The 72,089-nt window shown below is 44.7% G+C and overlaps 2 protein-coding genes across 2 annotated transcripts; one reads left to right on the top strand and one right to left on the bottom strand.

The window, feature by feature from the left end:
• Window positions 1-5,015: 5,015 nt before the first annotated feature.
• ENDOG (endonuclease G) lies at window positions 5,016-10,820 on the top strand. The gene is made up of 3 exons (XM_082264034.1): window positions 5,016-5,568; window positions 8,666-8,775; window positions 10,301-10,820. Exons 1-3 carry the CDS (start codon window positions 5,092-5,094, stop codon window positions 10,581-10,583), a joined length of 870 nt encoding a protein of 289 aa, XP_082120160.1. The 5' UTR covers window positions 5,016-5,091; the 3' UTR covers window positions 10,584-10,820.
• A 25,254-nt stretch (window positions 10,821-36,074) lies between these two features.
• SPOUT1 (SPOUT domain containing methyltransferase 1) lies at window positions 36,075-63,246 on the bottom strand (the record flags this gene model as incomplete). The annotated part of the gene is made up of 12 exons (XM_082262698.1): window positions 63,157-63,246; window positions 56,919-56,961; window positions 56,210-56,332; window positions 53,696-53,855; window positions 53,522-53,611; window positions 52,825-52,874; window positions 52,610-52,740; window positions 45,715-45,784; window positions 43,631-43,729; window positions 43,445-43,547; window positions 37,811-37,958; window positions 36,075-36,149 (listed from the first exon to the last, which is right to left on the bottom strand). The coding sequence occupies exons 1-12, from the start codon at window positions 63,184-63,186 to the stop codon at window positions 36,075-36,077; spliced, it is 1,122 nt and encodes a 373-aa protein (XP_082118824.1). The 5' UTR covers window positions 63,187-63,246.
• Between the last annotated feature and the right edge of the window lie 8,843 nt (window positions 63,247-72,089).

Genomic DNA, 72,089 nt, shown 5'->3' with positions numbered 1-72,089 from the left:
CCAATTTGGACATTGTCACTTAGGGGTGTACTCACTTTTGTTGCCAGCGGTTTAGACATTAATGGCTGTGTGTTGAGTTATTTTGAGGGGACAGCAAATTTACACTGTTATATAAGCTGTACACTCACTACTTTACATTGTAGCAAAGTGTCATTTCTTCAGTGTTGTCACATGGAAAGATAGAATAAAATATTTACAAAAATGTGAGGGGTGTACTCACTTTTGTGAGATCATTTATATACTGCAGATGAGAAAAGGTATTTATCAGTTTATATTTACTAAAATAATTGCATTTCCATGTTCTGTGTACTGTGGGAGACCGGGATATAGTGAATGCAGGCTCCTGGGTATAGTAACACTTTAATAAAAGTAATTATGGGGGAAAAAAATAATTGGTAAAGGCTATAAACCATAACACAGTCTTTTATTGAAGTGCAATTCTACAAATGTCCACTAGATGGTGCTAATCTTTATTGAGGTTGAGGCATGAGGTTTCCTGTGCCATGTCTCTCTTGTTCCTGCAGCATGACATTTATCTATCCTACTCCTTTCATGCATTGACAGATCTTCTGTGAGTATAGATATTTAATGTGGTTTGTGTATTTTTTCAGCCTTCCTTCCTCTTTATTCTACAATCACTGTTGTTAGACTTTTAATTGTAGGCACTTTCTCTCTGCTGGGATAGAAATAGGTATTTGGGTGTTTGTTCTTCCTATCAAGTCAAGGGCATACAAGTCATAAGTCCAGCACCGCACTCCAACAAGAGCTGCGCAATCTCGTTTCTACAGATGGAACTACAAGTCTCAGCATGGCTGGCCACGAAAATATTGGACAATTTGTATTTTTCTAAATGTGCTGCACTGCGAAGAGATGGGAACACACACTATCTTTAATTTCTGACACACGTTGTTTACAAGTTAAAATCAGTATTTTTTTGCTAGAAAATTACTTAGAACCCCCAAACATTATATATTCTTTTTTAGCAGAGACCCTAGAGAATAAAATGGAGATCGTTGCAATACTTTATGTCACACAGTATTTACGCAGCGGTTTTACAAATGCAATTTTTTTGTAAATAATACAATTTTTAACTAAAAAAAATAAGAAAACCGTAAAAGTTAGCCAATTTTTTTTTATAATGTGAAAGATAATGTTACGCCGAGTAAATTGATACCTAACTTGTCATGCTTCAAAATTTCGCACGTTCATGGAATGGTGACAAACTTTGATACTTAAAAATCTCCATAGACTATGATTTTAAAAATGTCTACAGGTTACCAGTTTAGAGTTACAGAGGAGGTCTAGTGCTAGAATTATTACTCTCGTTCTAATGACCGCGGTGATACATGTGTGATTTGAACACCGTTTACACATATGGGAGCGACTTAAATATGCGTTCGCTTTTGCGCGCAAACTCGGAGGGAATGGGCTCTTTCAATATTTTTTTTTTTATTATTTTACTTTTACGCAGTCCTTTAACCACTTGCCGACCGCCGCAAGTACATTTACTGCGGCAGTCAGCCCCTCCTGGGCAAAGTGACGTATATATACGTCACTCGCCCGCGAGCCAATAGGGGGCGAGCGCGCACCGCTCCCGCCCCTGCTCATTCCCGGACATGTCCGCGCGTGTGACCGGCGGAACCCGATGTCCGCCGGTCACTCGCGATCTCCCGCTGGAGAGGGAGAAAGGCAGGCGGCTGATGTAAACAAAGCCGCCTGTCATTCTCCCTGGTGTAACTGCAGAGATCATACGATCCTGCTATGTAGGATCGTATGTCTCTGGTTACATCACTAGCCACACCCCTTGACAGTTAGAAGCACGCCCCTAGGGACACATTTAACCCCTGCATCTCTAATAAAGTTAGCCCTTTCCCTGCCAGTGTCATTTTTACAGTAACAGTGCATATGTATAGCACTGATTACTGTAGTAATGTCACTGGTACCCCCAAAAGTGTCAAAAATGTCAGTCAAGGGTCCAATCTGTCCACCACAATGTCGCAGTCCCGCAAAAAAAATCGCAGATCGCTGCCATTAATCGTTAAAAAAAAAAACACCAAAAATGACAGAAATCTTTCCCTTAGTCAGTAAACGCAATAACTTTTGCGCAAACCAATCAAAATACGCTTATTGCGATTTTTTTTTTTTTTTTTACCAAACATGGATGCAGAAAACAAATTGGCCTAAAATTTTTTAAAAAATTTAGATTTTTACATTTTTTTGGGGGGGGGGATTTCATATAAAAAATGTGAAAAATATTGTTATTTTTCAAAATTGTCGCTCTTTTTTTGTTTATAGCGCAAAAAGTAAAAATCGCACAGGTGATCAAATACCACCTAAAGAAAGCTCTGTTTGTGGGGAAAAAAAGGACGTCAATTTCATTTGGGTACAGCATCACACGACCGCGCAATTTTCAGTTAAAGTCATGCAGTGCCGAATCGCAAAATACCCCCTGGTCTTTATGCAGCCAAATCCTCCGGGGCTTAAGTGGTTAAAAAAAAAATAAAAAATGTTTTGGTCACTTTATTCCTATTACAAGGAATGTAAACATCCCTTGTAATAGAAATAAGCAGGACAGGGCCTCTTTAATGTGAGATCTGGGGTCAAAAGACCTCAGATCTTACATTTACACTTAAAAGAACTAAAAAAAAAAAAAAAAATTATCATTTATTTATCCCCCCCCCCAAAAAAAAAGAGCCCTTTAGGGCCAGAGGGGACACAGGCTGGATGATGAGGGGGCACAGGCTGGATGATGGGGGAACAGGCTGAATGTTGGAGGACACACTGATGTGGCATGGATGAGCGCTGATGTGGCATGGATGAGGCACAGATGAGCACTGATGTGGCATGGATGAGGCACAGATGGGCATGAATCAGACACAGATGGGCATAAATGAGGCGCGTATAAGGCACAGATGGGCATAAATGAGGCTTGGATGAGAGACAGATGGGCATCAATGAGGCACAGATGGGCATCAATGAGGCAGGGGTGGTGCGTTCGGTGTGTACAGCATGCGAGGAGAGGAGAGAGCTGAACCAGACATGCATCGGTTTGTTGACAACTGATCGCTTCATCATTGGATGGAGTGATCACGTGGTAAAGGGCCGCTGTCATTGGCCTTTTACCCCGATCTGCAGGAAGCACGATTCTGGGAGGACGTCTCTGTACGCCCTCCCAGAAAAAGCTGATCATTCTGTAGCCATCATTTGGCTATGGCCTGGTCGGCAAGTGGTTATTCCCCATAGTCTTAGCTATCCGATAGTACCCGTGAAGCGGGGCTTTGCATTATCTATGTTCATGTTCCGCAATAATTGGCCAAATTCAATCCCCATTCCAGTCCCTGTGAATATTAAAGTGGAGTTCCACCCTGGGAATACTTTTTTTAATAAAAATACCCCCGGGACAGTCGGGGCTAGTACATTCCACAATGGATAGCCTCTGATCTGTCCCAGGTTGCACTTACCTTTTAGAAGAAATACTTACCTTGAAAAAGTATTGTCCAGCGCTGCCATCTCAGGTGTGGGCAGCTTGAAGCCAGCGCGATCCTCTTCTGTGTCTTCTTTCTTCTTCTTCAGTCCCACGATGCACTGCACCGGCCCCGCCGCAACTTCCGGTTCCGCAGCGTCATCCCTGCACAGCTTCTGGGCATGCCCAGAAATTGTTTAGCAAGGTATGACGGCGCCTGCACCGGAACTGACGTCGGGGCCGGTGCAGGCGCATTGATTCCTGGGAGCGATGACGTTCAGCTCCCAGGAATCATTGCAAGCCAGGAAGTGACGAATCGCCATGGCCGCCGAGGGGAATAAGAGGAAGTAAGGTGAGTATATTTTCTTCTAAACCAGGTAAGTAAAAAAAAAAAAAAAAAATTGCGATTATCCATTTGTTTTTCAGGTGACCCCGAGCATGAAGATGGAGGTAAGTTTTATTTTAGGGTGGAACTCCGCTTTAAGCATTGCCCCAGAAAAAATTGTGTGACTATTGGAGGTCCTCTAGTATGGTGCCCTGAACCCCTGTGGTTTGGGCCCTACATTTATAGTAGCTTGGCCTGCTATGGTAATCTATGGCAGGGTCGTAGTCTGGAAATTATAGGGGCTACAGCTTGGACTCCAAATGAGTCCAGGGGGCTATTTGGCACAGAAGTAGGGGAGGCCTTCCTTTACCACCCCCAACTATTTTGGGGTTGCTAACCCAAAATTTCCTAGTCAACTTTTTCTGGGGCCCCTTGAGAGTTTGTGGCCTCTGGGCTGTACCGTGCAGCAGGGAGTGCACCACAGGAATCCCTTGACTCTCAGCTATTCAACGGTACCTGCAGAGCGGGGTTCCACAGTTTCCATGTTCTACGGTGGTCAGCCAAAGTCTACCCCAATGCAGGCCCCTGGGAATATTAAACATTGGCCCCAAAAAAATGTATGTGGCCCCTGGGGATCATAGAGTATCCCTGTGCCAAATCATCAATGTCATCAATGACTTTTCCTTTCCAATGTATATCCCAGTAGTTCTGTATGATGCAGCATTCAAGATGTTCCTTATTGCCTCATTGACTCAATTGTCACATGTATGTATCATGCATCCATTTGCAATGTTATATTATGACAATATTTATTATTAAATCTTTTACTTTATACCAGGTGACTATACCATTTTATATGCCAACCGACTCCACACACCTCACACAAAGTCCCATTTTTTTCTCCCCTTCCCGTCTTATCTAAATAGTAATACTGGGTTATTGGCTGTTTTTTCAAGAATAATACCAATATTATGGATTATATTATTTATTATATATCACTTTACCCAATATGCCGATTCCATTGTACCCTTCTAGTTACCTATTTTATTCCCTCCCCCTCCATATTTACCTGACCAGGGATGGAGGCATCTAGCCTGAGATGGGCAGTGCCTCATATAAAGTCCCAACTGGTTTGTTTTTGTTGGTTTTTGTCCTTGTTCTGGATGTCATAGGGGTTTATCTGAGATGAGGAAATGATACAATTTGATTCTTTGTTTTGCAGGAACAGGATTGAAGAATGTGCCCTCTTCTACTTGAATAAGGAAGACGCGACGGTGCCGGAACACTTTCTGCTAGCTTGAAAATGAGATTTAGAAGCCAGATTCTGGTTTCAGGGGTATCCCTGGCATTTGGTGCTGTGCTGGGTGCAGGGGTGACCAATTGGAGGCTACATGACAAGTCTGGATCCGATTCCCTTTATCCAATCGTACAGGCCGCATCTGAGGTGTCCCTCCCCCCTGTTTCTGGCATCACTAGATTTGGATTACCAGGCTTCAGCCAACTTAAGACTCGCCAGTCCCACATGCTCAGCTATGACCCCAGGCTGCGCGGCCCAACGTGGGTTCTAGAACAACTGAATGGTGAGCGCATACGGGGCGCGGCTGATCGGATTCACTGTGACTTCATAGAAGATGAGTCCGTACACCCTTATCACCGGGCCACAAACTTTGACTACAAGAGAAGTGGATTTGACCGGGGACACTTGGCAGCAGCAGCCAATCATAGATGGAGCCAGCAGGCCATGGATGAAACTTTCATATTAAGTAATGTGTACCCGCAGGTCAGTAATATTGCTCTCAGTAATCAGAAATTAGCTTACACCAACACTTAAAGCGGTAGTATCCCACTTTTTGACACTTTTAACTACAGGTAAGCCTATAATAAGGCTTTCCTGTAGGTACAATTAATATCTCCTAAATCGGCACGGTTTAGGAGATATTTGCAGTGCATGCAGCCGCTCACGCGAGCGGCGCATGCGCTCTGAAGGTCCGGCGGAAAATCACTTCCGCGCGCATGCGTGGGAGTGACGTCATCGCGGCTCTGGCCAATCACAGCGCCACAGAGCCGCCAAACCCGGAAGAGACGCCGAGGGATCATGGCAGCGCCCGCAGCGATGTCCGGGGGTCCATGTCGGGGCTTCGTTCTAAGGTAAGTAATACATAATGAGCTAGTATGCGATGCAGGTTTTTTTTTTTTTTCGGGTTTACAACCGCTTTAAAGTAATAATAAAGACTACATTTTTTTATTGGTAAACTAAAAAAGAGTACTTAAACTTACCTGATCTGTGCAACAGTATTGCACAGAAAGGTCAACTAACCTCCTTTTTGGCAGTCCCCTGCCAGCACTGCCCACTCCTTCCTCCTCCGGTTGCCTCCTCCGCAAGCCAGGTGCCAAGGAGGCAGGGCTGTCTGTGTCCATAGACACAGTAAGATGCAAGAGCCTGATCAGGGCAAGTAAAATAGATTATGAAAGGCACATTGCTGAGTAGAGTAAAATAAATCCCCAAAAATGTTTCAAATATAATTAATAAAAACCCGAAATGAGAACATATTGCCCTCATAAAGGATGATCAGGGGAAGTTGGTCACACGTGACATGGAGAAGCCAACTGTAATAATTACATTCTTCTCCTAGGTTCTGTTCAGTATAACAATATATTGAATGTGGCTGACAGAAACCAGTGTTCAAAAAAGACTTGAAAAACGTGATGTGAAGAAATCACTAAGACTGGATGGTTTACACCCACAAAGAACTTGCAAATACAGACCATTCAGCCTAACAACAATAGTATGTAAACTATTGAAAGGAATGATAAGGGACCATATTCAAGAATTTGCTAACAAGAATAGTATCATTATTAATACCTAACATGGACTGAAGAAAGACTGTTCTTGCCAGACCAACCATTTAACATTCTATGAGGAGGTAAGCTGTACTTTGGATAGAGGAAGACCTGTGGACGTAGTATAGCTATATTTTGCTAAGGTATTTGATAGAGTACCCAATAAACAACTGATTAACAAATTGAGAACTTTTGGCACTGATCATTTGGTATGTGGCTGGATAGAAAACTGGTTTCAGGAGAGTTTCCGAAGGGTCATGATTAATGTCATATATTCTGAATGGTCTGGAGTTGGGAGCATTGTGCACCAGGGCTTTGTCTTGGGACCAATTCTGTTTAATGTGTTCACAAATGATATAGAAGTTGGAATAAATAGTTCAATTTGCCCATGATACAAACCTAAATAGGGTAATACATTCACAACAGGATGTAGCAACTCTCCAAGAAGACCTAATTAAAATAGGGAACTGGGCAACTATATGGCAGATGAGGTTTAATAAAGAAAAATGTTACCTAATGCACATGGGAGCTAAATATAAAAATGCAAGTTACACGCTAGGGAGAGACCATCTTGGGGAAACAAGGATGGAAGAGGATCTGGGGGTCCTGGTAGTTCAGACTCGGCAATAGTATGCAATGCCAAGCTGCAGCAACGGTATTTATTCCACTTTACAAAACTCTGATTCTGCCACATTCTTGAGTATGATGTCCAGTTCTGGTCACCAGTCCTCAGGAAGGATGTGTTTGAAGTGGACAGAGTCCAAAGAAAGGCAATAAAGCTAATAAGGGGGATTGAGGATCTCCGTTATGAGGAACAACTGCTAACATTACACTGTGTTTCCCCTGGAGAAGAGACACTTAGGAGGGGACATGATCGCAATTTACAAATCTTTGAATGGTGACTCTAGTATTGGGAGGAAACTATTTAACCTAAGGTTTCTAAAGAAGAAAAGCAGCCGCACAGTGAAGTTGGATGAAAAGCTGATCAATCCTAGTTTAAGGGATTGTTTACTGTTAGATCAATAAGGGTGTGGTACCCCCTCCCCAGTTGATGTCAGGCGGTGTCGATAAATTCCCAAACTGTAAATGTGTTTCTCAGCAAACAAAATGTACAGGGATATTGAAAATGGTAGTAACATAACACACAGGTACATTCAGGTTGAACTGGATGGGCTGATATATTTATTCTGCTTGGTGTCTATATTCAACAATGTAAGAAAACTTTTTGGAAATAGGCTCCTTTCACATGGAGCGGATCTGTCCGAGCGGAATCTGCCTGCTCAGAGGGGGATCTACTTATAAGAGCGGACATTGACCCAGCCCTCTCTCCTCTATGGGGTGGTCAGTTTCCAACCGATTATCATCTGATCCACTGGACGGATGGTGGACATATCGCTATACGTCCATTTTATCAGATCAGATGCCCGGCAGGTGACAGTGGACATCCAACACCCCATAGGGAACAATGGGTGGTCCAATCGGGTCCACCTGAAAAACTGACAGGCGGACCCAAACGGTCCGCTGGTGTGAAAGGGGCCTTAAACATACAGTATATGCAGGGACTGCATTAAGATGATAGGGGGGGATATGATATCAATGTACAAATACTGTACTGGTGACCCTAGCATAAGGAACAAACTATTCAGAGAAAGGGAATACAATAAGACACGTGGCCACTCACTAAAACTAGAGGAAAGATGGTTTACGTAAGGGGTTCTTTACTGTCAGAGCAGTAAGGATGTGGAATTCTCTTCCACAAGCAGTGGTATCAGCAGGGAGCATCGATAGTTTCAAAAAATTATTAGATGGGCACCTTAAAGACCACAACATACAGGGGTATACAATGTACGGTTAACAGCAAACACACACACACATCATAGGTTGGACTGGATGGACAGATGTCTTTTTTCAACCTCACAAACTATGTAACTATGATAGGCTTACTTTAAATCCAGATACTCTTATGTAGGCATTTTATATTTGTAAAGGACCAGTTTTATCAGAAATTGATGTGATACTAACGTTCACTCTTTCAGAATCCAAATCTTAATCAGTATGCCTGGAAAAACCTGGAGAAATACTGCCGATCGCTAACCAAGAGTAACAGGAACGTGTATGTGTGCACCGGTCCCCTATTCTTACCCAAGTAAGTCAAATGCATACAATTATACCTAAGATAAACAGGAACATCCAAGTTAGAAACTTGAAATTGGACCTTAAGCAAAACATACTGAAATACTAAAGATACTGAAGTACTTGCATTTGCTTGAAAAACCAGTGCTCACACTCAGTCATATTCTAAAATATCAACTATACCACAGCTCTTTTTTTTTTTGATTAATGTCTCTTACTGTTGTTTTCAGGATTCTTTATTCCCTGTGCACACTCCCCATCCTCCTTTTACACGCACATGAACTTTAATGGCATCCCAGTCTTAGTCCATAGGGTTCAATATTGAGTTGGCCCACCCTTTGCAGCTATAACAGCTTCAACTCTTCTGGGAAGGCTGTCCACAAGGTTTAGGAGTGTCTATGGGAATGTTTGACCATTCTTCCAGAATTGCATTTGTGAGGTCAGACACTGATGTTAGATGACAAGGCCTGGCTTGCAGTCTCCGCTCTAATTCATCCCAAAGGTGTTCTATTGGGTTGAGGTCAGGACTCTGTGCAGGCCAGTCAAGTTCCTCCACCCCAAACTTGCTCGTTCATGTCTTTATGGACCTTGCATTGTGCACTGGTCCAAATCATTTGGTGGAGGGGGGATTATGGTGTGGGGTTGTTTTTCATGGGTTGGGCTTGGGCCCTTAGTTCCAGTGAAGGCAACTCTTAAGACTTTACCATACCAAGATATTTTGGACATTTTCACGCTCCTTTTAGACCCCAGATCCCCCCATAAGAATACCTGTCATGTGCCTATTGCTGTCACAAGGTATGTTTACATTCCTTGTGACCACAATAAAATTCATCAAAATCCCTTCATATGCTAACACCTTAAGAGTTCCCTTCAGTGGAAATAAGGAGCCAATCCCAAACCCTGAAAAACAACCCCACACCATAATCCCCCCCTACATTAAATGAATTGGACCAGTGCACAAAGCAAGGTCCATAAAGACATGGATGAGCGAGTTTGGGGTGGAGGAACTTCACTGGCCTGCACAAAGTCCTGACCTCAACTTAGAGGCTTAGGCTGCGATCCAGGCCTTCTCGTCCAACATTAGTGCCTGACCTCACAAATGCTCTTCTGGAAGAATGGTCAAACATTCTCATAGACACACTCCTAAACCTTGTGGACGGCCTTCCCAGAAGAGTTGAAACTGTTATAGCTGCAAAGGGTGGGCCAACTCAATATTGAACCCTACGGACTAAGACTGGGATGCCATTAAAGTCCATGTGTGTGTAAAGGCAGGCGTCCCAATACTTTTGGTAATATAGTGTATGTATAACATGCCAACACCTGGATTTATTCTTTATCCAGTTACATTAGTATGCTGAAAAGTAGGGTGGGTTTTACCGGCCTAGCCCCAAACTTCTTGTTTGCCAGCATCCAGGCATCCTGTAGTCAGAAGTATACTTCACTAGTCTCTGAATTCCTGTGTTCCTCAATAGATGTGAAAGAAATAGAGTTTTACTCACGCCTATAGACCTATTCTGAACATTTTTTTTTTATTCTAGGATGGAAGCAGATGGTAAAATGTATGTCAAATACCAAGTGATTGGCACCAACAATGTGGCTGTCCCAACACACTTCTTCAAGGTTGTCGTCTTGGAGAAATTCAATGGCGAGATTGAACTTAGACCCTACGTCATGCCAAACTGTCCTGTAGATGAAAAGATCCCCCTGGAGCGCTTCCTGGTGCCCATAGAAAGTATTGAGCGAGCTGCTGGTCTGCTTTTTGTTCCAAACATACTCAAGACAACAAATAACCTAAAAGCCATCACCGCTGGTGGGAGATGACCCCATCCTGATCTGTTATGTCAGCTTTCAGTGGACCTGTGCTCTATGCCCTGCATTGCAGCTTGCAATTATGGGCAAACAGCAGGTTTACTTTAATGGTAGCCCCACGTATGGCCTTCCCTTCCATCAGGAGCAGAGAGAAGAAGCCTTGTTACACAGAGCTGTGGAATTTCTCCTCACCTCCATGTGACATTATTGGGTGACTAAGCAGCCAAGCACCAGCATTGTCCATTATAAGGCATGGGAGTGAATCGTATGCCCCCCCCCCCCCCCCATTCCTGGATGTATTGGATTGGTGGTGGGGACAAGGAGAAGGTGATCATGTACTGCCAATGAGGCTGCAATGGAAGGAAATTGTTGGTTTGCCCTGCATGGGCAAAGCCCATGTTCACTTGAAAAATACAGAATCATGCTGCTTTTTACATTATGTACAGTGTAGATGTGTATGACAATGCTTATGTCAATCATGGAAAACCTAACATGGAATCTTAATACAAAATGTTTTTGCTTTAAGTAATGTCTCCCTCTCTTGGATTATGGTGAATGAACGCATGTCTGCAATATTGAATGATAAGATGAAGGTGTTTGATAAAGTGTGGGAACCACGGCTCCATTATTTAACTGGTAACTCATAAACTTGTAGCCTGCTGTCTGGGTTCTGGGAGCGTTGGGTTTGGGGCGAGGGGTCTGGTCCACTTTTTTCTTTATTCTCCTTCAATCCTTCTCCTTTTCTTCTCTTTCCTTTCTTTACTCTACTACTCAGTAGGCAGAGGCGTAACTAGAACCTTTAGGGCGCCAGTGCAAGAAACCATGAAGGGCCCCCTGGATCCCTGGTCAGCGCCCTTCCTTTCAAGCCTGGGGCTCTTCCCACTGATCCTGGGGCCCTTTACCCTAGTTGCGGGGCCCTTTATTATGGTCCCGTAGAGGGACCCTTTCACAAGTTCTGCAGTGGGCCCCCTTCCTGCCATCTTGGGGCCTCCCCACGGTGGTGGAATGTCAGGGCCCCATTGCACGTGTGACCTTTGTGATCCTGGAAGTTCACCCACTGGTGTCAGTAGTTTTTATTTTTTGGTATTTTAATTGTATTATTTTTTATCATTTTATTTTATTTTTTTACAATGTCACTGACTATGACTCTGTCCATTCAGAAAAGGAAGGAGCTGGTAAATTACATATTTACCGACCCCCTTCCTGGTTCTTTATTGTGACACATCCCCTGCAGCAGCCGGCAGGAGGGGGGAGGGAGCACAGTGGGGGGGGAACCAGGGGAGCACACAGGGGCCCAGAGACAGCAGAACACAAGTGAACTGGATAGGAGGAGTGGCGGGGGTAGCATACAGAGGAACCAATCTCCTCCATTTTCCTCCTACAGCTACAGGAGGAAAAAGGAGGACAGTGATTTCTCTACATGCTGCCCCCGCCGCCCCTCCTATCCAGGTGTGCAGGGGAGCTGCACAGGCCCCCTAGAGCATGGGGCCCGGTTGCAATTGCAACCCCTGTAGTTACGCCCCTGTCAGTAGGTATCCTTATTGGATACTCCCAATTGCCGAATTTGCACATGCCAGCGTCTCCTGTCCTGGAGATGGGGTACTGAATCTGTTTTCTTGCTCAACAATGATAGTTTGGGGTGCCTATATAAAAATACTGCAGTTTGCTTAGCATACAAATCAATACTTACCACTTTAGCCCCGGAGGATTTTCCTGCTTTACGTCCAGGCCACTTTTTTCAACTTGGCACTGCCAATGACAATTACGCGGTCATTCAACGATGTGCCTGAACGAAATTTGCATTCTATTTTTCCCACAAACAGAGCTTTCTTTTGGTGGCATTTTATCACCTCTGCGCTTTTCATTTTTTGCGATATTAACCACTTGTCGACTGCTGCAAGACTATATACGGCGGCAGTCAGCCCCTCACAGGCAAAGTGACGTATGGGTATGTCACTAGCCTGTGAGGCTCTAGGGAGCGAGCGCGCGTGCCCACTCGCTCACGGACCCCCCCCCCCCCCCCGCGCGAGTGAGCGGGGGACCCTGATGTCCGGCGGTCACTCGCGATCGCCGGTTACACCGGGAGAAAGGCAGGCGGCTAATGTAAACAAAGCCGCCTTTCATTCTTCCCTGTGTAACAGCAGAGATCATACGGTCCTGCTATGTAGGACCGTAGATCTCTGCTGTTACATCACTAGCCACATCCAATCACAGTAAGAAGCACGCCCCTAGGGACACACTTAACCCCTCCCTCTCTAAAATTAACCCCTTCACTGCCAGTGTCATTTTTACAGAAACAGTGCATATGTATAGCACTGATTACTGTAGTAATGTCACTGGTACCCCCAAAAGTGTAAAAAATGTCAGTCAAGGGTCCAATCTGTCCGCCCCAATGTTGCAGTCCCGCAAAAAAAATCGCCGATCGCTGCATTACTCGTTAAAAAAAAACCAATAAAAATGACAAAAATCTTTCCCTTTGTTAGTAAACGCAATAACTTTTGCGCAAACCAATCAAAATACGCTTTTTGAGATTTTTTTTACCAAACCTATGTAGCAGAAAACAAATTGACCTAAAATGTTAAAAAATTTAGATTTTTACATTTTTTTGGGGGGGAATTTCATATAAAAAAATTTGAAAAATATTGTTATTTTTGCAAAATTGTCGCTCTTTTTTTGTTTATAGCGCATGATCAAAAAATGGCACAGGTGATCAAATACCACCAAAAGAAAGCTCTGTTTGTGGGAAAAAAAGGACTTCAATTTCATTTGCGTACAGCGTCGCATGACCGCGCAATTGTCCGTTAAAGTCACACAGTGCCGAATCGCAAAATAGGCCCTGGTCAGGAAGGGGGTAAAATCTTCCAAGGCTTAAGTGGTTAATAAAAAAAGAGCGAAAATTGTGCAAAAAAATTTACATTTTCTACTTTGACAGTTAAAAAATATACAATATATTCAATTTTTGGCATATATTTAGGCCAAAATGTATTTAGCTACATGTCTTTGACAAAAACAAATTCTCAATGAGCGGATTTTTAACCACTTTAAGACCGGAAGATTTTACCCCCTTCCTGACCAGGCCATATTTTGCGATTCGGCACTGCGTTACTTTAAGGGACAATTGTGCGGTCGTGCGACGCTGTACCCAAATGACATTTATGTCCTTTTTTTCCCCACAAATAGAGCTTTCTTTTGGTGGTACTTGATCACCTGTGCGATTTTTTTTTTTTTTTCATTTTTGTAAAAAAGAGCAACAATTTTGAAAAAAAAAAACAATATTTTTCACATTCTGATATATATCATTCCCCGAACAAAATTTACAAATCAAAATTTTTAACATTTTAGGCCAATTTGTTTTCTGCTACATATTTTTGGTAAAAAAAAATCACAATAAGCGTATTTTGATTGGTTTGCGCAAAAGTTATCACGTTTACTGACTACGGGAAAGATTTGTCATTTTTATTGTTTATTTTTTTTTTTTACTAGTAATGGCGGCGATCTGCGATTTTTTTTTTTTTTGCGGGACTGCGACATTGCGGTGGACAGATCGGACCCCTAACTGACATTTTTGACACTTTTGGAGGTACCAGTGACATTACTACAGTAATCAGTGCTATAAATATGCACTGTTACTGTAATAGTGACACAGGCAGGGAAGGGGTTAACACTGTTGGTGATCAAGGGGTTAAATGTGTGGCTCATGCTGTGGGGGGAGGGGGTTGTGTGACACAGACACAGATCGCAGGTTCAGCTATGCTGAATCCTGTGATCTGTCCCTGCCTGTCACAGTGGAGATCCGACGCTTTGTTTACACAAGCGGGTGGATTTCCTCACTCTGTCCCCGATGATTAGGGAAGAGCGGCAGTGATCACCGCCTCTCCTCCCCTGGCCCGACTCCCACTGTGTCTGAATACAGCGGGAGCGAGCCTCCGGCGGCGCGCGCGCGCCGCCGAGAGAGGGAGGAATCCAGCGACGTAAGTCTACGTCGCTGGACCCAGGAGAGCCGCACTGCTGCAGTAGCAGCAACGTGAGCGGTCGGCTAGTGGTTAAACTTGACAAGTATTTTACAGCTTGAGTAGCTCTTTTTGATGTCTCAGGGAAAATGTTGTATGTGTTGGGGGCTTGCAAACCATAATTTTTTCTGCTGTTCTCTTTTTTTAATATCTGATGGACAATTGGGAAAGACATGTTACTGTTTGTTAGTTCATTGTATTTTTGTATATTGTCCTTCGGGAAAACCTTAATAAAAACCATTGAAAACAAAGATCAATGTCTCCTTCAGCCTGGAACTCTCTTGAAACACCTATGCAAATACAGGCCAAAAAACCTCCTAAAATTTAAATAAAGGACTTTAAGTCCCAGTTCACACTACCGCGACTTGTCAGGTGACCTGTCAGCCTGACAAGTCGCGGTCCATTCAGTGCTACGGGAACCGTTCTTTTAGGAGCGACTCAAGTCGCTCCGACTTAGAAAATAGTTCCTGTACTACTTCGGGGCGACCTCGGAGCGACTTGCATTGACTTCAATTATGTGAAGTCCGTGCAAGTCGTGCCGAAGTCGCGGTGCACGCGACTTCACAGGTCGCCCCCGAAGTTGTGCCACGGTAGTGTGAACGGACTCTAAAGGTACCTAAAAAAGCACACTGGGTGCAAAATGTATTGACAATGTAGCAGGTTTTCCAGGCATTGGGCCTGATGTGGGTCTGCCATTGTTACCGGTGACACCTTCAGCATATTTAAGCTGAATACCCAAGTGTGAGATTGGAGACAATGACCATCCCGGCATCTTTGGTTTGTTTTGTTTTTTTGATAATGGGGATGGGAGAAGGGAATGAGTGGGATACTCCTCTGGCTCAACTAGGAACAAATGGGACACTTTGTAGGAAAAATGCCTTTCAGCGCTGTCTTGACGCCGGCTGGATGCCGACCAACGCTTGCTGGTGCTTGAAAAGCACTGAATTGCTGAACTGTACTTGAACTTGACTTTTGACACTCTGGTTAGCACAAAAAGTCCTGGACTGTACTGTGAACTGACTTCTGACAATCTGGTTAGCTCAAAAGTCCTGGATACAGCGCCCTCCAGTCCTTCACTGACTGAGGTAGCTTTCTGTAACTGCTTTGTGCTGCTGCAACTCTCAACACTGTACACTGCACACCGCACGCTGTACACTTTAACACTTCAGGGCCCATCACTGGTGCCCCCTTTACACTTCAGGGTCCTCTCACTAGGCACCCCCTCTACACTCCAGGGTCCTCTCACTAGGCACCCCCTCTACACTTCAGGGTCCTCTCACTAGGCACCCCCTCTGCATTTCAGGGTCCTCTCACTAGGCACCCCCTCTGCATTTTAGGGTCCTCTCACTCAGCACCCCCTCTGCATTTAAGGGTCCTCTCACTAGGCACCCCCTCTGCATTTCAGGGTCCTCTCACTATGCACCCCCTCTACACTTCAGGGTCCTTAACTAGGCACCCCCTCTACACTTCAGGGTCCTCTCACTAGGCACCCCCTCTACGCTTCAGGGTCCTCTCACTAGGTACCCTCTTTGCACTTCAGGGTTAACACTGGCACCCCCTTTACTCTTGCTCCTGCACCGCTAGCTAGCTCCTGGATCCCTCTGACCTTCTCCGGAGTGGTCCCCCCTCAGTTAGGCAGACCCCCAGGGGCAGTTTGCAGTACTCACGAACTGGGAATGCTTTGCTGAAACTTGACCCCCTCGGCACACCGGATCCTCTCTGCAGCTCAGCCCTCTATCCCCTCAGGCAAGCCGCCCGGGACACCCAATCCTTCTGACAGGAGGAGACACAGCCATAATCTCCCTCCTGGGACTCTGCTTCCCGCCAAAGATGCTGCGTCATGCGCTCCCCTCAAACTTATAACCACTCCCAGAATCCTGTGCGGCAGAATCTGCCTTTCTGGGGTAGATACAGGCCTAAATGTGACATTGGCTGGGTTTCCTCCACTGCCCAATGAGAGCCCTCTCATGGAGCCAGTGGGGAGACTCCCCAGTCTCAACAGCCACACCTGGGAGACATGACAGCCCAGTTGAAAATCATGGCCCTGCTGTTAGGCAGCCAAGGCCCACTATACTTTACCTAGTACCTGTAGGGTGCTACAACAAGAAAATCAATTAAAAATCATTATCATATTATAACACACATGTATAGACAAAATATTAGATATGATAAAACCTATGAATAACATATAATTAACACCTAACCACCCTGCTGAAGACAGGTGGAGGTAATTACAAAATCGCCGTAGAGTCGCCTCGACGCGGATGCGTTTCTCGGGGCAACAGCCGCTTCTTCCGGAAGACAATAGACAGCGATTATAATCTTATTCACCAAAAATAAATAACAGGCATTTATTATTCTTTAACAGGGTCTTCATACATTGTCTGCTGTTTTTTATTTATTTATTTATTTTTAATTTTTTTTACCAAAATACGCCTGGATGAGATCCCATAATCCAAGAAAACTGGATAGTTCCTATTTCCGAGAAGTAAATTATATCAGTCATGTAGGGCCAGGATGAAGGAAAACAAATCCTCAAAAGTCCGTCAGCGTAAAAAACATCCAAATAAAGCCCTAAATTTGCACCCAGTGTGCTTTTTTAAGGTACCTTTACAGTCCTTTATTTAGATTTTAGGAGGTTTTTTTGCATATATACATATCCGGATGTGGTACCTGGACGACGTATGTCCATTAACCACTTTAAGACCGGAAGGAATTGCCCCTTCCTGACCAGGCCCTATTTTGCGATTCGGCACTGCGTAACTTTAACGGACAGTTGTGCGGTCGTGTGACGCTGTACCCAAATAAAATTGATGTCCTTTTTTTCCCACAAACAGAGCTTTCTTTTGGTGGTATTTGATCACCTGTGCAATTTTTATTTTTTGCGCTATAAACAAAAAAAGAGCGACAATTCTGGAAACAAAAAACAATATTTCTCTTATGTCCTCTGACAGTCGCCGCCCACTCATACAGTCTTCACCAATGGGTATTGACCTCTTATCCATAGGAGCAAGCTAGGCATAAGACTTGTTAAAAACAAAGTTTTTACATAGACACACCTATGGGGACTGTCCCACTGGTCCAATACCCCCCTGCTATCAGCCATCCCAACTCAGTTTGTCTTCTGCCTAGTTAGGAGTGAGATAGGCTTCCCTGTGCTGGGGCTACAGCCTCAGCCTTCTTCTTCTTTTTTTCTTTATGATTTTATTGCAGGGAATGTGTTTTTTTCTTCACATTTCTAGCTATTTATTTCTCAGCTTTTAGTTAGTCACTTCTTCAAGATGATGACGGCGTTTGTGGGGCTGGGAGTCGGACTGGTCTTCCTGGTTTTCCAGGACAGAGGGCCTGATGGAATCCCAGCCCGCCATCGAGCGTTTAGCAGGCTATGTGTTCGCCCTGGCCTCGCAAACGACCCATCCCTGTCCTCAGGGATGCAAGCCTGCGAGGTGGCTACCTCGCCTGGACGTCTCCCCACGGTTCTCCGTGTACTGTTAGCGTCCTGCGTTTTTGGCTGACTGCACCCCTGCCATCTGAGGGTGGGCGGTTTCCCGTCGATGAGAGCCACCCCACGCCATCGAGTACAGGTAAGTACATTATGTGTGGGGCCTCTGTCTGGGGCTGACAGTCCTGTGTGTCTGTGTTATCCCCTCATGTCTGTGTGTTTTTGGGCCCCCTGATCCCGGTCCCTGCAGGGTTTTTTTCTCACAGCCTGTGCGCTGTGTGGGGTTGTGGGGGTCCCTCTCCTGTGTCACTTTAGGGTGCTTGGGAGGTACAGACACGTGTGGCGACCGCTGCGAGGTTAAAAACCGCCGGTCCGCCATTTTAGGTGTGGGCAGCATGTCTGGCTTCACTGTGGGCTCTTATACAGCATTGTATGTGGTGTGTTTTGGCGCCTTGCGGCACCATCTTGTGTGTGGCAAAACGTTCGTTCCGAGCACATGTCGGCGGCCATTTTACCGAAGCCTTCCATTACTGTTAATTGAGCCAGAAGAGTGATGGTTGCTGTGTGCCTAGCTGCTATTGCACTAATCTAATCTATTGTTTAATCCGGGATCAGAGGTTCCCAGATTGCTCAACTTTTCAGGGTTTGCAAAGCACAGACTGTCAGATTGGAAAGCCTATATGTTAATCTGGCATTGCAGAGTGCTGTATATTAATCTGAATGTCACATGCATTTATTGGCCTGGGCTAGGCACCAATGCCAATAGCTTTCTGCCAGGGGAGTAATAGCAATTCAGTCCGGTTGTTGGCCAAAATAAACTCAGCTTCTGGATGTGCTTTGCATCCAATGTCCATGCGGATGCTTTCTACCTGAGCCTGTACCCATAAAGATAACCTGCCAGGATTAAAAAAAAAAATGGCAGCCACCACTGGCATCTAATTCTGGAATCTGTAACCCTTACCTTTTGCTTTTACTGCTTAGTGAATCTAACTCAGCACTGATTTGTAGCCAATAAAATGAGTGCTGAAAAATAGAAAGGTCTGCAGAAAGGTTGGCTGTGTGCTCTTGATGTAGCTCACTGGGTAGAGTGCTTAGCAATTAGAGCGTTTGCCTTGAAGGTTGTGTGTTCAAATCTGCATGCATAAAAACCAGCTTTGTGTTTCTTGAGCCACCAAATGTTTTTCAATTGTTCTCATCATGTCATATTTGGTAATTAGTTATACAGAGAAGCTGCATTGGGCCTGTGGTGCATGAGGTTGGTGTGCTCGTGTTGAATGCTCAAAGCCCTGGATTTCTTAGTTCAAATCCAGTGTGGAACAAGTGTATTGTGGGCCACTAAATGGTTTTTAATTATTCCCATCATGTCATCTTCAGTATATAGTTCTACAGAGAAGGTGCATTGCTGGCTAAGGCATGTGTGGTGCATGGTGTTGGTGTACTGCTGTTGAATGTACAACGCCCTGGATTTCTTGGTTCAAATCTTGGGTGTGGTGATAGCTTTATATTTCAAAGGCTGAGAGAGTCTAGATGCATTATATAGGTGCATTAGCAACTCATTCTGATGTCATCTGGTTCTGTGGCGCAGCAAAGAAGGCTCCTGATATTAGAGTCAGAGGACTGTAGGTTCGATTCCCGTGAGTGAGCAAAGATGCTTCCTCAACGTTCCACCAAGCCTTTGGTGGTTGTGTGAAGGGCGGATTAAATTACAAAGACTCTCATGAAGTGCTCAGAACTTGAAAAAGTTGGTGGTGCGGACCACCATTGGTTGGGCTTCAGTGACACTGGGAAAGGAATACTTTGAAGGAGCTCAGAAATGGAAAAAGTTGGTGGTGCGGACCACAATTGGTTGGGCTTAAGTGAACCTGTGACCCTAGAACTGGGCCAGGAATACTGTGAAGGAGCTCAGGATTTGAAGAAGTTGGTGGTGTGGACCACCATTGGTTGGGCTTGAGTAAACCTGTGACCCTAGAACTGGGACAGCAATAAAGTGAAGGAGAAGGGGCATGTTAATGAAAATTAAGAGATAAATTGATAAAAAACCAAAAATTAAGATGGATAGCATTTCTAATTGTTTCCTTTGTTCCACAACACTGCTTGTGGTTTTCACTCACAGGCACCGCTTGATGGTTTCAAGGCTGGAACTCACTTCAGTTAGGCTTCCTTCACATCATGTCAAGGTCGACTACTCGTCTGGAACTCACTTCAGCGATGCTTCATTCACATGGTGTCAAGGTCGTCGTCCACTTCAGCAATGCTCCATTCAGATGGTGTCAAGGTCGTCGTCCACTTCAGCGATGCTTCATTCACATGGTGTCAAGGTCGTCTTCGTCCACTTCAGCGATGCTTCATTCACATGGTGTCAAGGTTGTCTTCGTCCACTTGATGGCTACATGGCTGGAACTCATTTCATCGAAGATCCATTCACATGGTGAGACAGTCCACTCATTAACCAAGTATGCCCCTTCGCCTCCAAGCACTTGGTTGCTGTTCTGCTTCCGAACAGCTCTGACCAAACTCCTGTTTGATCTGTTCTGGGAATCGAACTCACGGCCTTCAGATTCCACATTCACCGCCCTATATGCTGTGCCACTGGGCTGGTTGAAAATAACCTGCCAGCAGTGCCTATACATCCTAAATGCGACCTGAAAACTGTAGTAACCATTAGCAACCAAGCAGATGAAGCAGATTTAAGAGAGGATTGGTTGCTATTGATTTCAGCAGTTTGTATAACGTTAATAAATAAAACCAGAAAGATGATCACCTGGGATTTGAACTCACAACCTTCTGTTTGTGAGAACACCAACATACCCACTAGGCTATAGCCTCTGATAGTGGAAGGCCATGAAAACCAGTTGTAATATCATGGCATACCATATCATCAGTGGATGAATGTTAAAATGTACTAAATTGCCATCATCTAACAAAAACTAGTTTCCCAGTTAACATTCCAAAGGATATTCCTATCTGGTAAAACTGTAATAACCCAAAGCAACCAATATGCAGCAGATTTAAAAGAGGATTGATTGCTATTGGTTTCAGCAGTTTGTATAACATTAATAAATAAATCCAGAAAGATGAATGCTTGAGGATTTGAACTCACAACATTCTGTTTGTGAGAACACCAACATACCCACCAGGCTATAGCCCCTGATAGTGGAAGGCCCTGAAAACCAGTTGTAATATCATGGCATACCATATCATCAGTGGATGAATGTTACATTGTACTAAATTGCCATCATCTAACAAAAACTATTTTCCCAGTAGACTTTCCAAAGGATATTCCTATCTGGTAAAACTGTAATAAAACCAGAAAGTTGATCGCCCCAGGATTTGAAATCACAACATGTCTCTTTGTGAGAACACCAACATACCCACTAGGCTATAGCCTCTGAGGGTGGGAGGACTTGAAAACCAGTTGTAATATCATGGCATACCATATCATCAGTGGATGAATGTTAAAACATTGTACTAAATTGCCATCATCTAACAAAAACGAATTTCCCAGTTGACCTTCCAATGGATATTCCTATCTGGTAAAACTGTAATAAAAACAGAAAGATGATCGCCTCAGGATTTGAAATCACAATTCTGTTTCTGAGAACACCAACATACCCACTAGGGTATAAGAAGAAGTGCTAAGTGTTAAGAGCTAAGACCATGAAGGCTTGATGAAACTGTAAAGACTCCTGTGGCATTGGTTCGGACTTGACTAAGTGGGTGCATGGTGGGGAGCACCATTGGTACGGCTTCCGTGAGCCTGTGAGAAGGGAGCGGAGGCAGGAATACTGTGAAGGAGAAGGGAATGCTGTTGGGAATGCTAGATCTAGACTAGTCTCCCACTTTGCCTCCTCCTAAGTGCACTTTCAAGACTCCATTGCCTTGAACCACAGGACACCATCTCAACTGCTGCCTACAAACAAAGTGCAGTAACCCCCAGCAACCAAGTACCTACCGTAGTCTGAAAGCCAAGTGGTTGCTTTGAGTTTCTGCAACCCCTGCCATACACACAACACCACCAGCAAAGGTGAAAGGAGTGCCTCATCCAGTAGTTGTATTATCATTACATATTATCATATTAGTATTAGTGGCTTCATGTAAAAAAATTGTACTGAATAGCTATCCCCAGACTTATGCCTCGTACACACGCAACGATTATCGGCCGACTTTTGTCCAGTGTTGTTTGTTGGTTGAAATGTGCTCTAGACGGCACATGAATTTTCTCGGCCAACAAAAATCTACTTCAGAAGTGATGTCATGTGATGGTTTACATTCCGTGTGTTTTTTCATCTCTAAGCATGCCCAGTCTTGCTCATCAGATTTTTGTCTGCTGAAATCTGTACTGAATGATGGAAAATCGGCCGTTGTGGTGACGGCCAACAAACATTTTATAGCCTGCACACCAGATTTTTTTCGGCCGAAAAGTCGGAGTCGGTTGTCGGAAGCATCATACTAACAAGCCGAAAATCGGCCGAACGGACGTTGGCCGAAAATTCACGGCCAACTATCGACGCGTGTGTACGGGGCATTAGACTAGTCTTCTACTTGGTTTACTAAGGGATCTTCTCATCTGGTAAAAATGCCGTTTTATCAGGCCATTCTCACAACCCTTGACTTGTGACAACACCAGCGTACTCTCAATGCCACGGTCTCAGAAAGAGGGTGAGTTACCTGTGACCAAACTTGACTAGTCTCTCACTTGGCCTACAAAAAAAATCTTTGCATCTGGTAAAACTCTCCTTTCAAACGTAAATTCCCTTGAAACAGGCCATCATCTCAATGGATGCCATTATCTTCGAGATCTTTCACTACACATGATCTCCATCTCTACCTCATCAACAGTCCCCAAACTGACCTGGCTTACAAGGGATTTTCTCAACTGGTAATACTGCAGTTTCAACAGTTTTTTCTCTTGAACCATAGGGGACCGTCTCAACTGCTGCCTAGAACTTCAATTAAGAAGTCTGATTAGGTGGTCCTCTAACATTTGAACTCACAAACCTTTGCATATGATAACACCAGCATACACTCAATGCCACAGCCCCAAAGAGCAGGTAAGAGCATTGTGACCAAATTTGACTAGTCACATAACCTACTACAAATCTTTGTATCTGGTAAAATGCTCCTTTCAAGGGTCAATTCGCTTGGACCATAGGACATCGTTCAAAAAGATGGACTTTTCTTCAAGATCCTTCACTCTGTTTCAAACTCACAACCCTTTGCGTATAACAGCATCACCACCAGGATATGCTGAATGCCATGGCCTCAGACGGCAAGAGGACTTGTTGTGACCAAGCTAGACTAGTCTCTCACGTGACCTACTAAAAGATCTTTGCATCTGGTAAAACACTCCTTTCCAAAGTCAATTCCCTTGAACCATAGGACATTGTCCCAACTGATGCCATTATCTTCAAGATCTCTCACTACACATAATCTCCATCAACAGTCTCTGACACTGACCTGGTTTACTAAGGGATTTTCTGATCTGGTAAAAATGAGTTTCAGCGAACGTTCACATTGGTTTGATTTGACATGTCAAATCGGAGCCAATTGCACTGTCCGAATCAGGCGCTGCACCGATTCCTAAAAGTAGTTTCTGTACTACTTTTGGCGATTGCGGGGGGCCATTTCCATAGACATCTGTGCAGGAACCCGCACTGATGTCTGTGAAATCGCCCCCCCCCCCCCCCCCGAAGTTGGACTGAAATGCCGGCTTGAAATCGCACAATTTCAAAACGGCCTCAGTGTGAACCTGGGCTCAAACTGTATCCATGATTGTACTTTGTTATAGTGCATCCGGAAAGTATTCACAACGCTTCACTTTTCCACATTTTGTTATGTGACAGCCTTATTCCAAAATGTATTTTACATAGTTACATAGTTAGTGAGGTGGAAAAAAGACATCCGTCCATCCAGTTCAACCTATGATGTGTGTGTGTGTTTGCTGTTAACCGTACATTGTATACCCCTGTATGTTGTACATTGTATACCCCTGTATGTTGTACATTGTATACCCCTGTATGTTGTACTCTATAAGGTGCCCATCTAATAGTTTTTTGAAACTATCGATGCTCCCTGCTGATACGACTGCTTGTGGAAGAGAATTCCACATCCTTACTGCTCTTACAGTGAAGAACCCCCTACGTATTTTAAGGTTAAACCGCCTTTCCTTTGGTTTTAGTGAGTGGCCACGTGTCTTATTGTATCTCCTTTCTCTGAATAGTTTGTTCCTTATGCTCGGGTCACCAGTACAGTATTTGTACATTGATATCATATCCCCCCTCAATCGTCTCTTCTCTAGAGAGAATAAGTTAAATGTTTGTAGTCTTTCCTCATAGCTGATGCCCTCCATTCCCCTAATTATTTTTGTTGCCCTTCTCTGGACTCTCTCCAGTTCCAGCACATCCTTCCTGAGGACCGGTGCCCAGAACTGGACAGCATACTCCAGATGTGGCCGGACCAGAGTCTTGTAGAGTGGGAGAATAATCTCTTTATTTCTGGAGTGAATCCCCTTTTTTATACATGCCATATATTTAATTATTTTCCTCAAAACTCTACAAACAATACCCCATAATGACAGCGTGAAAGAAGTTTGTTTGAAATCTTTGCAAATTTATTAAAAATAAAAAACGAAAAAAAAAAATCCCATGTACATACAGTATCTCACAAAAGTGAGTACGCCCCTCACATTTTTGTACATTTTTTATTATATATTTTCATGTGACAACATTGAAGAAATTACACTTTGCTAAAATGTAAAGCAGTGAGTGTACAGCTTGTATAACAGTGTAAATTTGCTGTCCCCTCAAAATAACTCAACACACAGCCATTAATGTCTAAACTGCTGGCAACAAAAGTGAGTACACCCCTAAGTGACAATGTCCAATATGGGCCCAATTAGCCATTTTCCCTCCCCGGTGTCATGTGACTCATCAGTGTTACAAGGTCTCAGGTGTGAATGGGGAGCAGGTCTGTTAAATTTGGTGCTATCGCTCTCACTCTGTCATACTGGTCACTGGAAGTTCAACATGGCATGAACTACCCTATGGGTAGAACTTCAAAGGGAAGCACTATGGGGAAAGTAATATTGAGCGTATTGGGCGTATGCTATAGGCCCCCCAACCAGAGGGAGGAGGGGGAGGCGGACCTCCTTTCACAGATTGGATTGGCAGCAAGGATGGGAAATGTCATTATAATGGGGGACTTTTAATTATCCAGATATAGACTGGGCAGAAGGAACCGCGCACTCATCCAAGGCTCGGCAGTTCCTATATGTTTTGCACGACAATTTCATGGGTCAGATGGTGAACGCACCGACAAGAAACAATGCGGTATTAGACCTACTGATTACCAACAATACAGACCTGCTCACGGATATAGAAATACGGGGCAACTTAGGAAATAGTGACCATAGGTCAATTAGATTCAGTATTAATCATAGTAATAGGAATTACAAGGGTAATATAAGGACACTGAATTTCAAAAGAGCCAATTTCCCAAAACTGCGCTCTTTGCTAGAAAATATCAAATGGGATAGAACCCTGGGAACAAAGAACACGGAGGAAAAATGGGAGTGCTTCAAGAGCATACTTAACAAATGGATTGGCCAGTGCATTCCAAAGGGAAATACATTTAAAAGAGCAAAACTAAACCCTGGGTGGCTAAACTCCAACATAAAAATGCATGCAATACTAAAGAAAAGGCCTTCAAAAAATACAAGGCTGAGGGGTCATTGGCAGCATTCAAGCTTTACAAAGAGTGCAATAAGAAATATAAAGGCAAAATTAAGGCATCTAAAATAGAACACGAGAGACATATAACGGAAGAGAGTAAAAAAAAAACCCAAGAAATTCTTTAAGTATATAAATAGTAAGAAAGCGATGAAGGGAAGCTGGCCACAGAGGACAGAGAGAAGGTGAAAGTGTTAAATAATTTCTTCTCTTCAGTCTTCACAAAAGAATTGGGGGTCTACACTAACCCAGCTTGTAATGCTAAACTAAATAATACACCTCAGGAAGTACCACCATGGCTAATAGAAGATAGACTTAGAACTAAACTAGAGAAATTTAACATAAATAAATCACCGGGACTGGGTGGCTTGCACCCGAGGGTTCTTAAAGAGCTCAGCCAGGTGATAGCCAGACCATTATTCTTGATCTTTAAGGATAGTTTACAGACGGGTATGGTGTCAGCTGATTGGAAAAAAGCCAACGTGGTACCAATATTTAAAAGAGGGCAGAGATATAACCCGGGTAACTATAGACCTGTCAGCCTAACATCTGTGGTCTGCAAGATTTTGGAGGGGATTTTAAGAGACTACTTACAAGATTTTAGTCATGAAAACGGTGTTATTAGTAGTAATCCGCATGGATTCATGAAAAATCGTTCTTGCCAGACCACTCTATTAACCTTCTACGATGAAGTGAGTTGCCATCTAGACGAAGGAAAGCCTGTGGATGTGGTGTATCTGGACTTTGCAAAGGCATTTGACACAGTTCCCCACAAACGCTGACTGTTCAAACTAAGGTACCTAGGTATGGACCAAAGGGTGAGTACCTGGATAGAGCAGTGTTTCTCAACTCCGGTCCTCAGGGCACACTAACAGGCCAGGTTTGCAAGAAAACTGAAATACGTCACAGGTGAAATACTTTGCTGCTCAGTGATTGCAGTATTCTAGGCTGCATCTCCCCCAAGGTAATACTTAAAATCTAGCCTGTTAGTGTGCCCTGAGGACCGGAGTTTAGAAACACTGGGATAGAGAACTGGCTCCAGGGGAGAGTCCAGAGGGTGGTGATAAATGGGGAGTACTTAGATTGGGCGTGTGTGGAAAGTGGGGTCCCCCAAGATTCTGTCCTGGGATCAATCCTGTTGAATTTATTCATAAACGACCTAGAGAAGGGGATATCCAGTACAATCTCGGTATTTGAAGATGATACTAAATTAAGCATGCCAATATCTTCTCTGCAGGATATGGAAACCTTACAAGCAGACCTGAACAAAATAATGGGGTGGGCAACTACATGACAGATGAGGTTTAATGTTGAAAAATGTAAAGTAATGCACTTGGGCTTCAGAAACACGAAAGCAAGCTACTCACTAGGGGGGAACCTCTGGGTGAATCTAAGATGGAAAAGGACCTGGGGGTACTGGTGGACAACAGGCTTGGCAGTGGCATGCAATGCCAAGCCGCTGCAAGCAAAGCCAACAGAATACTGGGATGTATAAAAAAACGGGATTCACTCCAGAAATAAAGAGATTATTCTCCCACTCTACAAGACTCTGGTCCGGCCACATCTGGAGTATTCCGTCCAGTTCTGGGCACCGGTCCTCAGGAAAGATGTACTGGAACTGGAGAGAGTCCAGAGAAGGGCAACAAAAATAATTAGGGGAATGGAGGACATCAGCTATGATGAAAGACTACAGGCAATAAACTTATTCTCTCTGCAGAAGAGACTCTTGAGGGGGGATATGATATCAATGTACAAATACTGTACTGGTGATGACCCTAGCATAGGGAACAAACTATTCAGAGAAAGGTAATACAATAAGACACGTGGCAACTCACTAAAACTAGAGGAAAAACGGTTTAACCTTAAAATATGTAAAGGGTTCTTTACTGTCAGAGCAGTAAGGATGTGGAATTCTCTTCCACAAGCAGTGGTATCAGCGGGGAGCATCGATAGTTTCAAAAAACTATTAGATGGGCACCTTAAACACCACAACATACAGGGGTATACAATGTACGGTTAACAGCAAACACACACACACATCATAGGTTGAACTGGATGGACTGATGTCTTTTTTCAACCTCACAAACTATGTAATTATATGGCATCTCATGGCAAAGAACCTCAGGATCTGAAAAAAGAATTGTTGCTCTACATAAAGATGGCCTAGGCTATAAGAAGATTGCCAAGACACTGAAATTGAGCTGCAGCACAGTGGCCAAGAGAATACAGCCATTTAGCAGGACAGGTTCCACTCAGAACAGGCCTCGCCATGGTCGACCAAAGAAATTGAGTGCACATGCTCAGCTTCATATCCAGAGGTTGTCTTTGGGAAATAGACATATGAGTGCTGCCAGCATTGCTCGTTGCTCAGACCATACGCCGCACACTGCATCAAATTGGTCTGCATGGCTGTCATCCCAGAAGGAAGCCTCTTCTATGCACAAGAAAGCCTGCAAACAGTTTGCTGAAGACAAGCAGACTAAGGACATGGATTACTGGAACCAAGTTCTGTGGTCTGATGAGATCAAGATAAACTTATTTGGTTCAGATGGTGTCAAGTGTGTGTGGCGGCAACCAGGCGAGGAGTACAAAGACAAATGTGTCTTGCCTACAGTCAAGCATGGTGGTGGGAGTGTTATGGTCTGGGGCTGCATGAGTACTGCCGGCACTGGGGAGCTACAGTTAATTGAGGGAACCATGAATGCCAACATGTATTGTGACATACTGAAGCAGAGCATGATCCCCTCTTTTCAGAGACTGGGCCGCAGGGCAGTATTCAAACATGATAACGACTCCAAACACACCTCCAAGATGACCACTGCCTTGCTAAAGAAGCTGAGGGTAAAGGTGATGGACTGGCCAAGCATGTCTCCAGACCTAAACCCTATTAAGCACCTATGGGGCATCCTTAAACCAAAGGCGGAGGAGCGCAAAGTCTCTAACATCCACCAGCTCCAGGATGTCGTCATGGAGGAGTGGAAGAAGCTCTGGTGAACTCCATGCCCAAGAGGGATAAGGCAGTGCTGGAAAATAATGATGGCCACAAAAAACACTTCGGGCCCATATTGGACATTTTCCCTTAGGGGTGTACTCACTTTTATTGCCAGCGGTTTAGACATTAATGGCTGTGTGTTGAGTTATTTTGAGGGGACAGCAAATTTGCACTGTTATACAAGCTGTACACTCATTACTTTACATTGTAGCAAAGTGTCATTTGTTCAATAATGTCACATGAAAAGATATAATAAAAAATTTACAAAAATGTGAGGAATGTAATCACTTTTGTGAGATACTGTAAGTATTCACAGCCTTTGCTCATTACTTTGTTGAAGCACCATTGGCACCAATTAAAGCCTCAAGTCTTTTTAATATGATGCCACAAGCTTGGCACACCTATTTTTGGGCAGTTTCTCCCAATTTTTCTATGCAGGACCTCTCAAGCTCCATTAGGTTGATTGGGGAGCGTCGGTGTACAGCCATTTTAGGATCTCTACAGAGATGTTCAATCGGATTCAAGTCTGAGCTCTGGCTGGGCCACTCAAGGACATTCGCAGAGTTGTCCTGTAGCCACTCCTTTGTTATCTTGACTGTGTGCTTAGGGTCTTTGTCCTGTTGGAAGATGAACCTTCACCCCAGTCTGAGATCCAGAGCACTCTGGAGCAGGTTTTCATCAAGGATGTCTCTGTACATTGCTGCATTCATCTTTCCCTCAATCCTGACTAGTCTTCCAGTTTTTTTGCTGCTGAAAAACATCCCCACAGCATGATGCTGCCACCACCATGCTTCACTGTAGGGATGGTATTGGGCAGGTGATGAGCGATGCCTGGTTTTCTCCAGACATGACGCTTGCCATTCCGGGAAAATAGTTCAATCTTTGTTTCATCAGACCAGAGAATTTTGTTTCTTTTCATCTGATAGTCCTTCAGGTGCCTTTTGGCAAACTCCAGGTGGGCTGTCATTTGCCTTTTACTGGGGAGTGGCTTCCATCTGCCCACTCTACCATACATGCCTGATTGGTGGAGTGTTGTAGAGATGGTTGTTCTTTTGGAAAGTTCTCCTCTCTCCACAGAGAAAAGCTGAAGCTCTGTCAGAGTGACCATCAGGTTCTTGGTCACCTCCCTGACTAAGGCCGTTGTCCCCCGATTGCTCAGTTTGCCCGGGCGGCCCGCTCTAGCAAGAGTCCTGGTGGTTCCAAACTTCTTCCATTTACGGATGATGGAGGCCACTGTGCTCATTGAGGCCTTCAATGCTGCAGACATTTTTCTGTACCCTTCCCCAGATCTGTGCCTCCATGCAATCCTGTCTCGGAGGTCTACAGACAATTCCTTGGATTTAATGGCTTGGTTTGTGCTCTGACATGCACTAACTGTGGGATCTTATGTGGACAGGTGTGTGCCTTTCCATATCATGTCCAATCAACTGAATTTACCACAGGTGGATCCCAGTCAAGTTGTAGAAACATCTCAAGGAGAATCAGTGAAAACAGGATGCACCTGAGCTCAATTTTGAGTGTCATGGCAAAGGCTTTGAATACTTATGTACATGGGATTTTTTAGAAAAAAATTTTATTTATAATAAATTTGCAAAGATTTAAAAGAAACTTTTTTTTACGTTGTCATTATGGGGTATTGTTTGTAGAATTTGGAGGGAAATTATGAATTTAATCCATTTTAAAATAAGGCTGTAACATAACAAAATGTGGAAAAAATATGGTGCTGTGAATACTTTCCAGATGCACTGTGGCTACAGGAGGTCTATGGGTTATTATCATGTGTTTCTTTCATGAGTATTTATGCATAGGATTGTTACCATGACATGTATATTGTGTATATCTATGTACCTTTTAAGAACTTTAGTTTTTGTACATGGGTATGCTTGCACAAAAACGAAACTTAATACTTTGTAATGTGTGACATTACTCTTCGGAAAGTGACTTGACTTTGTATCGTTTGCTGGATCTTAACCACTTGCTACCCACCCACCCACCGTCAAATAACGGTGGAGCGATGCATCTATTGTTCTGGGATGCCGTCATAAGAATGGTCTCTCTCGCGCGACCGCGGGGGGTACGGAGAGCGGCGATCGTGGCTGCGCCGTGTTGCTAGGACACAGCACGACCCCGATCTTGGTAAAGAGTCAATGACATGACTCTTACCCATGTGTGTCCAATCACAGCTGGTCACATGTAAATGAGGAAGTGCCGTTTATTAACTTTCCTCGACTCACACTGTCAGTGTGAGATGAGGAGAGTCGATCAGCGGCTCCTCCTCACAGGGGAGACCAGGACAGGTAATCAGGGCACTGATCATCAGTGCCCTGATTACAGAAAGGTGAAATAGATTGCCAATCAGTGCCCACCATCAGTGCCCATAGTGCTGCCAGTCAGGCCCATCAGTGCCTGCTTATATAGGCACTGACTGGCAGCACTATGGGCACTGATTGTAGGCACTGATGGTGCTGCCCATCAGTGCCGTCCATCGGTGCTGCCTCTCAGTGCCCATCAGTGAAGCATACGGTGTGGTTATGAATAAGCGATCGGTTGTATCGTGAAACGCGTCAACCTGACACGTCTGTTGTGCACTTTCTGTATGTTTTCATCTATGAGGAATAAAGAAATTCATTGATTTCAACAAATTGCCTTGAGTGCGGTCTCACCTTTGGATTTCTGCGGCATATTAGTACCTCCTCATCAGCGCCACCTCATCAGTGCCCATGAGTGCCACATGACACCGGGAAGAAAAATGGCTAATTGGGCCCAATTTGGACATTTTCACTTAGGGGTGTACTCACTTTTGTTGCCAGCGTTTTAGACATTAATGGCTTTATGTTGAGTTATTTTGAGGGGACAGCAAATTTACAGTTATACAAGCTGTACATTCACTACTTTACATTGTAGCAAAGTGTAATTTCTTCAGTGTTGGTCACATAAAAAGAGATTATAAAATATTTACAGAAATGTGAGGGGTGTACTCACTTTTGTGAGATACTGTGTATGTGGATTATCTACTAGAGGGGAGGGTGGATTTCTCCAGCAGCCCTTTCTAAAGACTGTCTACTGTTGGAAAGTTGAATATACCTGTGTGTCATGTTACAGGATGTCGTTTCCCCGCCCTGTGTCATTATGCTGATTTACTCACCTATTGTCTACTGTGGGTATGTGTTTACACTTATAATAATGTGTATTGTACTTCAGGAGCCCAATGACAGCAAGTCTGCAAGTTAATTGGCTCAGGTTGATTGAATCACTGTCATCTATTAGTTGCTGGTGGAAAAGTAGAATACGGTTTGTATTGGCTGTTCCTACGCGATTATCTCTCAGGTCCATTGGGGAATGCCCCTGAAAAATGATTTAAGAAACCCCTTGCATGGGGAATACATATAAAAGCCAGCTGTGGCCGAATAAAAGTTGTTGTTGACTTCCAGAACTGTGTGTCGTCCAGTTACTGGGGAGGATTTTGCCTTGGATATGTTAGTACTTCCTCAGCTTCAAGGATTTTACAGCGGAGATACCTAGGCTGGGCATTGGAGCTCTGCTACAGTAGTTATCTAGGGATTTGAACGCACAACCCTTTGCTTACAGTAACACCAGCATACACTCAAAGCAATGTCCTCAGATGGTAAAGGAACTTGTTGTGACCAAACTATTGTCTAATAAAAGATCTTTGCCTCTGGTAAAATTCTCTTTTTAAAAGTCAATTCCCTTGAACCATAGGACATCATCTCAACGGATGCCATTATCTTCAAGATTGTGCACTACACATGATCTCCATTCTCAACTCCATCAATGGTCTCCGAAACTGGCCTGGCTAGAAACTACAGAAATATGTGATCACCACAGTTTTTAGAGCCAAACTGATACAATGGGTGAAATAACATGGGTCATATCTTGCCAAATATATCACTTTGTGGTTTGCTGATCTTAAAGGGGAAGTAAAGTCTAAAGTATCCTTTACACCTATAGGGAAGCCTATAAATAAGGCTTACCTATAGGTACTGTAAATATCTCCTAAACGTCATTGGTGCATGCGCTCTGAAGAAACGGCCACCTTACGGCTCCCCCGCACATGCGCAGGAGTGATGTCATCGTGGCCCCGGCCTGTCACACACGGAGTCTGTGGACCCGGAAGGAATCACATCACTGGAGGGCTTCTGTAACGGAACCGCGACCGACACTGTGTTTGTGGGCTTCCGTCAGAATACCGTTCCTTCAGTCTTAAACATAGATATCAGATATTACAGCAGCCCCCCCATACAAAGCTAGCCGACAACTTAGCTTGTATAGATCTGAAACCATTTTATTGAAAAACCTCACACCGATTATATACCTCACAGGAGGACATTCCCCTCCTGATCAGATTACCCCCATCAGGTCAGGTGCCTGGTTACATTATCCTATGCAGATAAAATTGTGTACAGAAATATAATTAACCTGAACTAATTATCTAAGGAACAGCCAACACACACAGTATTCTACTTTCCCACCAGTAACTAATAGATGACAGTGATTCAATCAAACTGAGCCAATTACCTAGCAGACTTGCCATCATCGAGCTCTTGAAGTACAATACACATTGTAAGTGTAAACACATCCCCACAGTAGACAATAGGTGAGTAAATCAGCACAATCAACAATGCGTGGAAGACAGGTGGTTGAGCTGATATTAGCATCTGCTGTGAGTCTGACTGTGTGAAGAAGTCTCTTATTGGCAATAGGCAGCTAGGCCTTAACATGAATCCTAGGTCTAGAGTCCCAGAGTCTTCATATGTTCCTTGAGATATATTGTTGCCAAATATTACCATCCCATTTGAGTAATCCAAACCATATTCTCAGTGTTCATTATTCTCTTAGTCACCCTGTGCCCCTAATAGACACAGGGTGACTTACACATAAGAGGGACCGGGGAAGCTGGACAAGGAGTTTCCTGACCTCTCTAAGGTAATTTGGGTTCCAAAAGCCCCACGCCCAAAGTGACTCCCGTCACAGCTTCGTTTTCAGGTAAGTTTCACATAATGTACTAGTATGCGATGCATACTAGCACATTATGCCTTTACCTTGCAAGCCAAAAAGCCAAAAAAAAAAGTAACCAGCGGTTTACAACCGCTTTAAGGAATTCATAGACTGGAAATAAACATAGTAGATAATATTAGAATTTATTAAAGTCAAAAAGTTTAACCTAACCAAATTTCTATTTAGAAGTCAATTTTTGGTGTCAACTAACACTTTCGTTTTTCGACATGAGAATTTTTGCCTTGTTCATGAAATGGGACTGAACTGACCAATGGGGCTCAACACATGTGGTGTAAACAAGCCGCCTATGTGATTTTTTTTCTATTTTGTGTATTTGATCATTATTTGTGCAACGATCCTTTACAGTATATTTACATTTACTGTTGTTTCTTTTCCTATTGATCTAAATGCACGTAGCCAAATATGGCAAAATGTTACTGACTTTTGCAGAAATTTCAGGTAACTAAAACCTTTAATGTAAATGTTTGTGGGTTTGAACTTACAATACCTCAGTCTTACTCTATCTACAGCATAATAAAGACATCAACTAAGGCCATCCACCGCATACAAGGAAGCAAGCCACAAGAGCAAAATACAACCACTTTAAAGCATATATTATATATAAGAAAAAAGAATGTAATCCTTAGATGTGGTGACTGCATTAGTTCTCTTATCCTAATTTTTTTTTTCTTTACTTTTACCTGGTGATCCTGCCCTTAAAAGAGAATATCAGGATTAAATTATATATACTTATCTAGGTGGATGCAGCAGCGATCCAACGTTGTATCTGTCCCTCTTTATGGAGAACTGAGTGATCAAACACTGCTGATCACTTAGTTCTTGGTCTTCGGTGAGTAATGAGTCGGTCACTGGCTCTCTATTCATTGGAGCACCGAGCTGTGCAGGGGGTGGGAACGCTGGCTCAGGCTCTAAACGGCTCGATGAGAGGCTGGAGCCAGCTGCCTTTCCAGGTATCTGGGCGAATTCCATTAAAGTTGGGATCCCTCCAGAGCCTGGACCGGCTGAGTGATGCAAGTCGACAGTGGGATTTAGCCCATTGTTGACTTAATACGAGTCACAGGTGTGCAGAAATAAGTGCACTCCTGTGAACCACAGGAGATGTAGGGCTAGAAGAGATCTGGTCCTACTTCTTCTTTAACACACTTCCTGTTCTAGGGCTGTTGTCTCCAAAACTGGGGCCTGGGGGCAAGCCCTATGCTTGATTTTATCAGGCCCTTGAGTCACTAATACATCCTCTGATACCAATATTAGGCCATAATACCCCCCCCCCCCCTAACACCAATCAAGGAGGCACAATTTCTTTCAATGACACCAATGATGGGGCCCAATGACATCAATGATGGGACACAATACCTCCAATTTACCCAAATAATAGGGCGCAATTACTTTCAGTGAAACAAACAATGGGGCATTATTCTTCCTACTGACTTCGGGACCTTTTCCGCTCCCACAGTCCGGCCCCCATAAAGTCTAAAAGGACAATAGACTGGCCCATTGTTTAGAATGTTTGGAGAACCCCTGGTGAAGACCAAAGTCATACTTGTAAAAGAAGTTTGGAAACACTTACCTGCGGCTCACACCACTCAAATCTGCGAAAACGTCCGCTGAAGTCGACTTCAGCTTCCAGGTTTCAGTTGCCTGGGTCCCTGCAGCTTTTACTGCTTTCTTCTACTGACCCCCACCCCATTACAAGATACAGTGGTGACATTAAGGTTAATGGGAGGAACCAGTGAGAGCTGAGGGGGGAGACCCAGTACACTCCTGGAAGTGTCAGTTTCCTTGTGGATTCAGAGGACTTGTACTAAACACAGCCGCCTTCTGGCAGCACAGAAAAGGTGCTCTTATTTTTCAGATATGCCTGCTTCGAAAACTGTTCGGTCTCTCAAATAAAAGCCAATATACACTGATATATAATTTAGGATATATCATTTATAAAAATAGACATAAGAATGTAATAACAAATTGGTAGTCGGACTTTGTGATGGGTACAAAAACTGTGTGGCCTGCTTCATTCTTTACAAAATGTGTTTCCGTTAGAAGCAGAGATGTCCTTCTGGTTGCAAAGTCCATGATCTTCAACTGTCAGTGAATGTGAAGTCTCAGCACTGTCCAATTCCTTCAGCTGGGTCAGTGATTGTAGGCTCCCAGCAAAGGCCTTACGGAGATTCTTGTACACTGAACTTGGGTTGTCACACTGCACCAGATAAAATTTTGAAAATAAAACAATTTGTTGTCTACAGCAAAGTTTGTTTATTCAGCATGTACTAGATGACTTAAAAGTTCCTAGAATGCAAATCAGCTGTCTTCGGCTTGACAGGATGCCACTTCTATTCGGGGCTTCAGTGCTGCCAGTGAAATCAAGATGGCTTCCTGCAAAGAAAGAGAAACCAGGATGATGCTTTCAAGTGGACCTGTTCTCAAGTCGACAAAGGTACTAAAGAAGTAAATACAGCATAAACCAAATTTGTTGCCGGGCATTTATTCCCCAGATGCAAGGTGAAGATTTAGCTTCAAGCCCCAAAAAAACATAAAAAAAACTGTAGGAAGAAAGGTCAGCAGAAAAGGACTTGGCACTGGTGCTCTTCTGTAATCAAACAAATATGAAGCAGTACTTTATATTTCAGGGTGTTGTCTTGATATGGGGCTTTTGGGACTAAACAAAAAAAAAAAAAAAACGAACCAGTGTCCCCCAGCTACCAGTAGCAGCAAAGCTGGCCTAAACATTAAACACTACTCATACCTGAACCAAAATCTTAACCCATAAAATAAACCTTTACCTCATCGCCCTAAACCATGGATATCCAACCTGTGGCTCTCCAGCTTTTGCAGAACTACAAGCCCCATCATGCCTCTGCCATTGGGAGTCATGTTTGCAACTGTAAGCCTTGCAATGCCTCATGGGACTTGAAGTTCCTCAACAGCTGTAGGGCCACAGGTTGGACACCCATGCCCTAAACCCTACCAGGGGTCTCCAAACTATGGCTCTCCAGTTGTTCAGGAACTACAATTCCCATCATGCCTAGTCATGTCTGTGAATGTCAGAGGTTTACAATGCCTCATGGGACGTGTAGTTCCACTACAGCTGGAGGGCCGTAGTTTGGCATCCCTGCCCTAATCACTCAATCCTCACCCTAATCACAACACTTAAGATAGTGTCTGTCTTTAACACTTTAGGTGCAACTCCAGCCAACCCAAACTTTTCTTTTGGAGCAAAGTAGAGGGCAGGGCAAAAACCTCCATCAGTTTTAGTTCTCTAGCAACCATTCTGTACCCAGACAGTGTGTAAAATCCCTTCAATGGGGCACCTACACATAAGGAAGGATGAGAACCACTGCCTGTGTGCCTATAAATTAGATTTCTTAACTTACCGGTAAGTCAGCAGAACAGGAAACGCAGTGACGTCACCCCATAGAGTGGCCTTAGTGGCACTACTGCAGTGAAGGGTTGGATATATGTACAGGAAGTGCTATTGATTGGCTGCTCAGTATGGGGGCACCCAATCAGCAGTACTGCCTGCACACATTCTGCCTTGTGGCCTAAGGACTGGAACTAACCTTGTCCAGAGCCATAAGAAATCTTCTACTTCTTCAAAGAGGTTTTCCAGTTTAAGAGAGAACTGTAAATCAATATACTTGTCCTTCCAGGGCTGACTGGAGTGTCAGCCATTCTGTTTCACCAGATCTGCTGAGCAAGCAGCACTGAGAGTACCAATATCGGTCTTTCTTTAGGTGTCACAGCCCTACTTCCATTGTGGTATGTATTGCTGATCTACAGGCAATACATTGTTGGAGGGAGCAAAAGGAACACAAGGCACAGAGATCCAGGATAGCCTTGGAGCTGTTTGGCTAGCAGTGGTCCGTCAATGGCAGTGACAGCATGTCAACAGCAGTACCCTGACCGACCTGATTACATTTGACTGCATGTGAAAGTTTATTAAATACAAATTACAGCCCAATTTAATTGTATTTCTAGCACACTTAACACTGACCAGTCATTTTTTTTATCTCAAAGTGATCAGCAGAAGCACTAACCTCTGTTCTGATGGTGCGGCTGCCTTGCCCAGGGCATGTGTTCAGATAATAGTTAAACAGAGCGCTAGGTTCTTCAATGTCCAAATTCTGGTCACTGTCTACACTGGCTTCCAGCCCTTGGACTCCTCCGAAGACGACCAACGCATGTCTAATGAAGTGAAACAGTAAGGCTATATCAGTATAACTATAATACATAAAAACATGATTCACACAGCAGGGTTTCTGGATGTCATTACATATCCTTATTTAAAAATACCTTCTACTTTAGTATGTCATTGCTCCCCAAGTTCTAAAAGTGGAACTTCCGCTTTAAGTGGTCCTGACCCCCTAAGATGCCATATTTGGCATGTAATTCTTTTTTCTGGGGGGGGGGGGGAGCGGGTACCTAGATTTGACAGGAACCCGCTCCCACTTCCGCTCGGGCCGCCTAGGTGGATCGGGCAGAAGTTCTCCTCTGCCCCTCCCACCCTGCAATCTTCTGGGACACGTTAGAGGTCCCAAATGATTGCCTGTCCATTCAGCACGTGCAGTGCGACTCGCGCATGCGCAGTGCGCACCCGGCTGTGGAGCCGCAAGCTGTCACAGCCCAGTGCCCACACCTGTGATGCTTCTTCTATTGCGGACCTTTTTGGAAATTCTGGTTGTCTGGCTGCTATGCTGACTTCTATTAATAGTGCAAGTTCTGAACCTCACATATGCAAAGCCAGAGTCTTCCGGCAATGAGGCTTAAAGTGATTGTAACATCTCAGTTTTTTTTTATATTTAAATAACAAAGATGTTGTACTTACCTGCCCTGTGTGTAATGGTTTTGCACAGGGCAGCCCAGACCCTCCTCTTCTTGGGTCCCTGGCTGGAGCTCCTGGCCCCTCCCTCCTGTTGAGTGCCCCCACAGCAGGCAGCTTGCTATGGGGGCACCCGAGCCAAACTGCAGCTCCGTGTATCCATTCAGACATGGAGCTGCCGTTCTGCTCCGCCCCCTCGCTCTCCTGACTGGCTGAGTTTGACTGACAGCAGTGGGAGCCAATGGCGCCGCTGCTGTCTCTCAGCCAATCAGGAGAGAGAGTCCCGGGTGGCTGAGGCATTCGTAGACACTGCTTGATAGAGAGGGGGGGCTCAGGTAAGTATTAGGGGAGGCTGCTGCACACAGAAGGCTTTTTATCTTAATGCATAGAATGCATTATTATGCAAAAGACTTCTGACTTTACAACCACTTTAAAGAGGAAAAAGACATATGATGCAGCCTATCCCTAGATTACCACATCAGTATTTGGTTATCCAAGTCCCCTTGTCACTTAGCTTTAGGACTCATTATTCCTGCCAGATCAGTCATCTTTCCACTTCATTTGTCATGCTGATGCTTATCATTCTGCAGTAAAATTGCAATGCAGCATTGTCACACAGCAGACAGGGTAGTCTTAGATGGACATGTAGTTTTAGATCTATTAAACATTTCTAAGAAATTTGATGTTTAAATTCGGGGGGGGGGGGGGGGGGGAATGTAAAAAAAAAAAAAATAGGACATCTTAGACAGAAGTTTTTTTTACCTTAACCACTTTACCACTGAGTACCGTAGTACTACTGCGGCAAAGCTGCTCCTTATCGTCTGACGACGTAGACCTACGTCGACAGACTCCTCCCCCTGTAGGCGCGCTCCCGCTGTTTTCATTCACAGCGGGAGTCGGGCCAGGGGAGGAGCAGCGGCGATAGCCGCTGCTCTGCCCCGATCGTCGGGGAATCCAGTTTGGAGATCCGCCCGCCTGTGTAAACAGAGCAGGCGGATCTCCTAAGTGACAGGGAGTGACAGATCGGAGTGTTCAGCATAGCTGAACATCCGATCTGTCCCTCACTCACTCAGTCACCTCCCCCCCCACACGTTAGTAAGCACCAGGCATACATTAACCCCTCCCTCTCCAATAAAATTAACCCCTTCCCTGCCAGTGTCATTTTTACAGTAACAGTGCATATTTATAGCACTGATTACTGCAGTAATGTCACTGGTACCCCCAAAAGTGTCAAAAATGTCAGTCAAGGGTCCGATCTGTCCGCCGCAATGTCGCAGTCCCGCAAAAAAAAAAATCGCAGATCGCCGCCATTTAAAAAAAAAAAACACCAAAAATGACAGAAATCTTTCCCATAGTTAGTAAACGCAATAACTTTTGCGCAAACCAATCAAAATACGCTTATTGAGATTTTTTTTACCAAACATGGGTAGCAGAAAACAAATTGGCCAAAAATTAAAAAAAAAAAAAATGGTTTTTACATCTTTTTTGGGGGGAATTTCATATAAAAAAATGTTAAAAATATTGTTATTTTTTCAAAATAAACGCTCTTTTTTTGTTTATAGCGCAAAAAGTAAAAATTGCACAGGTGATCAAATACCACCAAAAGAAAGCTCTGTTTGTGGGAAAAAAAGGACGTAAATTTCGTTTGGGTACGGTGTTGCATGACCGCGCAATTGTCAGTTAAAGTCGCACAGCGCCGAATCGCAAAAAGTGGCCCAGACGTAAGACAGCAAAATGCTCTAGTGGTAAAGTGGTTAATGCATTAGGATAAAAAATGTTCTGCATGCAGTTCCCCCCTGAATAAATCCTGAGCCCAATCTCAATCCAGCGATGTGCATTAGAGCAGCATTTCCCTCTCTCTTCCCAATGGCAGCAGAAGGAACTGGCTCAGACAGCAATGGCTCCTGCTGCTGTCGATCACAGCCAGTGAGGATAGAAACGGGGGTGGGGCCAAGCCACACTCTTCATGTCAATGGACACACAGAGCCAGCTCGGGAGTGAGCATGCACGAGTGCCCCCATTGCAAATGGCTTGCTCTGGGGTCATTCAGCAGGGGGGAGGGGCCAGGTGCACTGGCGAATGACCAAAAAGGGGAATTGGGGCTGCTCTTTGCAAAACCATTGCACAGTGCAGAAAAGTAGAATATGTTTGTTATTTAAAAAAAATAAAGTTGCCTTTGAAATTACTGTAATCGTACAGTCCAGGACACAAAACCGGTGTTCCCTAGACCATGAGTTATATGCAGCTTTATTCAGGAGATAGGGCGCTGGTAAAAACATTTGCTAGGGCCACCCCTAGAGTGTACCCATATAACCCTGCCCAATCTGTGAGGCTGGTAAAAACATTTGCTACGGCCACCCCTAGAGTGTAACCATATAACCCTGCCCAATCTGTGAGGCTCCCTTTTTTTGCTAGTGTCCTAGGTGATGAGTCTGTTTTCTTATGAAGTATATTTCTCTTTTTAAACCAATAAATAGATTTTTGTAAGATCTTACCGTAAAATCCTTTTCTCTTAAGCTCATTGACAGACGTAATCCTCCTTGATTAATATCAACTCGGGTTATACTGCCCTCTACAGGAGTAGGACTAGACAGGAAAGAAAACGTTCTGGCCACACCTTAGGGGCAGTCCCAGAGGGTATATCCTCTCACTTCCTGCTACAGCAAATCAGTTATGTCACAAAGCAGTGTTTAGAGAATTTAACCCAACCCAACTCAAAAACAGAGGGGCGGGTACTACGTCTGTCAATGAGCTTAAGAGAAAAGGATTTTACGGTAAGATCTTACAAAAATCAATTTTTCTCTGTCGCTCATTGACAGACGTAGTCCTCCTTGATTAATATCAACTCGGGACGTCCCAAAGCAGTGCCACAAATGAGGGGTGGGATAACAGAAATCAAAATCCAGAAGGCCCAACCGGAGCCAACCAGAAACATCAAGGACTCATCGAGCAAAAAGATGAGACCTAAGTGAAAAAACCCAACAAACCCTCGAGGTAGACCAACGGTCTCCTCAAATTGCGGCCTGCAAAACCTTGCGGCCAAATGAGGCATCTGACGATGCCATCACATCAACTTTATAAAATTTTGTAAAGGTATGCACCGACGACCAGGTAGCCGCCTTGCAAACCTGGACCACTGACGCCTGATGGCGGTAGGCCCAGGAAGTACTGAGCGCTCGAGTGGAGTGCGCCTTAACAGGGAACGGAGGATTCCGACCCTTAATAGAATAAGCCTGTACCACCGTCTGTCTAATCCATTTGGAGATAGTCGCGGCAGATGCAGGCAACCCCTTTCTGAGGCCATCCGTGATCACAAAAAGTGAATCCGTTTTACGGAACGATTCTGTAGTCTTCAGGTATACCCTGATAGCCCGAACTACATCCAAGGAATGCAACGCATGTTCCCGATGATGATTGGGCTGAGGACACAGGGAAGGTAGCACAATATCTTCATTCAGATGAAAATCTGAAACCACCTTAGAAAGAAAGGATGGCTTCGGATGAAGAACTACCTTATCCCTATGAACCACTAGATATGGGGAATGGCATGATAATGCTGCCAGTTCTGACACCCTGCGTGCAGAAGGGATAGCCACCAAGAAGGCCACCTTCTGGGATAATGTAAGCAAGGGAATCTCCCTGATATTTTCAAAGGGAGGTTTCTGCAGAACCGACAAAACCAAATTAAGATCCCAGGGCGGTAAGGGCGCGCGCACTGGCGGAGCTAAGTGCCGCACCCCCTGGATGAAATTCCGCACCAAGGAATGAGTAGCCAGCGGCTTCTGAAAGAAGATTGCTAACGCTGAAACCTGACCCTTGATGGTGCTCAAGGATAGTTTCTGCTCAACCCCCTTTTGCAGAAAAGCCAAAATTCGGGTCACCAAATAAGTACGTGGGGGAAATCCCAAAGATTCGCACCACGCAATATAAGTCTTCCATGTGCGATAATAGACTTTGCTGGAAGTCGCTTTCCTTGCTTTAATTAGAGTGGGAATATTAAGTCCTGCTAGATCACTTACAGCTGGCCCCTTCTGCAGGTATTGGTATGTAAAACTAAGTGTCTATAGTGGTTAAAATCCAGTAATCCTCTCAACCCTGCTCTTCACATGCTCAGTTGCATACTTAGAAGTATGTTCTGTTCGCTGAAGCAAGTGTCAGTCACACAGGGGTTTACCACATATAAGCGCTATATGAACCCACCAATGATAATTACTGATGGCAGCAATAATAGTCATGAATGATGCCAATGTAGTAAATGAACATTGAAAAGTTGTCAGGACAACCATACAAGAAGCAGGCACTCCTCACGCTCCCCTGCATTGGGTCACCGCACAAAATGGTCGGCCCTCACGCACGTTCACTTCAACAAATCTGGCCCTCTTTGAAAAAAGTTTGGACACTCCTAAATAAGTCCCCTTTTCACAAATGCGGACCATTCATTTTATCAGTTCAGTCATGTTTTTTGGAATGAAGTTTACATCAGTTTTTCATATGTATTTATATCAGTATTTTACATCTGCCAACCGGAGTCCTTAACCACATGAGTCCCAGAGCCACTTTTTCATGCAAAAAACAAACCATTTTTTTTAACGGAAGAAAAATAGGGCTGTGATCCATTCCAAAAAAAGGATGTTAGGATGTTGACAGAAGCGGATGTAAATGGATGATCACTCATTTACAACCGTTTTCCATTAGAGATGCATTGATGTCCGTTTTTCATCTGTCAATGGAAGGATGAAAAATAAACAAACGGTCCGCATGTGTGAAAGGTGTCTAAGACAGCTAAAACTTTTCCCACTTTATGCGAAAAATTCTTTACTATTAGCCAAACAAAACTATCTTCCATGGTTACCTGAATGCTGGTAGAGTTACGCTTTCCACGTTGGTTCCTCTTTCTGAAGTTCCAACGGTTAGATCGTACCCATCCTTAAAGGGGCATTCTGTGAAGACAGCACCTGGCAAGACAGAGATAAGTAAACTCTATACCCGACAGCCCATTGACAAACAGATGTTATCAGGATCAGAATATCTTACTCACTGAGACAGGATGCCAGTCTCACTCTGTACCCCCAGTAGATGCCACTTTCTGTCCTAGGATGTTGAGGGGACACGACAACCCCTTTCCTTACTTTGTGATCTACAAAACAAACACAAGTAGAAAGAAGTTCATTTTATATGCAGATAAGAGATTACCTAGAAGCTTTTCAATGTTCAGGTATTTTATTCACATTTAAAAGGAATCTTGTGGATTTACATAAAAACACAGTCTGAGGGTTAATGTGCAGTTGCAAAAACCATTAAATTCCATTTCATTTATGTTGCTGAAAACTGGTCTGCTTTACTTAATTATAGAAAACCTTTTAAAATAATTTTAATGTATTTAATATGTTGATATTTAACCACTTAATGCGGCAGGCAGCAGCTCCTGCATAAACTGCCGTAGGTATACGTCGGTCACGTGCCCGCAGCTAGGGGGCAAGCGCGCGCTACCGCTAGCACGCTCCCGAACCCACTTGTCAGCGGGGACTCCGATGGACGGGGTAGGCGGCACCGATTGCCGCATGACACCCACGATCGTTCCCCGCTGAGAGAGAAGAACATTCAACTGTTGTAAACACAGCTGACCGTTCTCTCTGGAATGATCATAGAGCTCCTGTGATCCCTCTATGTAGGATCACAGGTCTCTGTGATCATTTCACAAGCCCTGCCCCCATACAGTTAGAAACACGCCCCTAGGTACACATTTAACCACTTAAATACTTACTGTGTTAGCCCTTTCCCTGCCAGTGTCGTTATTACAGTAACAGTGCATATTTTTAGCACTGATTACTGTAGTAATGTCACTGGTCCCCCCAAAAGTGTAAAAAATGTCATTCAGGGGTCCGATCTGTCCGCCGCAATGTCGCAGTCCCGCAAAAAATCGCATATCGCCGCCATTATTAGTAAAAAAATAAATAAAAAATTACATAAATCTTTCCCGCAGTTAGTAGACGTGATAACTTTTGCGCAAACCAATCAAAATACGCTTATTGCAATTTTTTTTTACTAAAAATATGTAGCAGAAAACAAAATTTGCCTAAAATGTTAAAAAATTTAGATTTTTATATTGTTTTGAGAATGTCATATAAAAGAATGTGAAAAATATTTTTTTTTTTTTAAATTGTTGCTATTTTTTTTTTTATAGTGCAAAAAATAAAAAATTGCACCGGTGATCAAATACCACCAAAAGAAAGCTCTATTTTTGGGAAAAAAGGACATAAATTTCATTTGGGTACAGCGTCGCAAGACCGCGCAATTGTCCGTTAAAGTAACGCAGTGCCGAATCTCAAAATAGGCCCTGATAATTAGGGGGCAAATCCTTCTGGGGCTAAAGTGGTTAATATCTAAAATATTAAGCACAGTCATTATTATTTACAATTCCCACACCCCTGTACAACAGCACTTTCCTCTGGGCTGCTTGTCTGCCAGAATTCTATAAATCTCTGGACTAAACAGACAAAAGTATAAATCCTTTGGGATGGTAAAAGTTCCTAATAATGTATGTTATGTGTGTATTTATCTGTCTTCATGGAGTTCACTATAACCCAATCCCAGTCCACAAAGTGGTTGTAAAGGCAGAAGGTTTTTTTATCTTAATGCATTCTTTACATTAGGATAAAAAGCCTTCTGTGTGTAGTTGCCCCCCTAATACTTACCTGAGGTCCCTCTAGATCCAGTGATGTTGCAGGAGTATCTCGGCTGTCAGGGACTTCCCTCCTGATTGGCTGAGACAGCACTGCGGCACCATAGGCTCCTGCTGCTGTCAATCAAAGCCATTCAGCCAATTAGGAGATAAAGGGGGCGGGCCGTGGCTCTGTGTCTGATTGGACACACGGAGCAGCGGCTCAGCGCGGGTGCCTCCATAGCAAGCTTCTTGCTGTGGGGGCACTCAACAGGAGGGAGGGGCCAGGAGCGCTGGCAAGGGACCTAAAAAGAGGAGGATCCGGGCTGATCTGTGCAACACCACTACACAGAGGAGGCAAGTATAACATGTTTGTTATTTTTAACTTAAAAAAAAAAAAAAGGACTTTACAATCACTCAAGTGCAAGACACCAATGCCATAAGTAACAAGCATAATTCACCTGGTTTATCTTCAAATAACTGCACTGTAACCCTGAGTCCTTCTTGCAGTTGCTTGTCTATCTGCACCTCCTATGAAGACATAAGAAACAATTACAACTTGATTGACAGACTGTTCTTTTGCTTTACGGAATGGCCAAAGAATGCACAAGAAAACCAAGTATGGAGCCAATTTTTTATGTTTATTAAGTTTTGACAAAAATACATAGGAAAACTTCCCAAAAAAACAACAAAATATAACAAAAAGCTGAGTTAGGCTTACCGGTAACTCCTTTTCTGAGAGTCTTCCAGGACAGCCCATGAGACTTAGGGCTCCTCCTACCAGGACAGGAAACCCCACCAGATAAAAGGCAGTCCTCCAGTCCTCACCCTTCAAAATTTCTCAAGAACCATAGGACATTCCTGTAAAACATATGCATAATACAAGACATCACCGGGTGGGAACCCGGCTGTCCAGGAAGACTCTCAAAAAAGGAGTTACCGGTAAGCCTAACTCAGCTTTTCTCAAGTCGTCTTCCAGGGCAGAGACGATAAGCCAGAACTTACCAGTCTAGGGAGGGACTACTGCCTGGAGAACCTTTCGACCAAACGCCTGCTCCTGAGAAGGGAGAAGGTCCAGGCAATAATGTCTAACAAAGGTTGAAAATTTAGACCAGGTAGCTGCCCTACATATTTGTTCCATCAAGACACCAGCTCTTTCAGCCCAGGATGTGGACAAAGCTCTTGTTGAATATGCGTTGACCAAAGGTAGAACAACATTCTTAACTCTGTAGGTTTCAGAGATAGTCTGCTTTATCCAACTGACTATGGTGGCCTTAGAGCAGGGGTGGGGAACCTATGATTCGGGGGCCGTATGCGGCCTCCAAAGTCATCTGGTCTGGCCCCCCCGTGCAGCTGAGTCTGTGTCTCTCAACTGATCTGTCAGAATGGAGCCGATGCTTCCTGTATAGTTCCTGCTCCGTTATGGCAGTCTGAGTGAGTCACAGACGGAGTGATATCAAATGCACTCAGCCTGTGACCAATACAGGAAACATCACCTCTTCCTCCAGCGCGGCGCCACTACAGTTCTCCTAGCCAGCATTTCCCGCCAGCAGCGCACACAGCAGTACCAGCCTGAGCCAGCGGTACCCACAGCAGTACCAGCCAGCAGTACCAACAACAGTATCAGCCTGAGCCAGCAGTACTCACAGCACAGTACAAGCCAGAAATACCAGCCTGAGCCAGCAGTACCCACAGCTGTACCAGCCGGCTATACCCACCAGCAGTTCTTTTCAAAACTTACCACCACAAAAAAATAGACTGCGCTCCAGACTGACCGACACAAACCTGGAAAACCTGTTGCGAGTAGCATCATCATCAATACCAGCTAACATCACACACCTCATCAAAGAGAAGCAGTTGCAGCCATCACATTAATTAAATGTTTAACCAAATACAACAGGCTAATTTTTTAAGGTGATCATTTTGTACGGCCCCCGAATGGTTTTATAAATACCCAAATGGCCCTTGGCAGAAAAAAGGTTCCCCACCCCTGCCTTAGAGGCTCCATTACCCTTGTGTGTCCTTGAAAAAAAAACAAATAAGGTTTCAAACTTTCTAAAGGTCTTGGTGACCTCTAGGTAGGCAAGAAGAGTCCTTCTGACATCCGAAAAATTAAAATATTTTTCTTTGTCATTTTTTTGGAGAGTTGCAAAAGGTTGGTAGTACAATATCCTGTGATCTATGTAAGGAAGTGGCTACCTTTGGCAAAAACCCTGGATCAGTTTTTAACACTACACTATCATGAAAAATTATAAGGAAAGGCTCCCTAATTGAGAGGGCCTGAAGTTCACTGACTCTGCGAGCTGACGTTACTGCAAACAGGAACGCAGTTTTCAGTGTGAGAAATTTCACTGGCAAATCTTTCAGAGGCTCAAAAGGAACAGTCACCAAGGCCTGAAGGACTAGAGATAGGTCCCAAGTAGGACATGATCTGACCACTATTGGTTTGTCCTGGCAATTACCCTAAAAAACCTTGCTATAATCTGTTTCTCCAGAAGGGAGTACTGGAAAAAAACACTAATGGCTGTAGTCTGTACCTTTCTAAGGGATAGACCCTTGTCGGCATCCTCCTGAAAAAATTCCAAAATAGATGGGACGTCAGGGAATACTTTTTGATTCTCGAATAACCAAGAGTTACATTTTTTCCAAACTTTGCAGTATAGAGCTCTAGTGGTAGGCTTTCTAGAACTACAGTTTTTACAACTCTGTCAGAGAACCCCTGGGAGCTTAGTATCTGCTCTTCAGATACCAGCTGTCAAGTTTAAGGATGCCACCTGAGGATGAGATATCGGACCTTGAATCAGCAGGTCCTCTCTCACAGGTAGAGCCATTGGAGGCTCCGAGGCTAGTGCCTGTAGGCATGAAAACCATGGCCTTTTGTGCCAAGAGGGGGCTATCAGAATCAAGTTGATGTCTTCCAAGAGAAATTTCCGGAGGACTTCGGGGATTAATCTGATAGGAGGGAAGGCATAATAGAGGTTGAATGGCCAGGGATTCGCAAAAGCATAGATCCCCACAGACTGATCTTTTGGATTCAGGGAAAAAAATGCTCTGTTTTGGTATTTGTTTGGGTTGCAAAGAGATCCACCTCTGGGAGACCCCACTTGGCAGAAATTTCCACAAAAATTTCCGAGTTGAAGGACCAATTGTCCGGTAGCAGCTGAGGTGACCTGCCAAACAACTCTGAGCCCCTTTCAAATGAATTGCTGAAATGCTTTGTTGACCAACCAGCCTAGCGACTTGAGGTACTCCTGAACTGTCTGGAAATCCCTTTCTAGTTTTTGATACAAATCTGCCACTACTAGGAGGTCGTCCAGGTATGGGATGATCAGAATTGATTTTTGTCTTAACTGGGCCAATGCTTCCCCCAGGACCTTTGTAAAGATGTGTGGGGCTGACAACAACCCGAAGGGCAGTGCTTGGAACTGGAAATGTCAGATCTCTGGTCCTAGTCTTACTGCTAGACGTAGAAACTTTTGGTATGCTGGGTGAATAGGGATGTGGAAGTACGCATCCTTCAAGTCCAGCGTTGCCATGAAGCACCCCGGGTAAAGCAAATTTCATATGGAATACACTTATTCTCTCATTTTGTTAGGCACCTATTCATTTAAAAAATACACACTGAAAGATGTGAAATATGGTAATAAACCAAAAAAACCCGCACAAAATGGAATAAAAGAAGAACTGAAAAGTGAAAAACAGACAAATATGGATGAAAATATTAGTGTGGGATAACCCAAAATAGAAGCAGCAATTAACACGTTAACGTGAGAAAATGACAATTGGGATACTTATTGCTAAATAAAAATTTGCGCTAAACTAAAACACTAATGTGAGCAATAAAGTGCAAATGATGCAAAATACAGTACACGGATGCAATAATGTGCAAATACAGGGTCCTGATGACGTCGGACAACGTGCTGACGAAACGCATTGGGACGTAGGACCTGTGACTGCGTCAACACACTACTTCCGGCTCCTGGTGGCACGCAAATGGAACACGGAAGGCGTCAGTGAACCGGAGACCGCGAGTTTATCCTTTATGCCCTGATTTTATCTGCTAATTGTAAGTGCATCCGTCTCTTAATAAACTTTACTTGGTTTAACGTACTTCACTATGGAGACCCTTCTGTTTTTTCTGGGTGTACTGAATGGGAGCCCCATCCCCAGGTTAATATTGGAGTGAAATCAACTTGGAATACGTGGAGGCGGTGCCCTATCTGATGCCTGGTGTTTGTCCCTTTACCTGCTCTATTGACCCCCTGTAATTGAAGGGGTCCACGGCTTTTGGTAAGCACATATACACTCTGGGTGATCTGGTGGAGGTGTATATTGCTACCAACTGCATTTGTCACCAAGTGTCTTCTACTATTTGGATATTCGTTGTCACTTAATACGATATGGACTTATTTATTATATGATATTTGTTATGGACACTTTGGAACGATTTTTCACAAGTTTTATATACGTTTTAAGTGATCTGCAGTATTTGCACATTATTGCATCCATGTACTGTATTTTGCATTATTTGCACTTTATTGCTCACATTACTGTTTTAGTTTAGCGCAATTTTTTATTTAGCAATAAGTATCCCAATTGTCAAAAAATTCACACTGTCATGCATTTTTATGAATCTTCCCGTATCCAGGAACATGTGCATTAAACGCGCATGTGTTAAAAATAGGATTTTTGACTTACCGTAAAATAAATTTCTCTGATTTTCATTGACAGACACAACTCCTGATTCTTTTTAACCTATGAATTATATTGCCCCCTACAGGAGTAGGACGCTAGGCAGGAAAAAACAGCTGAATTGCCTTCTGCAATATCTGGAGTTTTTCCTGAGGAAAAAACACTCTGGCTAAAGCCAAGTCCAGAGTCAGACCCAAAAAGCCATTTTTTGCGGACAGAACCAAAGCAGACTCCTGAATGTTCAGGATCCCACCAAACTCCCTCAGAGTTCGCAGCGCAATCTCCAGTAGTCCATCAGAGCTGCTCACAGAAGATCGTACAGGTACCCCAGTACCCCCGCTGACTCAAAAAATACCAGCTCTGGGGTCAACACTCCTGTGAAGACCCGAGGTGAAGAGGGGAGATCAAAGGTCAGTGACAAAAACTGATAATGCTCGTCATCTAAAGCAAAACGGAGGAAGTGCTGGCGACCAGCACATATTAGAATGTGCAGGTAGGCGTCCTTGATGTCGAAAGAAGCGAGAAGAAATCCCCCTGATGTAGGGACCCCACTACCATGTGAATGGACTCCATGTGGAACTTCTGTACTCACACAAAGCAGCTTAGCGCCTTGGGTCCAGAATTGGACGTACCGTGCCTTTCTTCCTGGGGAATGTAAAGAGGTTTGAGTAAAAAACCCTTGAAAATGTTCCAAAGTCGGAACCGGAACAATCACCCTTGAAATAACAAGTCTTGATAAGTGATCTGGGGACAAGTGCAGGTTGGAAGAAAAAAAAAAAAACCTTTCTGGAGGACAAGACTGAACTCGATCTCGTAGCCTGACCGCATAACTTTGTGGACCCACTTGACCTGTACCAGGGAGGTCCATGGATCCGGAAACCAGCGACGACGTCCCCCCCCCCCAAGATACGTGTGAGGGCGCCCCTTAATGCAGAGGCAGCCTTGTCCGCAGGTCTGGAAGGGTCCGCTCATCGCTTGCCAGACCAGGTCTTCTTGGAACCTCTGGTGGAGGTGGTGGAGGTCCTGACTTTTGATCCCCAATCTTGAGATCCTGAGAGACGAAGAGGCCGCTTAGGAGCCGAGGAGAATGACCCACATCTACGATGGGGCTCATTGCCTTTGGTAGCCTGCGGAAGAAGAGTACTCTTCCACCCGCGAGACCCTTAACGATGTCATCCAAGGAAGCTAGTCTGGAGACCAGCATTTCAGCCAGACAATACGCCGAACGACCACTGCTGATACAGACAGCCTAGAAATCAAAAGGAGCCGCATCCAAAGAGGCATCCCAGACAAACTGTAGCCCCTGGACCAACCGGTCCGCCAGCTCTGCAAAGACAGGGGGAAGCTATTCTCCCTCCAGATCTTGGCGTAAACTTAGCCCCGTCAGTCAGAGTTCGCAACACCAGGGCAATAGTAATTACCGGCCTAATTGCCGAACCAGCAACAGCGCACATATAGTGGGCCAGAGCATCCACTCTCTTATGGCACTTTTCCACTGCAAGTACCGGCTCGGCTCTACTCGGCCCTGCTTGGCCTGGTTTACTTTTCCACTGCTGGTACCGCATGGTACGGTGTTGGAACGGTTCGGTATGGTTTGCTTTTCCACTAAAGTAGTACTAAAGTTAAGTGGGTGGGATAACAACGGGGTGGGTGGGATTCTCTGACCAATCAGTGGCTAGTAGTGACTGCATGCAAAGGATTGTGGGATATGGTACCGGGTATGGTACCTCTTGGAACCACAATTGAGGTGGTAATGTTTTTGAGAGCTGTACCGTTTGGTTCCATGTAGTGGAAAAGCGCCGCCGTACCGTACCGAACCGTTCCTACACCATACCATGCGGTACCAGCAGTGGAAAAGCACAAAAGCGAGCCGAACCCTTCGGTTCCATGTAGTGGAAAAGCGCCATTATTAGCTGGACCTGTAAAAGGTCAGGGACTCCTCTCCTGGGATGAAGGTAACTCAATTTGACCTGGAAACCACCGAGTCCACTACAGGTGGGACGATCCACCTTTTACGCAGTAAATCCTCATAAGGATTTACCGCAAGCAAAAAACGCTTAGCAACCACTGCCTTTTGGACTACCCCACTGATTGTGACAATGTTGTTAAGGTAAGCAGAAAGAGGAAATCTCTCGCCACTTAGGAGGGCCTGTGGGTGCCAAAAGGAACTGTTGCCTCAGACGCTGCATCAGCCACAACCTCCATTTTTAAAGTTTCACGCACTGACACAAACAGTGCATCCACCAAGCCTATTTAAGGAAGGCTAGAGGAACAGAGGAAAAAAAATTCCATGGAAAATTGAAAAATTGCCAGGACCAGAGATCCCAGCAAGAAACTAGGTCCTTACTCCTGACTAGGCAGAAAAAAACAGAGTGGGTGTATACCCCCTGGGACTGGCCATAGGCGTAGTCAAGCTTTTTCCTGCCTAGTGTCCTACTCATGTAGGGGGCAGTATAACCCAATAGTTAAGTAGAATCAGAAGCTGTGTCCGTCTATGAACGAAAGAGAAATGTATATTTTTAAATACAAAAAGGTATCAGATTTCGAGAAATGAACAGCCATGCACCAGACCTGGAAGCTAACAGGGCATCAAAAACACAACACAACAGGTAGAGATTTGGATTGGCTAAACCCTGGTAATAAATGTACCAATTAATTGGGTACCTTTCTCATGCCACAGTTAACAAATGATCCTTTGCCTGGCTTAGTTGGTCGGTCTAAAACAACTCCCTCTCTGTACTCCGACTCTTCATCTATTCTCATATGATGAGGGCTGTCCAGGGGGTTCAGGAGACCTAAAACAGTCCAGCAAACATCAAGAATTAGACTGAAGTCACTCAAATCCAATCATCTTTTCGTTCAAGTTATTGCACAGTTACCTGCAAACTGCAAGTCAGGATGTTTGGGAAAGAACGATTTTCTTAGATACCTGGAAGTGTGTAAAACAGGACAAATTACTATAAATGTCTAAGCTAACATATCATCCCTTTAACCACTTAAGCCCCGGAAGATTTTACCCCCTTCCTGAACAGGGGTTTTTTTGCGATTTTTTACTGCGTGACTTTAACGGACAATTGCGCAGTTGTGCGACGCTGTACCTAAACGAATTTGACGTCCTTTTTTTCCCACAAACAGAGCTTTCTTTTGGTGGTATTTGATCAACTGTGCGATTTTTTGATCATGCGCTATAAACAAAAAAAAGCGTCAATTTTGCAAAAATAACAATATTTTTCACATTTTTTTATATGAAATTCCCCAAAAAAAAATGTAAAAATCCACAATTTGATGTGCCAGCAGAAAAATGGCCACCCTATGCCTCCTCTACTGGTTAGCAGTGATGAATAGGCATGCTTGTGCACATTTCTGCTAGGCAGAAAAAAGAGCCACCATCGGGCAACTCTAGTACCAGCCTACTAATGGCAGTGTTTAACTAAACCCTCACCTCCAGCGAGGCTATACCATAAAGTGTCAAAACTTGCTTTAGGATTTGCATATATATATGTACAACTGGATGTGTACACTTTATTCCCATAGACAGTTAGGGTGAAAGGTGCACTTTAAAAAATAATTACTCACTGAGGACACTCTAGATACTGAAGTATTCTTGCTAGCTGCACACAGGCCTGTCCCTTCTTCTTCACACCCTCAAAGTTCCCTTCCACGCTCCTGTGAAATAAAAGGAATCATTGGGAAACGTAGCAACACAAGCACATAGGATACACACCAATATGTGAAATATACAGCACATACTTTGACCCTTCTCCAGTCTCATCGAATATCACAATCTCATCCACACAGAAGATGGCACAGGCTCGGGCTATCTGTCCAGCCAAGTATGTCCGCAGCTCTGGAGACTGAGCATTGTCCATAATGGATCCTGGTAAGGCCACACTGAGTGTGTACTGACGACCTGTGGAAAAAGAAAGTACAGCTGAGTAAGAACCAATCCCCACTGCCACGCAGTGAAACCTACAAAAAAAGCGCTAATGATTGTGATTTTTTCTTTTTTTTTTTTGTCACTAAAGAACTCAGCAAGTGCAAATTGGAGGGCTGGGGATGTAATATAAAAATATCTATGCTGGCAGTTTTCTCTCCCAGCCCATATGCACTATAGATATTTACAGCTGGCCCACGCGTTCCGCACCCAGTTTTCCACAGCTCCGCCTAACCTGGAATCTGTGTTGCTCTTGGAGTTGATCAAGTGCCAGGAGCCTGCCCACTTGATCTCCCTTTTCTATGCCGAACTCCACAAGCCCTCCTCCACTGAGATAGCTTATGGGCTCAAGACTCGCTGGACCCGGCATGTGGGACCTATTGAGGATGAGGAGTGGGGGGAGGCACTAGAGACCTGTCAGAAGGTGTCCCCGAAATTGTCTGATAGACTTACCCAGACGTTTATTATACATCAGGCCTACCTCACACCCCTTCGGATGTCCAGATAACAACCTGATTGGGATCCTGTCTGTCCAATGTGCCCGGCGGCTGAAGGCACCTTTTTCCACTTGCTCTGGAGTTGTTCACAGCTCCGGAACTACTGGCAACAGGTGGTAGCCTTTCTACATGACAAGATGGGGTCTCCGCTGCAACTGGACCCCAAGCCGTGTCTCCTGGGTACATACCCTGATGGGGATATGAATATGTTTATGTCCATATTCTTGCAGGAGACGCTGTTTGTGGCTAGGAAACTGATAGCTAGGACTTGGATGCGCAGCGATCCCCCAACCTTGGCTAGGTGGATACGTGAGGTGAATACCAATATTTCCTTTCACAAATTGCTCTATAAACACAGGGGATGTCCCGCCAAGTTCGATAAAATTTGGGACAGGTGGATGAGTTGTCCAGACACTAATGTATAAGTTTGTTCTGAACACTGCCCGCCTTACATGGTTTCTGCCTTTGTTTATCTTCATGCACCACTACCGACCTATATTGGCTAGCACTAACCGGTTGGACTCTGTATACCTGCATTTTGGCTGTTGCCCTTCCCAATCTTTATTTACTGTGTGTATTGTTGTACTTGTTCAGTTTCTCTTTTACTGAGCTATTTTAATTGTACTGCACTAAAGTTTTCAATAAACTCACTGTTTGGGGAAAAAAAATCTATGCTGGAAAGAATAAGCACCAGGACTGTTGATCATAGGCAAAGATGAAAATGTAAATAAAAAACATGTGCTAATTAAGTCCCCGTTCACACTGGGGCGACCTGGTCGCCTGCCATACAGAAGCTAAGGACCCGTTCTAATAGGAGCGACACAAGTCGCTCCGACTTATAAAAAGGGTCCGGAGCTTCTTTGGGGCGACCCGGAGCGACCTGCATTGACTTCAATGTTATGAAGTCCGTGCCGGCCGCTCCGAGGTCACAGTGCGAGCTGCGCGCCGCGACCTGTGAGGTCGCCCCGGCAAGTAGCGTCGCCCCAGTGTGAACGGGGCCTAACACTAATCTTAAAAGCTTGTATGGATAAAGGCTTGTCCGCTACGTTCCAACCACCGCAAGAAGAAAAATAACTGAATTGGATGGAGAAGAGAAAAATTAGAACCTCTTGGTTTTTTATTGCTGTCTGTGCCTCAGCTGGGAAGATTCCCTCTATTTGTCCTAAGATCTTTGTCACTGGGACAGAAAGCAATGGGAAATGCTAAATTTTACATTGGTCACCACAACAAGACGTGAGGATAAATCTTTCAATCGGGACACCTGCTTTGGTGTCCACTGTCTTAGAGGGGAATTAACTGCCTTTTGTAGAGATTTACTTTCACTTCTTGTGTTTACGGGGTAGGAAGTTACATAGTTAGTCAGGTTGAAAAAAGACACAAGTTCATCTGGCTCAACCAATAAAAGACAAAAAAATTAATAAAAAATAGAGAGGGTCCTTTCACGCGGGCTTTCCGCCCGGAGGACTCAGTTTTACTCAGCGGGAATCGATCTGCCGATCCCCACTGGCGGATGACAGGTCCATCTTTGCTTACTTTGCGGAGACAGACCTGTCAGATCCCTGCGCTCCTCTATGGAAGATCAGATAACGGATCCGATCCTCCAGACGGATGGAAAATAGGGTTTCCATCCATCTGGATTTCACGGACAGGATCGGATAGAAGAGGGTGTCAGCGGACATGTCACCGCTGACATCCGCTGCTCCATAGGAAGTGCATGGAGCATCTGGTCAGGTCCGCCTGAAAAACCGGCAGGCGACCTGATCGGAAAGACCGTGTGAAAGGGGCCTTAAGGTAAATCTGGAGGATTTTGTTAGGCCATCATAAAACACGTACCATTTTCTGCCTTTCTCTTCTCTTTATCTTGTGCCCGTTTCTCTTCTTCTTGCTTCTGCAGTTGAGCTTTTTCTAACTTTCTCAGCAATTTCTCCTCTCTCCATTTTTTCCGTTGTTCTTTTCCTGAAATGGACATCCACAATGGAATTATATTCAAAAGAAGGACAGCCTGAACCACAGCTTATTTAGAAGCAATGCATTCGCCAACATTCTTACGTTTCTTTTTGGAGTGAATAAGTAGAGGGGAGACTCTGTATAGAAGAATACACTGTGGCACGTGGCTAAAAAAATCATCTGTATTTATGCATTGTTATATTTTTCATTATATTATGAGATATTGTGTGATTATTGTGATATATTGTGTGATTTTTGTTTTATTGTTTATTAGTGTATTTAACATCATGTACGTGGATCCTGAAGAAGCCCCAAAATCAGGCGAAACGTGTTGATCCAGATCCTTCCGCACTTGTATCTGCATTTGTTTATCCTGTTTATTCGTGCTGATTGTATATGTATTTGGCTATGTCACTGTTATATTGATAACCTGCATGACTTTTAATATTTGATGGATTAATAAATTGATTATGTTCTTATGAATTTGAGGAACATTGTATGAATAATAATTAGTATACTACTTGTTGGGCACTTAAAAATCCCCCTTTTTCCCACCATTTCCTCCAATTGGGGGCCTCCTTTTTTTAATTCTTACGTTTCTCTCCCTCCTTTCTCCAATCTATCTTCTCATCAGATGCCTGGAAAAAAAAAAGTGGGCATATAAAAATAGACAGAAATATTCTGAAACAATGAACAATCAATTACAGGGAGCTACAGATCCACAACTTTTTATACAGTTAGCTACAGATCTCTGACTTTATATACAGATAGTTACAGATCTATGACTATATATACAGATAGCTACAGATCTATGACTATATATACAGATAGTTACAGATCTATGACTATATATACAGATAGCTACACATCTATGACTATATATACAGATAGCTACAGATCTATGACTATATATACAGATAGCTACAGATCTATGACTATATATACAGATAGCTACACATCTATGACTTTATATACAGATAGCTACACATCTATGAATTGTGCTACTACTACTACTACACAGAAAGCACAGAGGATAACCACTTAAGCCCTGGAAGATTTTACCCCCTTCCTGACCAGGGGGTATTTTTCGATTTGGCACTGCGTGAATTTAACTGACAATTGCGCGGTCGTGCGACGCTGTACCTAAACAAATTTGGCGTCCTTTTTTTTCCCCACAAACAGAGCTTTTTTTTTGGTGGTATTTGATCACCTGTGCGATTTTTTGATCATGCGCTATAAACAAAAAAAGAGCGACAATTTTGTAAAAATTACAATATTTTCACATTTTTTTATATGAAATTTCCCAACAAAAAAAATGTAAAAATCAAAATTTTTTTAACATTTTCGGCCAATTTGTTTTATGCTATGTTTGGTATAAAAAAAAAAATTGCAAAAAGCGTATTTTGATTGGTTTGAGCAAAAGTTATCGCGTTTACTAACAAAGGGAAAGATTTCTGTCATTTTTGATGTTTTTTTTTTTAACGCGTAATGGCGGCGATCTGCGATTTTTTTTGCGGTACTGCGACATTGCGGCGGACAGATCGGACCCTTGAATGACATTTTTGACACTTTTGGGGTTACCAGTGACATTACTACAGTAATCAGTGCTATACATATGCACTGTTACTGTAAAATTACACTGGCAGGGAAGGGGTTAAAGCGGAGTTCCACCCTGGATTTGTTTTTTTTTTTTTTAATACCCCCGGGCCAGTCAGGGCTAGTGCATTCCACAATGGCTAGCCTCTGATCTGTCCCGGGTTGCACTTACCTGCAAGACGAAATACTTACCTTGCAAACGTCTTGTCCAGCGCTGCCATCTCAGATGTGGGCAGCTTGAAGCCAGCGCGTCCTCTTCGGCGTCTTCTTCCGCCTTCTGTGGTCCCACGATGCTCTGCGCCGGCCCCGACGTCACTTCAGGGTCGCGCGCGTCACCCCTCCACAGCTTCTGGGCATGCCCAGAAGCTGTTTAGAAGGGGATGACGCGCGCGACCCGGAACTGACGTCGGGGCCGGTGCAGGCGCAATGATTCCTGGGAGCTATGACGTCCAGCTCCCAGGAATCATTGCAGAGCCAGGAAGTGACGACGGGCCGCGGCCGAGGAAGGAGGAAGAAGGAAGTAAGGTAAGTATATTTTGTTCGCTACGAGGTAAGTAAAAAAAAAAAAATATGCGATTATCCATTTCTTTTTCAGGTGACCCGGAGCGAGAAGATGGAGGTAAGTATAAAAATAGGGTGGAACTCCACTTTAACTTTATTTGAGAGGGAGGGGTGCTGTGTGTCCCTAGGGGCGTGATTCTAACTGTGATTGGCTGTGGCTTGAGGTGTAGGAACAATGATCAACGGTTCTACATAGTAGAACCATATGATCATTGTTTCTACACAGGGGAGAATGACAGGCGGCTTTGTTTACATCAGCCGCCCGCCTTTCTCCCTCTCCCCCGACGATCGTCGAGTGACCGGCGGACATCGGGTCCGCCGGTCACACGCGCGGGGAGGGGGGGGGGGGTCCGTGACCGCGTGGGAGCGGGAGTGCGCCTCCGGCGGCGCGCGTTCGCTCCCCAGAGCCTCACAGGCTAGCGACGTAGACCTACGTCGCTCTGCCTGTGAGGGGCTGACTGCCGCAGTAAATATACTGTGCGCAGTCGGCAAGTGGTTAAGGTCCCTTTCACACATGCGATCCGATCCGCCTGTCAGTTTTTCAGGCGGACCTGATCGGATGCTCCATGCATCCCTATGGGGCAGCGGGTGTCAGCGGAGACATCTCCACTGACACCCGCTGCTATCCGATCTGATCCTGTCTGTGAAATCCAGACGGATAGAAACACTATTTTCCATCCGTCCAGCGGATCGGATCGGATGAGAACGGACAGGGGGGTCCATTCTCATCTGATTCCCCCATAGAGGACAGCGGGGATCTGACAGCTCCGTCTCAGCACACAGAGTGAAGACGGAGCTGTCATCCGCCTGCTCAGCGGAGATCGGTGAATCCATCCCCCGCTGAGAAGAACGTACTCCGTCGACGGAACGGACCCGTGTGAAAGGGGCCTTAGTCATATCACCAAATTGACATTGCACTTTGGAGAAATTAAAGAGACTGGGTGGAAATCTTCTGGTCAGTGAATTTCTTGTAGTATATAATCACACACACATGGAGACTTTGGCCAGTTTCACATAGGCTTCAGTTTGTATAAGAACAGTGTGAACGGCAAGCTTTGACAAAGCATTTGTAGATCTTTCAGCAAGCTTTGTTGAAGCTTTTAAGGTACCGTTCTGTCCCCAGTTTGTAAATGTTAAACACAGATCCCAATAGAGGTGCTGACTGCCACTTTAAACAAGCTTCTAGCAGGCTTCACAACTTCTTGAAGATTGTTGAAAGCCTGCTAGCAGCTTTCTTAAGGTGGAAATCAACATATCCCCACCCAAAAATGTAGCATGTCCACACTCTCCTCATTTCCTCTATATGGACTGCATTTTCTGACTGTCCTCTCGGGTATTACATATATTGAACCCTTTGCTGATGTCAGGGGCCACATTTAGCTCAAGTTGACAACCACTGGGCTAGAAGATTGCATTGGGAGGGGGGGGGGGGGGTGGCAGGAAGGAAGGGGTGTCCAATCATATGTCAATACCAACTAGCATTTATTAATACACTATATTACCAAAAGTATTGGGACAGCTGCCCTCACACGCACATCAACTTTAATGGAATTCCAGTTTTAATCCGTAGGGTTCAATATTGAGTTGGCCACCCTTTGCAGCTATAACAGCTTCAACTCTTCTGGGAAGGCTGTCCACAAGGTTTAGGAGTGTCTATGGGAATGTTTGACCATTCTTCCAGAAGCGCATTTGTGAGGTCAGGCACTGGCTGGCTCGCAGTCTTTGCTTTAATTCATCCCAAAGGTGTTCTATGGGGTTGAGGTCAGGAGGACTCTGTACAGGCCAGTCAAGTTTCTCCACCCCAAACTTGCTCATCCATGTCTTTATGGACCTTGCTTTGTGCACTGGTCCAAATCATTTGGTGGAGGGGGATTATGGTGTGGGGTTGTTTTTCAGGCGTTGGGCTTGGACCCTTAGTTCCAGTGATGGTAACTCTTAAGGCGTCAGCATTCCAAGACATTTTGGACAATTTCATGCTCCCAACTTTGTAGGAACAGTTTGGGGATGGCCTCTTTCTGTTCCAACATGACTGCGCACCAGTGCACAAAGCAAGGTCCATAAAGACATGGATGAGTGAGTTTGAGGTGGAGGAACTTGACTGACCTGCACAGAGTCCAAATTTACCTTTGGTATGAATTAGAGCAAAGACTGCAAGCCAGGAGTTCTCGTCCACATAGGTTTTTTTCTGTAAAGGTGAAATAAATCTTTATTTTAGAACTAAAGGAATTTTTTGTTTGTAGTGAGTGGAGAGAGATGTGAAAACACCCATCAGGTTTTTTATGCCGGTGTAACGTTAAAAAACCATACCCCGTGGAGAAACCATACCGTCGTCACTTCCGGTCTGAAACAGCTGAGCAGCGCAGCAGTGCGCATGCTCAGAGCCCCGGATACGTAAATGAACATGAAAGAATTTGACAAGTGCGCATGCTCGGTGGGCATGAAATTCTCACGGCACTGTGTCTAATGTAATACTTGCGGCGGGTACATTAAAACACTTCGTCTGCAACATCGATCATCTCCTCTGCTATCGCTGTAACTTCCCTCATCTCCAGTAATAAATATAAAAGCGGCGGCGGGAGTATGAGATGTAAATGTGACGGCGATCGCGGCTCCGTGATCCGCTTTTATATTTATTACCGGAGATGAGGGCAGTGACAGGGCGAAGAGCGGAGATGATTTATGTTGCAGATAAGCTGTTTTAATGTAAGCGCCGCACGTTTAACTACCGTGAGAAATCCATACCCTCCGTAGCGGAACCGGAAGTGACGAGGGTATGGTTTTCTCACGGGTATGGTTTTTTCACGGAACACCGGCTGTGCCCATTTTTGTTTACATGTGTTTTGCTGTGATTGGTCAAAGCTGATCACATGGATAAAGAGCCGTAGCTCTTTGCCGAGATCAGGGTCATGCCGTGTCCCAGGAACACCGCGTGCCCACGATCGCAGGTAAACTGGGCGCCGTCATATGACGTCATCTCAGAACAAGAGCCACACCGCTCCACCGTAATCTGACAGTGGGTGGACAGTGGTTAAAGTGTATTTTTTTTTCCCCCAAATAGCTCTCGCCAAAGAATTGCAACGACTGTTTTTTTCTCTAGGGTCTTTGCTAAAAAAACAAACAAAAAAAATATATATATATATATATGTTTGGGGGTTCTGAGTAGTGATCGATTGATCGAAATTGTCACTTTTTTTGTTTATAGCGCAAAATCTAAAAATCGCACAGGTGATCAAATACCACCAAAAGAAAGCTCTATTTGTGGGAAAAGAATGACATCAATTGTATTTGGGTACAGCGTCGCACGACTGCGCAATTTTCAGTTAAAGTAACGCAGCGCAGAATCGCAAAAAATGGCCTGCTCATTAAGGGGGTAAAACCTCCTGGGGCTGAAGTGGTTAAAAAGAAAAATTGATTATGGGTACTGGAACTCCGCTTTAAGCACAACTGCTTCCTATGCTTGGAGCGCCATTAGCAATGATTGGCACCAGAAGCACAGCCTACATTTTTCACAGGTTCCTTGCATGCACACGCACACACACACTTGTGCGCGCACACACACTTACATACACACACACTTTTGCACACACACTTTTGCGCACTCACACACACACACACACTTTTGCGCACAAACACACACTTTTGCACACACACTTTTGCGCACACACACACACTTTTGCACACACACACTTTTGCGCACAAACACACACTTTTGCACACACACACACACTTTCGGGCGCACACACACACACTTTTGCGCACACACACTTTTGCGCACACACACACACACTTTGCGCACACACACACACACACTTTTGCGCACACACACTTTTGCACACACACACACTTTTGCGCGCACACACTTTTGCGCACACACACACACACACTTTTGCGCACACACACACACACTTTTGCGCACACACACACACACTTTTGCGCACAAACACACTTTTGCGCACAAACACACTTTTGCACACACACTTTTGCGCACACACACACACTTTTGCGCACACACACTTTTGCGCACACACACTTTTGCGCACACACACTTTTGCGCACAAACACACACTTTTGCACACACACTTTTGCGCACACACACACTTTTGCGCACACACACACTTTTGCACACACACACTTTTGCACACACACACACACTTTTGCACACACACTTTTGCACACACACACACACACTTTCGGGCGCAAACACACACACTTTTGCGCACACACACTTTTGCACACACACACACTTTTGCGCACAAACACACACTTTTGCACACACACACACTTTCGGGCGCACACACACACACTTTTGCGCGCACACACACTTTTGCGCACACACACACTTTGCGCACACACACACACTTTTGCGCACACACACACACTTGCACACATATTCACAGAACGCAGCCACAGTGAGGAGAATGGGGCACTTTAGGCCTTATTTACACCCCAGTAACTGGCACCAGGAGGACAGACATGGCTGTACCCAGAGTTCCCCCCCATACACAGTAATTGCAGCCTGAGGACCAGGAGAGTCCTCCCTGAGCCCTGTGTACACCAGTGCTAGAAAGAATACCCCGCCTGTCCTCAGCTCTCACTCAGGTGAACGAACACTGAACCCCCATCCCTCACTCCGGCACCTCCACAGACTTTATTCAGCGAACACAACATCCCCTCACCGGCCCCAGCCTGGCTCTCTTCTCCGCCATGTTGCTCCCACGTGGTTCGCACACACTTCCGCTTTCCACAGACTCCCGTAGCAACCAGCGCAGACGGGAAGCAGAATCATGTGACCCAGGCGAGAAGAGAGCCGCCCCCTCACTAGGCGGACCTGATGGCCATATAGGGGAGGTGGGCGGGCCTGAGCAAGTTCTGGGCAACCAGACAAGGGAAGCTGTCAGGTGATTGGCTGTCTGTACTAGGGGGCGGTTCTGCTGATAAGAATCATATCTGTGTGATCCAAGTAAATCGGTCATCGGGGTGGTAGGGGGTGTTAGACCCGTGTGACCGGTATACAGAGTGTGAGGAGGACTGATATCATTGGGTGCAGTGTAAGGATAGATTGATATAAAGGGGTGCAGTGTGAGGATGTAATGATATAAGGGGGTGCAGTATAAGGATGGAATGATATGGGGGGGGGGGGGTACAGTGTAAGGGTGGATTGATATACTGTAAGGTGGTGCAGTGTAAAGATAGATTGATATAAGGGGGTGCAGTATAAGGATCAGTGGCGGCTGGTGCTCAACATTTTTGGGGGGCGCAAACAGAAAAATGTAATAAGCATTGCTTTGCGGCAAAAAACGCTGTAAAAAATTGCGTGACTTTGAGGTCGCAAAAGTGTGAAAGGGGCCTTCAGTAATTAGGGTATAGTGTGTCCCCTTTCAATGCAGAGACACCAGCGTGCCCCCTTCAATGCAGAGACCAGTGTACATGCCCCCTTCAATGTAGTGACCAGCGTATATGCCCCCTTCAATGCAGAGACCAGCGTACATTCCCCCTTCAATGCAGAGACCAGCGTACATTCCCCCTTCAATGCAGAGACCAGCGTACATGCCCCCTTCAATGTAGTGACCAGCATATATGCCCCCTTCAATGCAGAGACCAGTGTACATGCCCCCTTCAATGCAGAGACCAGCGTACATGCCCCCTTCAATGTAGTGACCAGCATATATGCCCCCTTCAATGTAGTGACCAGCGTACATGCCCTCTTCAATGCAGAGACCAGCGTACATGCCCCCTTCAATGTAGTGACCAGCGTACATGCCCCCTTCAATGTAGTGACCAGCGTATATGCCCCCTTCAATGCAGAGACCAGCGTACATGCCCTCTTCAATGCAGAGACCAGCATACACGCCCCCTTCAATGCAGAGACCAGCGTACATGCCCCCTTCAATGCAGAGACCAGCGTACATGCCCCCTTCAATGTAGTGACCAGCGTACATGCCCCCTTCAATGTAGTGACCAGCGTATATGCCCCCTTCAATGCAGAGACCAGCGTACATGCCCTCTTCAATGCAGAGACCAGCATACACGCCCCCTTCAATGCAGAGACCAGCGTACATGCCCCCTTCAATGCAGAGACCAGCGTACATGCCCCCTTCAATGTAGTGACCAGCGTACATGCCCCCTTCAATGCAGAGACCAGCATACACGCCCCCTTCAATGCAGAGACCAGCGTACATGCCCCCTTCAATGCAGAGACCAGCGTACATGCCCCCTTCAATGTAGTGACCAGCGTACATGCCCCCTTCAATGTAGTGACCAGCGTATATGCCCCCTTCAATGCAGAGACCAGCGTACATGCCCTCTTCAATGCAGAGACCAGCATACACGCCCCCTTCAATGCACAGTGACCAGCGTGCCCCCTTCAATGCATAGTGACCAGCGTACATGCCCCCTTCAATGCAGAGACCAGCATACACGCCCCCCTTCAATGCAGTGACCAGCATACATGCCCCCTTCAATGCAGTGACCAGCGTACATGCCCCCTTCAATGTAGTGACCAGCGTATATGCCCCCTTCAATGCAGAGACCAGCGTACATGCCCTCTTCAATGCAGAGACCAGCATACACGCCCCCTTCAATGCAGAGACCAGCGTACATGCCCCCTTCAATGCAGAGACCAGCGTACATGCCCCCTTCAATGTAGTGACCAGCGTACATGCCCCCTTCAATGCAGAGACCAGCATACACGCCCCCTTCAATGCAGAGACCAGCGTACATGCCCCCTTCAATGCAGAGACCAGCGTACATGCCCCCTTCAATGTAGTGACCAGCGTACATGCCCCCTTCAATGTAGTGACCAGCGTATATGCCCCCTTCAATGCAGAGACCAGCGTACATGCCCTCTTCAATGCAGAGACCAGCATACACGCCCCCTTCAATGCAGAGACCAGCGTACATGCCCCCTTCAATGCAGAGACCAGCGTACATGCCCCCTTCAATGTAGTGACCAGCGTACATGCCCCCTTCAATGTAGTGACCAGCGTACATGCCCCCTTCAATGCAGAGACCAGCATACACGCCCCCTTCAATGCAGAGACCAGCGTACATGCCCCCTTCAATGCAGAGACCAGCGTACATGCCCCCTTCAATGTAGTGACCAGCGTACATGCCCCCTTCAATGTAGTGACCAGCGTACATGCCCCCTTCAATGCAGAGACCAGCATACACGCCCCCTTCAATGCACAGTGACCAGCGTGCCCCCTTCAATGCATAGTGACCAGCGTACATGCCCCCTTCAATGCAGAGACCAGCATACACGCCCCCCTTCAATGCAGTGACCAGCATACATGCCCCCTTCAATGCAGTGACCAGCGTACATGCCCCCTTCAATGTAGTGACCAGCGTACATGCCCCCTTCAATGTAGTGACCAGCGTACATGCCCCCTTCAATGTAGTGACCAGCGTACATGCCCCCTTCAATGCAGAGACCAGCGTACATGCCCCCTTCAATGTAGTGACCAGCGTACATGCCCCCTTCAATGCAGAGACCAGCGTACATGGCCCCTTTAATGCAGAGACCAGCGTACATGCCCCCTTCAATGTAGTGACCAGCGTACATGCCCCCTTCAATGCAGAGACCAGCATACACGCCCCCTTCAATGTAGTGACCAGCGTGCCCCCTTCAATGCAGAGACCAGCATACACGCCCCCTTCAATGCAGAGACCAGCGTACACGCCCCCTTCAATGCAGAGACCAGCGTACATTCCCCCTTCAATGTAGTGACCAGCGTACATGCCCCCTTCAATGTAGTGACCAGCGTACATGCCCCCTTCAATGCAGAGTCCAGCATACATGCCCCCTTCAATGTAGTGACCAGCGTACATGCCCCCTTCAATGCAGAGACCAGCGTACATGCCCCCTTCAATGTAGTGACCAGCGTATATGCCCCCTTCAATGCAGAGGCCAGCGTACATGCCCCCTTCAATGCAGAGACCAGCGTACATTCCCCCTTCAATGCAGAGACCAGCGTACATGGCCCCTTCAATGTATTGACCAGCGTACATGCCCCCTTCAATGCAGAGACCAGCGTACATGGCCCCTTCAATGCAGAGACCAGCGTACATGCCCCCTTCAATGTAGTGACCAGCGTACATGCCCCCTTCAATGCAGAGACCAGTGTACATGCCCCCTTCAATGCAGAGACCAGCGTACATGCCCCCTTCAATGTAGTGACCAATGTAAGGAGCATTCTTCCCACTGACCACCAATGTAAGGGAGCATTCTTCCCACTGACCACCAATGTAAGGAACATTCTTCCCACTGGCCACCAATGTAAGAAACATTCTTCTCACTGACCACCAATGTAAGGAACATTTATTTTACTGATCACCAATGTAAGGAGAATTCTTCCTACTGACCAGGAATGTAAGGAACATTCTTCCCCACTGACCACCAATGTAAGGAACATTCTTCCCACTGACCACCAATGTAAGGAACATTCTTCCCCACTAACCACCAATGTAAGAAGCATTCCTCCCTCTCACCAACAATCTAAGGAACATTTCTTTCACTGATCACCAATGTAAGGAGAATTCTTCCTACTGACCACGAATGTAAGGGGCATTCTTCCCACTGACCCCTAATGTAAGGAGCATTTTTCCCACTGGCCACCAATCTAAGTGTAACGCTCCTGCGTTTTTGTAGTAGGCTGGATTTGCAGCTGCAGAATCTCCACTCAGTAGTCATGTAGAGATGTGTTGAATAACCAAATCCAACTCTCCAGACTCATCACTGTGGGCCTGTCAGCTTCAGCATACAGATATACACACTCAATAAGATGTTCCTGGAGTGATAGGATGTATATGTTAGTATGAAGATGATGTGCTGAAGGGACAGGTGTGAACAGTGACAGAGATGGTAAGCACTTGATAGAAATGTTCAGGAGAGTATTAGATGGTATTAGGTAGAATGCAGATAGGTTAGTAATCGAGTACGGTAACAGGTGGTAAGGATAGCAGATGACAAATACAGGATAGACTAACCCAGTGCAAGGATAGATGGTAGTAGACTCAAGAGCTAGCAATCTATGTAACAGTGCAGATGATAGAATTAGTATGCATAGATAGTAACAGTCCTTAATGTGCAGAGGTAGATAGTGTAAGTAAGGTTATGGAGGATTCCCCTGTGGGGTACTTATCACTAGTAAGGTTAGTAGTAGAAGGGTCCAGTAGTGAGGGAGTGATCCAGTAGCGAGATACAGGGATCAGTAGCGAGGTTCCGGTCTGTTTCCAAGTAAAAGAAAGTAGCTGGAGGTTCCGGTAGCAAGACAAGCTTGTAAGCATGTGGACACACAGGCAGGTTGAACGAACAATGTGAGAGAGAACGCCGGCGGTTGAAATAGCCGCTCTGCGGCGCTCGGCGATGACGTCATCCGTCTTAAAGGTGTATGCGTACCACCTAATTAGAAAGGTGGGACGCATATTAACAGAAAATGGAAAATAAGGGTACCAGAGGTACCAGAATCTTACAGTACCCCCCCCTTAAGGCCGGCTCCGGAAGGCCTATAGCACTGGTTTCTCCGGGTATTTCGAGTGAAATCTTCGTATAAGTCTAGGTGCGTGAACATCAGTGGTATCCAACCAGGTGTCGTCTTGGGGTCCATAGTTCTTCCATCTTATGAGATACTGGAGTCTTCCTCGGTGAATACGAGAATCCAAAATCTCCTTAATCTCATATTCTTCTCCGCCTTCAACTTGTACTGGAGATGGAGGCAAGATGGTAGGCCTTATTCCTTGATTAGGAACATGGGGTTTCAGTAGCGACACATGGAAGATGGGATGGATCTTGAGATCTGCTAGTAAGGTGAGCTGTACTGCAGCTTTTCCAATAAGTTTCTTAATTGGGAAGGGTCCCAGAAAGAAAGGTCCAAGCTTTTTGCTAGGGATCTTTAATCTTAAGTTTCTTGTCGATAGCCAAACAAGGTCCCCAATAGCATACTGAGGAGAAGGTCTTCTACGTAGGTCGTAGTACCTTTTTTGTTGGCTGTGGGCGTGTGAGATAGTGGTATTAAGTAAACCCAGAGAGTCCTTTATTTGGGTAAGATAGTCTGAGGCTACTGGGTTACTTGATGGTAGGATGCGTGGTGGAAGAAGTGTGGGGTGAAACCCATAGTTCAAGTAGAACGGACTTTGCTTAGTAGTACTGTGGGTTGCGTTGTTATAAGAAAATTCCGCCAGAGGGAGAAGGTCCACCCAATCATCCTGTAGGTATGATGTGTAGCAACGCAGATATTGTTCTATACACTGGTTGACTCTTTCAGTCTGTCCGTTGGTCTGAGGGTGGTAGGGAGAAGTGAACTTTCGCTCAATCCGTAATATTTGACAAAGAGCTTGCCAAAATTTGGAGATGAACTGTGAACCACGGTCGGATAAAAGAGTCTTTGGTATTCCGTGTGACTTGAACACATGTTTCATCAGTAGTTCCGCTGTTTGTTTAGATGAAGGTAGTCTACGGATAGCGATGAAATGTGCCATCTTTGTCAGGTGGTCTACTGACACTAGAATGGTATTAAATCCTTTAGAAGGTGGTAGTTCTACTATAAAGTCTAAGGACACAACTTCCCATGGAGCCTGGGGTATTGGTAGACTGCAGAGTAGACCAGATGGTTTTGTAGTGTCAATTTTGGACCTTGCACAGATGTCACATGAAGATACAAATTTTTGTACAGACGTCTTCATATCAGGCCACCAAAACTGCCTAGTAAGCAAATTAAAGGTTTTCGTCATACCCATATGTCCTGCCATGGGCACATCATGTGATAACTCCAAGATCTTGGTGCGCATAGTAGGGGGTATGTAGAGTTTGTCGTTGTAGTAGAGGAAGCCTTCTGCATCAGTACTTAGTTGTGGTGGAGGTGAATCCAATCCTATACTGTGCAAAATCTCTTCCTTCAGGGAACGAATAACACCAATAATACGGTCATAGGGTATTATAGGAATAGAAGGGATTTCAGCGCAGTTATCTTCGGTTAATCGTGATAGCGCATCCGCTTTTTTATTTTTGTCTGCAGGCGTGTAGGTCACTAAGAAGTTGAATCTTAGGAAGAATAATGACCATCGTACCTGCCGGTGGGAGAGAGTTTTGTTAGTCTGGAGATATTGAAGGTTTTTATGATCTGTATATATGAGTATTGGTAACCGGGTACCCTCAAGTAGATGTCGCCAATTCTCCAGTGCCAGTTTTATGGCAAGCAACTCCTTTTCACCCACTGGGTAATTCACCTCTGGGCTGCTTAGTGATTTTGAAAAGAAAGCAACTGGGTGGAGTGGTGAAGTATTTGTTGGTCGTTGGGAGAGAACTGCTCCTACTGCCATATTTGACGCATCTACCTCCAGAATATATTGGAGGGATGGGTCTGGATGGCTTTGTATGGGAGCAGAAGTAAAGCTTGATTTTAACAAGCAGAAAGCTCGATTTGCTTCTTCTGACCATTTGAATGGTTTCTTTATACTTGTCAGTTGTGTGAGAGGTCTCACAATGGCAGAAAAGTTCTTGATGAACTTCCTATAGAAGTTTGAAAATCCAAGGAATCGCTGTAATGCCTTACGAGTTGTTGGTATAGGCCAGTCCAGAATACAGGATATCTTGCTCACATCCATCTTAACTCCGGTTTTGGATATGATGTATCCTAGGAATAATATTTCTTCTTTATGAAATAGGCATTTTTTTAATTTCACGTATAGATTGTGTGTGAGTAATCTGGATAACACAAGTCTTACATGTTTTATATGTTCAGAGAGAGATCGAGAATAGATAAGTATATCGTCCAGATATACTACAACACAGACATCAAGTAAGTCTCTAAAGATGTCGTTTATGAACCTTTGGAAAGCTGCGGGAGCATTACACAACCCGAATGGCATCACAAGATATTCGAATAATCCGTATCTGGTTCTGAATGCTGTTTTCCACTCATCTCCGTCACGAATTCGGATTAGGTTGTATGCCCCTTTCAGGTCTAATTTAGAGAAGTAAGTAGCCCCACGCACTTGTTCAATGAGTTCAGGGATGAGCGGTAAAGGATAGCGATCCTTTATTGTAATCGTATTTAATTGCCTATAATCGATAATAGGCCTAAGACTTGAATCCTTATTGCGGACAAAAAAAAGTCCTGCAGCTGTGGAAGAAGTAGAGGGTCTGATGAACCCTTTTGTCAAATTCTCATCCAAGTATTCCTTGAGATGAGAAAGTTCATCCTGTGAAAGAGGATAAACATGACCGAAAGGCAATTTGCTGTTAGGGAGTAGATCGATAGTACAATCATAATCCCTATGGGGAGGCAACATTTGAGCATTTTTTTCAAGGAATACTTCGGACAGATCCTGATAGCATAGTGGTGCAATCTCATCTGACACCACAGACAGGATCTTTCCATAAGATGGGAGGTTACACGTAATCTCACAATAGTGAGAAGGGAAAGACAAAGTCCGTCTTTTCCAATCTATGATTGGTTGATGTGTGTGTAACCAGGGGAGTCCCAAAATAATAGAAAAATGGGGTGAAGATAGTATATCAAAAGTGGTGGTCTCCATATGAGACTCGTTAGTAGTGACGAGGAGTGCTTGTGTCTGGTTGGTGATTGGACCAGAAGATAGTGGAATACCGTTAATGAAACTAACAGAAACAGGTTTAGGTTTTGAAATAATAGGTATTTTATTTAAGGTAACAAACATGTATCAATATAGTTTCCACAAGATCCGGTGTCGATCATAGCCTTGGTGGTAATCCTAGTCTGGTCCCACTGTAATGTCAAATGAACAAAGAGATAGGGTTTAGAAAAGGAAGTCGTTAATCCTCCTAGCAAGACATGTGAACACTCACCCTCTTTTTTGCGGACAAGGGGACAGACGCTTATCAAATGATCCGGGGATGCGCAGTACATGCAGAGGTTTCTGGATCTTCTTCTGGCTCGTTCAGTAGTTGATAAAGGTGGGCGTATGGTTCCTACCTCCATGGGAGTAGGGTCAACGGCCGAAATCCGACAAGGACTAGACAATGGCATTCCCATTTTCTCAGCCTTTCTTTCACGCAGTCGCCTGTCGATGTTGATACTGAGTTGTATTAAGGCATCCAAGGTGCCAGGTAAATCCGCTCGGGCGAGCTCGTCTTTAACAGCTTCTGACAACCCGAGTCTGAATTGAGTTCGCAGAGATGTATCATTCCACCCTGAATCAAGGGTCCATCTTTTGAACTCAGCTACAAAGTCTTCTACAGGTCTCCTTCCTTGTTTTAAAGCCCTTAATTGAATATCAGCAGTACTCTGCCTGTTGGGGTCATCATATAAACTAGCGAGTTCCGCTAGGAATAAAGAATAGGAGTTGAGAAGCTGATCATTTTTCTCAAAGAGAGAGTCTGCCCAGGCCCGTGGATCACCCGTTAAGTATGAGATAACGGTACAGACTTTAATTTGATCAGTAGGGTATGTACGAGGTTTTAACAAAAAAAGCAATTGACATGCGTTTTTGAATTCACTAAATTTTTTCCGATCACCTGTAAACACTAGAGGGGGGTTTATTTTAGGTTCAGGGGGTTGAGCAGCAGTGAGCCGTGAAAGACGGGTTACCTGCTGTATCAGAGTCTGATTTTCTTCTTTTACTTCAGTAAGAG

This window comes from Pelophylax lessonae (genome assembly GCF_965119305.1).
Source record: "Pelophylax lessonae genome assembly, chromosome: 7".
NCBI classification, from domain to species: domain Eukaryota; kingdom Metazoa; phylum Chordata; class Amphibia; order Anura; family Ranidae; genus Pelophylax; species Pelophylax lessonae.
The sequence above is the reverse complement of the archived record's forward strand: the minus strand, read 5'-3'. Positions and strand labels throughout refer to the sequence as shown.

What these genes read in the sequence shown, in the direction of transcription:
- ENDOG (XM_082264034.1), top strand. Translation starts at nt 5,092, where the DNA reads ATGAGATTTAGAAGCCAGATTCTGGTTTCAGGGGTATCCCTGGCATTT. An exon ending in TAAGTAATGTGTACCCGCAG is followed by an intron (nt 5,569 to 8,665) that starts GTCAGTAATATT and finishes TCACTCTTTCAG; the next exon opens with AATCCAAATCTTAATCAGTA. An exon ending in GGTCCCCTATTCTTACCCAA is followed by an intron (nt 8,776 to 10,300) that starts GTAAGTCAAATG and finishes TTTTTATTCTAG; the next exon opens with GATGGAAGCAGATGGTAAAA.